The sequence below is a fragment of the Protopterus annectens genome, chromosome 5.part0, assembly GCF_019279795.1.
Source record: "Protopterus annectens isolate FY-2018-M chromosome 5.part0, PAN1.0, whole genome shotgun sequence".
Classification (NCBI taxonomy): domain Eukaryota; kingdom Metazoa; phylum Chordata; order Ceratodontiformes; family Protopteridae; genus Protopterus; species Protopterus annectens.
In genome coordinates this window covers 689,112,306-689,184,394 of record NC_056735.1, presented here as the reverse complement: position 1 = coordinate 689,184,394, position 72,089 = coordinate 689,112,306, and positions in this window count along the sequence as shown.

Below are 72,089 nucleotides of genomic sequence, written 5' to 3'. Positions count from 1 at the left end.
TAATGTTCTTATTATCAGAAATGAATATCCTATCACTACCTTGTGTAAGAGGGGTCATGTAGTCCAAGGCATAAAGCAAAAACATACATTTTGATATCAATACTAGATATGGTGTGCTTGTATAGAGCACTAACGTCACTCTTCATTCTGATGTCATATAAGTGGTATATGAACATATCAGACCAATGTATCTTATTTATCTTTTGTTAAATGTTTTCTTCCTTTAACTGAGTATTTGAGGAAAAATGAATTAAGCCTTTATACAGCATATGAATAAGATGTTGCTATAATAGTTTCACATCTTATTTTGAGTGTATGTGTGTGTGTTTGTGTGTGTGTGTGTGTGGGGGGGTGAATGTATATGAACAAATAAATCTTTGTATATGACTTCAGTGAAAAGCAATTACCTTCACATTTCTCCCTCCTTTGAACCATCACTAATAAGCACAATTTGAGTGGAAGCTGCATCTCTTTGTTACCCATCTGAGTCTTTTGTCTCTATAGGCCATTGACGTTCACATTGTGAGACCTGCTATGGTGCTGGATTATAGATTTATTGATAGGTGCATATTATCCATAGGTGTTTATTAGGCTAACAATGACAAGGGCTTTTTTAAGCCTAGCCATGCATCCCAAATCTCTGACAACTTCTGGTACCCTTTATAAGTGTAAGCAGGGGCTTGGGATATGAAGCATTTACAAGCAGGGGCCTGGGAGATGAAACATTTACAGGTTCCCTTTGTCCATTAGAAACATAGCTGCCAAGCTAGGGATGAATTTCCTGTTCCCCATCCAATTGTCCAAGTTACATTTGAATTGAGTTAGGGAGGAACTCTGCATATGGATAAGGAGCCTGTTCCAGAGATGGTATAGTCTCTGGGATACATACCTCTCTCCAGCAGGTCCTATTTATATCACAGGCAAGGTTTAAGTCTTTAGAATGGATAATTCCTGTGCTGTTGTTTTGTGGATATGCAGAAGGTCCATCAGAGGGGGGTCTGACAATGCCCTGTATGACAGACATAGATCTACCCTCACCAGCCTTTAGGAGACAGAATACAAGGATGGGGCCTGCATAGGAAATTTTACTTGTGCCCTGTATTCTTTCAGTGATGAACCTCTGCAAATGCTCCAGTTGTTGGATAGGCCTGGTTAGGTACATACCATAGGGTGCAATTGTACTCAATGATAGGTCTGATGAATGCCGAATACAGTAGAACAATGACTACCTTGGACCTAGATGCCATACCTTTGTTTATATGTTGTGCAACATAGAATGTTTTCCTCACTACTGTAGACATGTGATGGTGAAAGGCTAGATTACTGTCTGTGTGTGTGTCCCTAAGTTCTTGACTACTGGGTCAGCTCTAAGTAGTGTGTTGTCAAGATGATAGTTACCAGGGGTAGAGGACTTCCTGAAGAATACTATTATGAATTTCTTGACATTTAGTTTTAGTCCATGGCTCTGACACCAGTTGTCTGTCTGTGTCATCCCTTCTTGGAGAACATTTGTGTTGGTGTGGAATTCAATGACAGCTCCTAATTTGCAATCATCTACCAATTTAGTCAGTCAGAGACCAATGCCAAAAAGGTGATGTCTAAGGACTGAACCCTGAGGGATTCCACTTGTGAATGGCCTCTTTGTAGAAGTGGGCTCCCCAATTCTAAATTATGTATATTTTTTTAATTTTTCATGGCTCAAAAGATAAGTATATTTTATTTATTGAATAGTTAAATAGTAATACCAATTTATTTATTTTGGTCGATACTGGATCTGGTATTTATTTTTTTAGATGGTACTATAAACTGAGACCAAGTTAACAAATGTTTTGATAGTAAGATATATAGGAAGGATACTTTCTCTAATTTGTATTTACATTATAGAAGTAATCATTCTAATTTTATGAAGAGAAATATTCATAGTGGGCAATATATTAAAGCATCCAGGCTTATTACTAAGTATATTGATTTTATTTTTGAGGTTGAATTTACTAACAGTTTGTATGAACAGAGGGGTTATAATAGAAATATATTGACTGAGGTTACTAAAGAACTGGTTAGTAAGAGGGTTACACATTTTGTACCCTAATTATGCAAAAATGTATTAGTTAAAAGCAAAAGTCCTATTCAAACTGACACTTTGTCAATTTGTTTTTTTAGATTTGTTTATGGATAACTATAATATTCAGTAGATTATAAGTAATAATTGGAAAATCATCATGGGTAACAGTAATTTATTTAGATCAGATGAAGCCAAACATGTTTTACTTAAAAAAGAAGCATGAGTTTTAAAGAAATGTTACAGAATCATAATACTTATTCGAACCTACTATTACTAATAGAGTTAAAGGTACTTATAAATGTGGAAAGAGTGATGTATGTAGATTTATATTAGAAGGCTCATACATCAGTTTTGGACATATTGATCAAACTTTTGCCACAAAATAGTTTTAACTGGAATTCTCAAGGGGTAGTGCATGTTAGTAAATGTTCAGGTTACTCGGCTTTTTATTTGGGGATGATTACTAGCAATTTATAGAAGAGGATACAAGAACATTTGTATTCTATTAAATCGTGTGATTTGAATAATGCATATCAGAGAATGTAATTATTATAAAAAAGTTCTTATTTTATATTGCTAAACAGATTTGTATTGATTTCAGGGATGGGGAATTTTAAGAACAGGTTAGAAATAAAAGGAACTGAATAGCAATTAAAGCTTAGAACAAACTTCCCAGGGTTGAATGAAAATGTTTAAAAAAAAATAGAAAACTAAGGAAGAATGCATTTTAGCAACTTACATGGTATTTTACTGACTCACTTATTATTTTGAGATTTTATTGAGTTAATTAGTTAATTGCCATGCAACTTCTTGTCTGTTATAAATAAGATAGCATTTGAATTGCTTATTGTTGAATGTTTCTGATGAAATCTGCTTGCAGCAAAACAAAAGCGGTGATTAAAGTTCTTTACAGTAAAGCTTCTGATTTGAGATACAATTTTTTATCATCTAGCATTAATGCTATTTTGTGGTTCTGTTTGCATTTTGTGACTGCGTGCAAACCCCAGACTGTGGTTTGAAAAATCTGCATGCACTATAAACTCTTCACTACAATCCAGACTGGCCAGTGCTGTGAGCCTGTTCATGGTCTCCTTGTGGTTTTGGAACTTGCTCAGTCTAACATCAAAATAACCTTGTCTAGCATGTCCTTCTGATTAAGGTCTAGAATAGGGGGAGGCTATCATACTATTATAAGCAACAAACTTTCTCTAATACCTTTTGGTAACAGAGGTAGAGTGTGTCTAGATAACCTTTATCAAAACCATGTTTTGAATGCATCTTTTCATCTTCTACCTGATGACATGAAATTGATTGTTCTTAGTGGTCTAGAGAAAACAAATTAATGGTTAAATGTTTTGTTCTGTAACAGCAAATATGAGCATGATTAGAATGCTAATACATATGAATTCAAAATTTAAAAGAAAGTCTGACAGTGAAAACTACAGACAATAAAATCCATCCAACTTAAACAATATTTAAAAATACCTACAAAATAAAGATGTATAAAAATGTAATAAAACAGAGACTGACCTGAAGGTACTATAACTTTTGTTTTGTAGCACGCCTTATAGTAATATGCTCATTCAGGATAGGCAGGTTAACATAGTTTGAAAACATAATTCTTCATACTCTGAAATGTATTCCCCTTGGCCTGAGACATGAATATCCATCACAAAAAAAAAAGAAAATCTCTTTAAAAGGAGTCAAGCTCTTGTGTGCTTCTAAAGGGCATCAATGTCATTTTTTACTAAATTGTTCACATCTGTTCACAGGAGTGTTGAGACAGCTTCTGCTTTGTTTTACTCACTTAGGTGCAATCAATAACCTTTGTATCAACCTAGCAACATGACCCCTTCTGCATTACAATCAGAATTGTTCCTTGTATTAATAGAGTTGCCAAAGTGTGCCAAATCCAAATAAGGACAAATATTGATATATGTATAATAATTATACTAACCACAACTATACATTCCCCGTGAATTCCTAGATTCCTATGACAACATTTCTGGCATGTCATGCTCTAATATACATTTTAAATTATTGGCCCAATGGTAATCAAATATGTGAATATTACCGAAGATGTGAATATGTCTGAATGCTGTAATCAGCTCCTTGTTGTCCTTCTGTATACAGCAATCATTATTATTCATGTTTTAATGTGACAGTAATTTAACCTAAAAGGCAACTGCATAATACAACTGAAGTACTGGGATTACAGGAATGTATCTTAGCCATATCAATACCACTATACCAAACTGGTGAATAGCTATGTGACATAGGGCAATACTGCCAGCCTAGCTATATGTCATTTGCGAATATCAACATGATTCATATGCTTGTCTTCCAAATGTATTAGAACCATATGTTATTTGTATATTAAACTACAGATACAGAAATGTGTGTAGAACAGGGTTTGTGCAGTACTGAGCTTCAAGGATGTATCCACAGTGTACCCTACTGGAAAAGAACAGAAATGTATATAAACTATATATCTGTGCAAATGTATGTTTTAACAGTAGAAACTACAACATACAAAGTTAATTTGCAAAACTTCAAGAAAATAGTTGAAAGCAAATTGTTTTACGATTGTGCTATAAATGTTATCTCTTAGTTTCAATGCAGTAGCAGACACAACGTCTAGAGCTAGACGTTTTTTGTATTGTCTTGAAAGAGAAGCAATTACTAGGCTTGAGATGTAGAAGTGTTTTATTGTTTTATGACTTCTAGGATCTGCAACCATCTGAGAGATATGTATCTTTCACAAGGAGATGTCAAATGCTACACTGGAGAGTTAGCTTGAGAAGTAAAGTATGGTGAAAAAAAGTGATGTCATCCAAGCTGACCCAGCAGTAATATTTGATATTAATTTAAGAACTCTCTCAGAGAAAGACTGTGCATTTTGTATCTTGTCTTTGACCTAGAAACATTCACTCATCACCACCTTATGCAATTCTGCCTGATTGTTATTCTGTAAGTAAGTTTTTAGGGCATAGTAATTCTTTTAGATTCAAATGGGAATATTGTAAAGTATAGCTTGGATGTTTTCTTTATGTATATGAGACTGTTCTGCAATGTTGTTTTAAATATTTCTTGTGATTTGGAACTGTGAAGTCACTGTGAATACATATTTAGTATTGTCTTGTTCTTTTATTATTTATTATTAAATATATTTAAAACAATTAAAACCAGCAACCACTCTGACTCCAATAACTAATGCCCAACGTTTATTCACAAAATCACAGTAAAAAAATAATAATAAATAAAACTCAGGTCAAGCGCTTTCATATTATCACTTCTTCAGAACAAATTCATCACTCACAACTCTGCCTTATATAATAAATTAACAATCCCTTAATTAGGTACAACCAATCTTTTAAAGAGACATACAAAAATTATTATATCAAAACCTAAGAACAACAGTGTGCAATATATAATAGTATCAAAAGGTACAGAAAAAAAAGAATATCCATTAAAACAAATATGTATATGTAAAACAATTATTGTGGCTGATATTTGTGAGGCATATTTAAGCTGTAAGAGTACTTGCATATCTATATGGTGATACTGTACAGGCCACTCCTAAGTAGCCTTGCTCTTGGTCATACTACCATTTGGATAATAGTAGCATTACACAGTAGGATTGGACACCATTTGTTAAGCGCCTTAAGTAGCTGATAAAGAGTTGGCTGGTGGCAGATGGAACTACCTTATAGTCTGGGCAGAAGGTGGCATAGCTAATAAACCTATGCCAGTCTTTCCCAGGTGTGTGTGTGTGTGTGTGTGTGTGTGTGTGTGTGTGTGTGTGTGTGTGTGTGTGTGTGTGTGTTTGTATATCAATCAAATCTCAAAGTGTGTGTGTGTGTGTGTGTGTGTGTGTGTGTGTGTGTGTGTGTGTGTGTGTGTGTGTGTGTGTGTCAGCTACTTGGGCAGGGACAAGAAGCACTGGCTGGACAGAGAGGGTGCTGAAGGTTTTGGCTTGGCCACTCAGCTGAGATTTCAACCATATAGTGCTGCCAGTGGGGAGCCTTATTGGGGATCTGAGAAAGAGGGAGAAACCAGCCCCAGACTGACTGTGATCTCTATGCTCTTAAGAGAAATTGCACTTTACTGTGTGTGTACTTGTCATCCTCCCAGTGTGTATGTTCTCCACTGTTGCCAGTGGTGAGGATTGAGGCCCCTTGATTACTGGGCCAGTGCAGGGGCATCACATATTAATTGGTAGCCAGTGGTGGAATAGCCACAGCACATATTAATTGGCTTGTAGTGGTGTAGATATTGAATTCCTGTAGCCTGAAAACAGTGGTCACTGGAGGTGCTTGTATTCTCAATCAACCACACAGTGAACATTCAGACTTTCATATCACAATTGTTTTATTTTTTTGTTAGCTTAGTTAGTCAAGGAGAACAGGCAAGCATCTCAGCAGTGGAGTATGGCAAGCTGACAAGGAGCCAGTTGGCTGAGATGGGGCAGGCTAAAGGACTGGTGCGTGCCAACCTGACTAAGGCAGAAATGATTGTAACATTGGGCACAGCTGCATCGCAGACAAGCAATTAGGAGGACAACCGGGCTAGCCTTGGAGATGTGCAACTCTCAGAAAATGGAGAGTTCAGCCTTTCCAAAGAGGACTTAAATATCTGTCTGGAGTTAAAGAGGCTTGAACTGGAGGAAAAAATTTTGTAAATAGAAACAGCAGAGAGACAGATGTCTAGAAGCTGAGGAAAATGAGAAACTGCGACATCTGGACACTGAGGAAAATGAGAAACTGCAACATCTGAAGGCTAAGGAAAATGAGAAACTGCAATGCCTGGAAGCTGAGGAGAATGAGAGGCAGAGGCAACATGAAAAGGAGATGCTGACTCTTTGCCAGAGTCATGGAGGTAATGGGGAAGGGAGTAACCGAACCCCAGCAGCAACAAGAGTCGGTAAATTTCTTCCACAGTTTACAGAGGGGGATAATTTTGATAGTTATATTCATATGTTTGAAAGGGTATGTAAACAGTATAATGCTGACCAAGGGCTCAGGGTACAGTTCCTGACCCCCTTACTCCATGGTAAAGCTGTAACTGCTATTTCTAAATTGTCTGATACTGATTGTTTAAATTATAATACAGTCAAACATCATTTGTTAGAATGCTTTAAGTTAACACATGAAGCTTATAGGAAAAGATTTTGTGAGCATAGACACAAGGCAGATGAAAGTGTATGTGAATATATTGCTGAACTAAGCACTTATTTTCATAGGTGGAGGAGTGGATGTCAGGTCACCACTTTTGAAGGGCTGGTAGACCTTTTGTTAAGGGAACAAGCCTTTAGCACTTTGCCTGAGGACATGAGAATCTGGTTAGCTGATAGACAATGCAGATGAGTTGGAGAAGAAGGGAGATCTATACCTAGCAAGCAGGGTATCACTGCACAGGAAAGGAATACCCAGTGCTGGTCGTGGGTCTAAGGGAACCCATGGTGGGCAACCTAGACCGTCCCAACAGAGTCCACCAGTAGCAGGGGAAGCCACTACTCCATGTACATGGCCAGGACCAAGGGTTACATGTTTTAAATGCAAACAGTGGGGGCATGTAGCATATAGATGTCCATGGAGACAAGGTGAGGAACAAAAGGTATGAGAGCCAGTAAGTGAGAATGACAAAATGCCAGCAGTACGTTGTCTCAAGACAACAAGGATACCAAACTACCAGAAAAAAAGGTTATATCCTATCTTAGTGGATGTAAAACAGGCCACTGCTAAGAAAGACACAGCCTCTGACCTAACCATTGTGAAGCCTGCAATGGTTAAAGAGGAGCACTACTTGCTAGGCAGTTTATTCCAGTCAGAGCTTTAGGAGGGACCCATTCCAAATGCCTTTGGCTAGGGTTCACCTTGACTGGAAGGGTGGAAAAGAAAGCCAGAAGTAGGTGTGTTTGAGAATATCCCTGCAGATGTCCTGATAAGGAATGCTTTTGATAATGCAGTATCTTGTGTGCATGCAGTTGCATGCAGTCAGGCATGGAGACAAGCATGTGGGTCTGGTAAACTGGGGGAGACCCAGACAGACTGCACACTTGCAGCCAGGACTGGTGAGGTGGCTACTTTAGGGAGGGAACTACCTACTGAAGGTGAGCCACAGCTGCTTGTGGATACTGATGTTCCCTTGGACAGAGTGTCTGCAAGGGCAGAGGTGGGCAGTAGTATCTAAGCTGACAGTGAGGCACCACTGTCAGAGAATACCAGACTTTCTATAAAAGGAGAGCTAGGAAAGATTACCAAGAAAGAGTTGAGTCAGGCTCAGCTTTCAGACCCTACATTACAAGGCCTGAGAGAGGTAACTAGTGAGACACCTGATTTACAAGAGAAGAGGGAATCTGTATACTGGGACAAAGGATTACTATATACAGAGTGGACCCCTGAGGGAGGGCTAGAGAGTGGGAGGCTACAGCAGTTGGTAGTGCCCAGAGCCTACCATCTGGCACTTCTAGCCGTAGCCAAAGATATTCCCTTTGCAGGCCATATGGGCATAAAACATTCAAAGAGATGTATCATGCAGAACTTTTGTTGGCCTGGGCCTTAAGTAGTTGATAAAGAGTTGGCTGGTGGCAGTCAGAACTAAATTATAGTCTGGGCAGAAGAGGTCAGAAGGGGGTAAAGCTAATAAACCTGTACTAGCCTGTCCCAGGTGTGCGCGTGTGTGTGTTTGTATATCAATCAAATCTCAAAGTGTGTGTGTGTGTCAGCTACTTGGGCAGGGGCATGAAGTACTGGTTGGACAGAGAGGGTGCTGGAGGTTTTGGCTTGGCCACTCAGCTGAGATCTCAACCGTATAGTTGTGCCAGTGGGCAGTCTTATTGGGTATCTAGAGAAAGAGGGAAAAAACAGCTCCAGACTGACTGACTGATCTCTGTGTGCTCTTAAAGGAAATTGCACTTTACTGTGTGTGTACTTGTCATCCTACCAGTGTCTACATTCCCCACTGTTGCTAGTGATGAGGATTTAGGCTCCTTGATTAATGGGCCAGTGCAGTGGTGTCAGAAGCTAATATTTATATACTCCATCACCTGCTGAACTTCTGCTTCTGTTTATTCAAACCTATAACTCCCCTATCCTTAAATATTAGACTCAATACTTTAAGCTCTTCTAAACACTTCATCAATAGAAGTTAAATGGGACAATATCACAAAATGCCCTTTTAAAATTTATCCACAATGTATTTAAGATGGCTACTACTGTGGAATTGTCATTAAATTTTTTTGATAGAAACCAAACTTATCTCATCAACAAGAAAAGATACTGTAAACTCAAAAATAGTAGCTGCAAAATGTGAGAATTCTGTATTAATAATCTAACCTAAATGTTATGTTTTATCCTTTGTTGACCAGATTTAAGCCATTAAGCTAAGGACACCTTTCCAGGGAAGATCCAAGGTGATATTTCAGGTGCTAGGGGAAAGTGGACCATGGCATCAGGGAAACTTCCCTTACTCAGTTTTCGTGCGAGTAGGTGCCATTTCATGATGGTACTTCCTGCTTCCATTCTACATTAATTCTTTATTAATAATCAAACCTATAATTTTATTTTTCCTATCCTTTGTTGACCAAATTTGACCCATTAATCTAGGGACACCTTTCCAGTGAAGATCCTAGGTGATATTTCTACTACTAGAAGAAATTGGGCCATGGCATCAGGGAACTTCCCTTACTCTGTTTTCATGTGAGTAGGTTCCATTTCATGGTGGTACTTCCTGCTTCCATTCTGGGTGCAATAGCAGTTTGTAGAAGCAGGGAGAATGATGACTGATCATTCTGTACTTTTGGTATGTAGTTCAAGTTTATTTATGAAAAGTGACTGAGGAAGAGCGGAGGATGGATAGGAGGGAATACTAGGTGAGAGGAATTCAGGAGATGTATGTAGGAAGAAGGCAGTCTTGCATTTAGATGGTGGTGTATCAGTAAGTGTGGTCACTGAGAAGGTGGTTGAAACTTCAGAGGACACCGAGTATTCATTCCAGCTAAGTTTTCTTGGTGAGGAGAATGTATAAGGATGTATTATTATAACCCTCCAATCAGGAGGGTTGCAGCTGATATATTATAAGACTTGATGTTGCAAAGCAACCTGGGGAGTGAGATAGCTGCATAGGGGCAGAAATAAAGAATAAAATATAAGAAGAAGAAGCAGAATATTTATTGAAGGAGTAAAAAAGAACATATGCAGATACGATGAAAAAGGAGAAGAAAGGAGAGAAGAAAAGTAGACCAAAGTTAGAAAAAGGACATTTTAGTAAGGATAAGCAGCAAAGAAAATAAAGGAATGAACAGGTATGATAACTGGGACAATATAGTAACCCCCTTAGGTGCTACTCCAAAAGAGGTAAAAGCTTTTATTCATATTAATAAAGATGCATTTTGAGACATTATTTTTGAAACTTGACAGTGCATGGATAAGTTTTTGGAGGAATGTGAAAAAAAAAAAACAAAATCTGTAACCCATGGAACTTACATGTATTTCAAGTATTTAACAGGGAAACAAAAAAGAAAATCTGTATACAATTTTGAACTGAAGATGAAGAAGAGACAATCAAAGACTATCCAAGGACAATATGCAAAGGAGTTATGGACTTTTCTAAGAAACATGAGAGTATGGATTTATGGACTGGGGATTGGGAATTTAATGTTGTATTAAAAATGGAAAATGAAAAAAAAATGTCAATATTTCAAGTGTGATAAATGTAGAAGGCAACAGTACAGTGAAATATTGGGGACAACAGAAAACAAGTTTTTTTTGTGGTACAGATGACCATCTAACTACTAATTGTGATAAAAGAAAATGTTATATTTGTCATAAGGTGGATCACAATGTAAAAAGAAGTGAATCAAAGTGCTTTAAATGTGAAAAATGGGACATTTATGGATGGATTATAAAGAGACTTTAGATGAGGATGAGAGGGAAATAAATACAGAACAAGAGGTGGAGCAACAGGAAGAACAAAAGCAAATGAAGGAACAAAAAAATCAGTTAATAATAGAGAAAGAGGTGGTAGATAAGATAGATAAAGCAAAAGGAAGGGTAAAAGGGAATGAAAAAAATGAGGAGGTATGAGAAATAAGTGAAGGAAAAGAGGAAAGTTGGAGAGTGGTGAAATGAAGAAAAAATGCAATAGGAAAAAGGGTAAAGGATAGAAAAAATATATAGGTTTAAGTAGACAGGGATATAAGAAAGGGAGAAGATAAAAAAGAGGGAGAACTATAGCAAGGGAAGAATCCAAACAGTTATGGTAGGAGGGTATTTGCTCTAGACAGAAAAACAAATATCACCTTTCCCTCCTTTTTAGTATACATTTCCATGACAAATAAGGAAATACCATAGACTAAGGCTAACTAAGCTTGCTGATGATTGCAAAATGGGGTTGTTTATCAAATGCCATTCTTTTACTCAAATTATCCAGCAAGGGCAACAGACAAATACTTAGTGTATTAATTAATCATGGACTTACTCTGAATGCCAAGAAATGGAAAACAGTTTCCATTGGTAAATACAGCATCATTATATTTTTTCATATAGATAGCATTCCACTTAAATTTGACACAGATGTGAAGGACTTTGGTACATACATTGATAACAGACTCATATTTGACCACCACATCTCTGTATGGTGATTATAAAATCCTTCTACCTTGTAGAACTTATCCTTTGTAGTATCTCTCAATGTCCAAAAAAGTTATAGTTGCACTTTATTAATCCTTTATTACACACATCAATTAATATAATGCACCCTTTGGCATGTACTCTGCCAAGCACCTAACACAGCTTGACAGACCTCAATGTTTCCTCACTAAAAAAATCCCAGGACTCAGTACCCTTAGAACTTGATAGACTAAAAGCCTTTGCCCTTTACTCAGTGTCTTACAGACTCCTAAAGGGTGATCTCTGCTTAGTATTCAGCATTCTGAATGACCAAACTTCTTTACCTAAAAGAATGAGTGATAAAGAAAGCATCTATTTTAGATACTTAAGCTTATGCTACCATATAAACGGGTTCCTATCACATCATCAAAAAAGCATAACTTTGAACGGCCAAAACATTGAATGTGCCATACATCAAAACTGTACTTGTGGGATTGTGGTACAGTGAGGATCAGTAAATTTGCCCTTTCCTCACTGTTGTGCAATCACGGAATTGGTATATATAATTAGTGGGGGGTGTGAGGAGTGCAGCTCCCCACATGAACAGTTTCGATGAATGGCACATTCAATGTTTTGGCCATTCAAAGTTATATGTTTTTGATGATATGATATAGACCCATATAAACAACACCAAATGGCATGGCAGATACCTAACTCAACATATACCCTCTTTCCGGAATAGGATACCCTTACTTGTCAAGCAGAATATTTCCCCTGGCAACCTTTAAAGCCTGGATGAAGTGATGAGTGACTGTAAATTTCATTAGGGATACATATGTTGTTGTTCTTCTTTCGGCTTTTCCAGGTTAGGGGTCACCACAGCGGAACTCTGGTCTGCTAATGATTGGCAGTAGATTTTTACGGTGCGAAGGTGCCAGCCTGATACCCAACCTTCAACGAAAGCACACCCATTCACGCATGTCTTTCGAACACCACTCGACCGCGGGGAGGACATGCAGACTCCACATAGAAGGCGCTCCAGCCGAGAATTGAATGGGAGAACCTCTTGCTGTGAGGTGACAATGCTACTGCTGCACCACCATGGCTTGGAAGCCTAATTAATGGGCGACATTGTTAGTCTCCCACAGTATTGGGTAATGTGGCTAAGCATCTTAATGGTCTCCTTTGGCTGTAAATTTAGTAAAAATCTCTTAACCTACAATCGTAGCAGTCCTCTGCCTATTAAAGATTTAAACATTTGTCTTGAAAAAAATGGTTATGGAGAATCAAGTCATGTAAAGTGCATATAGGGTCATAGGTTCATACGTTGGTACTAGGCTATCAGCCCTACGGCCTATACAAGCCTAGCCATAACAATTCCCTGGCTATTTCTTCCCACACTATTTACTTCCCTGGACCCCTGTCTAGCAGGGCAACTGACGTGTTCCCTGGGGTGAATTTCCTTTCTCCCATCCAATCGTCAAGGTTCCTTTTGAAGAGGGCCAAAGATGCACTCTGCTTGACATGTATGGGGAATCTATTCAAATGAATATCTTTGTTGTTTGACTTTTTCTGTTAGGAAGTTCCTACAAAATATACACAAATATCTAGTTTTACACAAACACACAACACTACTACATCAACAGTAACAAAAACTATTTCTTTACTTTGACTGCTCCTAATTCAATGAGGAAATGTGGCAAATCAAGTAAAATAAAATTGTATTTAAACTAGGTGACTTAACTTGGAATTAAACAACAAAATTAATGGCTGTATCTCTGGTGCTATATGCCCAAAAGTAGGGCAACTTGGATTTTGAAGGCATTAGATATTACATTACCAACAAAAATGCCCATATTTGGTTTGAACATCATTAAGATCTGATAAGTGTTGCCATCTGAATGATCACCCCTTAAAATTTCAAGTGAAATTGTATCAATCTGTTGAAATTCTTTCTAAAACTTCTATATTGCAACTTATTGTCAAAAATGCAAATTGCTTAACAAAGAATTAGTTGTTTTGTATTATTCCTTGGTGGATATTACTACCATTCGAGAACACTTACATGCCTGGATAAATCTGTCATATTTCATTTTCTTGAGCTGTTTCAAAGTTTTTCGGTCATCAGCATTACTAAAAAAATCTAGCAGAAGATTTATTACATACTGTTCTAACAGCACGTTCGCACAGATTTATAAAGGCATATGTTTGTAATGGTGAATTGAATATACTGTTGTATGCAAACATGAAACAATGAAGTCGTGTGCTCAGAATCGTGTTTTAGCCATTGTAAGTTATTGGGCGCTGGGCTGGCAATTCAACACCGTAAAAACCCCACTGCCAATCATGAGCAGACAGGTGATCCGCTGTGGTGCCCCCTAACTGGGAAAAGCCAAAAGAAGAAGAAGTTAATAATCCTCCTAGTAACATTCACCTTAACAGATGGAATGAGAATAAATTTTTTTATGAACTGATCTGGTCATGTGAAAGCTCTGTTTTATATTCTATCTGCCATTTTCCTGTCAAATGAATTGTCCCAAGTTCTGCTGCAATGATCTCATTACTCAGACAATTTTTGTTTGGTTATATATGCAGAGTGTAGGGGTAACTGAGGTAGGGACACCAGGTCAGCAGTCACCCTTACAAACAATCTCCAGAGACTGTAAGAATGTTATGGTGGTAGCTATCAAACGATATAAAAAACAAAGACAAGGTCCAGTGGTTTCCACTATTGCTGATATGTGAGCCTCAATGACATGCCTATGTTTATCACAAACAAAGTTTTCTTTATAATAAGAAAGCAAAGCCAGTTGCTCATGGAAAAGAGACAAACTTTGGAACACTGACCCAAAAATATTATTAGAGCAATGATTGCTAAATGATGCACTGTAACTTATTGTTATTAATGCCATAACTCTAAACGCTACAGTAGGTATAGATGAGCTAACAGCTTAGTTTGGAATTATTACTAATTATTTAATAAAACACATTTAACTGGTCAACTAAATGTAAATAGTTTGCATTAGAAAAAAGTGCACTCCATAAAACTTTCAAATAATGCCTTTCCTGATGCATTTGTTAGCCGTTGTGCCTTTTAAGGAAAATAGTGTTTATCTGTGTTAGAAGCACCATCAAACTGCATCAGGCTCTTTATGTACATTGTTTAGTTACAGGAGATACATAAAACATACTTCAACATTCACAACTATAATCTTATCTTACAAAGGAAAAAAAAAGAAGTTAACACACTGTATACTGCAAAACCCAAGATCTTTAAATAACTGTTCATACTGCCTGATAGCAATCTGATTTGAAAGCAAGGCTTCATAACTTAACTCCTTCAAATAAGTTTAGGTTGTGTGACATTTATGTATTAAGTCTATATAATCACATCAAAAGATACAATAATATCACCAAAATTAACATTAAATGTATATACACTTGTCAAAATTATATAGTACATAGCAATATACAGATGGATGGATGAACTAATTCATTTTTGAAATGCTGGCATAAGAAATGCAGATCTGTACCAATTAACATAATTTATGAGGTTGCAATGAAATAAACTGGAGACCATACTACAATTATACTAATCCACAGAGAGAATATACCGTTGCAGTACAGCAAAAATTATTCACAACATTCAATTTGCACTTAAATGAAAGAATATGTATATTTGTTTGTCCCCTATCAAAAAGTGACAACCCTCATGCAAATTAATGATATTATTGTAAAATACAAATTACTATCATTAATTTGCATGAGGGTTGTCACTTTCTGATAGGGGACACACAAATATAATTATTGTAAAATACAAATTACTAAAGGCTGCAGTGGTGCAGCAGTTAGCATTGTCACCTCACAGCAAGAAGTTCTCCTGTTCAATTCTCAGCTGGAGCGCCTTCTGTGTGGAGTCTGTATGTCCTCCCCGTGGTTGAGTGACATATCCAGGGGCGGCTCGTGGCATAGGGCTGCCGGACTGCAGCCCCCTCAAAAATAAAAAAAGAAAGAAAAAGAAGAAAGAAAAATAAAAAAAATTAGTTTTTCAAAATTCGCGGACTTCGCGCATGCGCATAGACCGAGTCCCGACTACTGTCGGTCTATGCGCATGCTCAAGGCAGTCCGGCCATCCCCATAGGGGGACACAAGGAGACGTCTGTGCATTTTTACAGTGCACAGACTCGCCAGGATTATGGGTCGCGTCCGGACTGCAAGAGGAGCAGCAGGGACTCGGGACAGAGCATTAGGGATCTCGTCAGGTCGGGAAGGAGCATTGGGATCTCGCGGGTCTTCAGTATTGCGCGGGAAGGATGTACGTTAGCTGGATGTATTCAGGTAAGGTGCCTTGGGATCTCGCGGGTCTTCAGTATTGCGCGGGAAGGATGTACGTTAGCTGGATGTATTCAGGTAAGGTGCCTTTTAATTTACAATGTTTTTTATTTGTATGGAGTTTGTGCTTTTTAATTTACAATGTTTATTTGTGTATTGTGCTTTACTGGAGTTTGAGTATGGTGCTTGTGCTTTACTGGAGTTGGAGTTTGTGCTTTACTGGAGTTTGTGTATGGTGCTTGTGCTTTACTGGAGAGAGTGTGTGTGTGTGTGAGTGTGAAAATGCCCCAGGTGCTTATGGTGGTGTGGTAGGGAATGCCTCAGGCTTGAACCCTGTACCCTGTATGCAGGTGTTAAAGACTTGAGTTCCCTACCCACCACCATTTGTAAAAAAATTTCAGATTTTTGCCTCATATTCGATCTGATCTGTTCCTCATAATATCTGTGGTTTGTAAATGTTGCAATGCTTGATATTTGATGGTGTAGTAGTAGCATTGTTGCCTCACAACTGCAGGTTCTTGGGTTTGATTCTTGGCTGGGGTTTCTTCTTTGTGGTGTCTGTATATTCTCCCTGTGTTTGTGTGGGTTTGCTTTTGTGTCCTCCCATGTTACAAAGACATGTCTGCATTATTTCTTCCTGGGCCTCTGCTGAAAATTGTTTATTTGTTCCAAGTCAGACTGTCCTGATTAAAAAATGTTAAATAAAATTGACAGGCATTTGAATTTCAGACTTAAGGGTTTCTGAATGTTTAATTCCTTGCGTGTTTGATGGTGCAGTGGTAGTATTGTTGCCTCACAGCTATAGGTTTTCTGGTTTGATTCTTGGTTGGGGTGGCTTCTGTGTGGAGTCTGCATCTCCTCCATGTGTTTGTGTGGATTTGCTCTGGTGCCCTGCCATTTTACAAAGACGTGTCTGCAGTTTTAATCCTTGCTGAAAATTGGTTTTGTTCTGTCCGCAGTAAAATTGACAGGCATTTGAATTTCAGACTTCAGGTTTCTGAATGTTTAATTCCTTGCATAATTGATGGTGCGGTGGTAGTATTGTTGCCTCACAGCTATAGGTTTTCTGGTTTGATTCTTGGTTGGGGTGGCTTCTGTTTGGAGTCTGCATCTCCTGCCTGTGTTTGTGTGGATTTGCTCTGGTGCCCTGCCATTTTACAAAGATGTGTCTGCAGTTTTAATCCCTCGTCTCTGCTGAAAATTGTTTTTGTTCTGTCCGCAGTAAAATTGACAGGCATTTGAATTTCAGACTTCAGGTTTCTGAATGTTTAATTCCTTGTATAATTGATGGTGCAGTGATAGTATTGTTACCTCACACCTACAGGTTTTCTGGTTTGATTCTTGGTTGGGGTGGCTTCTGTCTGCATCTCCTCCCTGTATTTGTGTGGATTTGCTCTGGTGCCCTGCCATTTTACAAAGACGTGTCTGCAGTATTAATCCCTGCGTCTCTGCTGAAAATTGTTTTTGTTCTGTCCGCAGTAAAATTGACAGGCATTTGAATTTCAGACTTCAGGTTTCTGAATGTTTAATTCCTTGCATAATTGATGGTGCAGTGATAGTATTGTTGCCTCACAGCTATAGGTTTTCTGGTTTGATTCTTGGTTGGGGTGGCTTCTGTCTGCATCTCCTCCCTGTATTTGTGTGGATTTGCTCTGGTGCCCTGCCATTTTACAAAGACGTGTCTGCAGTATTAATCCCTGCGTCTCTGCTGAAAATTGTTTTTGTTCTGTCTGCAGTAAAATTGACCAGCATTTGAATTTCAGACTTCAGGTTTCTGAATGTTTAATTCCTTGCATAATTGATGGTGCGGTGATAGTATTGTTGCCTCACAGCTATAGGTTTTCTGGTTTAATTCTTGGTTGGGGTGGCTTCTGTGTGGAGTGTGCATCTCCTGCCTGTGTTTGTGTGGATTTGCTCTGGTGCCCTGCCATTTTACAAAGATGTGTCTGCAGTTTTAATCCCTGCGTCTCTGCTGAAAATTGTTTTTGTTCTGTCCGCAATAAAATTGACCGGCATTTGAATTTCCAACTTCATGTTCTTCAGAATACATAGTAGCACAACCTTTTTTTTTTTAGCAATTTTCAAGTTTATAAGATGAATATTTTAAATTTGTCCCTATTTTTGGGACTGTATTCCCCATTATTGGCTTCGTCCAGGTTTTTGTGCTAAGGTTGACAGCTATGGCAAGAACTGAATTCACTGAATATGTTTGAGGGCTGTATTCCCTCATTACTGGGTTTGTCCAGGTGTTTTGTACTAAGAGGTTGACAGCTATGGTGAGAACTGAATTCACTAAATGATAGCCATTTAAGTTTCAGTCTTCCTCTTTTTACAAAGCAGCTGATGTGGCGTAGTGGTATGTTACTCTGACTGTTTTTTGCTCAGGGACCTTGGCAGTAAAATATATGGTGGCAACACAACATTTTATTCTAGTAACTTTCCAAGATTATACAAGCAATGTTTAATGTGTCCCTGTTTTTGGGCTTTTGACCCCCCCCCAATACATTTTGGCTTTTTCCAGTTTTCTTGAGCTGCGAAGTTGAGATGCAGTTGAGTATTGAGTAGATTTTACAAGGAACTGAGAGCTGCAGGGGAATAGAAGTTTAGTGCTTTACCAAGTTAATACTATAGCACAACAGGCTGTGTACTTGCTTTTGATGCAGAAGGTTGTGGGTTCTACTCCCACAAGGGGTAGATGCTGCCGTACTGAGAATGTTCTCCTTGGTGAAGATACTAACTATGAGTTCGTTATCAGTTTGCCATCCATTTCCTCTTGCAATATTATTACTAGCTTATCATTTTTAATGTAATATAGACAATTTATTCCTCGGGCAACAGACACTTTATTTTTCGATGAAACCATGAAATATAAAGGTGATTGCTAGCAGCAACCACTTCATTAGTTACAGATTTCTTTAATGTGGAATTATTTAGATGACTGACTTTAGAGATTGTGCATATTTACTGATAATGGACTGTAGAATTGTGCATATTTACTGATAAAGGTGGACTGTAGAATTGTGCATATTTACTGATAATGGTGGACTGTGGAATTGTGCATATTTGCTGATAATGGTGGACTGTGGAATTGTGCATATTTACTAATAATGGTGGACTGTGGAATTGTGTATATTTACTAATAATGGTGGACTGTGGAAGTCTGAGTAGACTTTTTATGATAAATGTTCTCAACTGGGCAGTTTTGCCATTATGGGTGCATATGGTTTGTTTCATTGCTTACTGGAAAAAATGTTCAAAACAAATTTAAAACATCCTGTAACAAGTGTACTGTATTGTACAAGGAATATAATTTTAGTACAATGAGGAAGGTGTATCAAAGAGCACATGTATGTTTCATATGCAAGGAGCCTATGATTCAAAACAGCCCAAAATTAATCTTTATCTGCCACTGGCAAAATGTATTTTCTTTGAATGTGGGTTTCAATGCTGTTTCAATGAATGTGAGTTTCAAGGGCAGAGAAGTTTTAATGCTAAGTTTTCATTGTGAGACTGCATTGCTTTGTTTAACAGATGACTTAGTGTTTGTGCTGTAAAATACAAAATAAAACTTTCAAATGAAGTCCAACTCATCATAGAAGTAAAGCAGTATGCACATTAGTGTTTATGGTAAATGGAGTGAAATAGCCAAGTATAATGGTTCATTGGAATGGCTGCAGAGGCTCCATTCAACCATTATTTTGTCAGGGGGGAAGGGCAGCAAACTCAGACAGGCCCAGCTGAACTATACCTCCCAACTGTCCAGATTTTCAAAGAATGAATAGATTTTTGCTTCTTATTTTTGGTTTGTTCATAAAATTTGTAGTTTTAATTCCTAAATGATTTGCCAGAAGTCACTCTAAGTTTCAGACTTCATAACCCTCAGAAAAATGCATGTTAAAGTAAGAGCTGTTCTATCAACTGTCTCAATTTATACAAGAGCAATTTTTAGTACTGTTTATATGTGCCCCCAATATAGTTGGCCTTGTTCAGATTTACTGCATTAACAGGTTGAGAGGTACATGCAAATAAATTGCTTTATAGAATTAGGCATAGCCAACCTCTCAACTGTCCCCAATTTTTGGCTCAAAATGTTGCTCTTCCCCCTTATAATCCCTCCACAAAATAGCAATTTTGGAAGAAAACATGGAGGGTTTACAATTAAGAAATAACTGTAATAATCAAAGTTATAGATTACTTGAAATGCATGTAGATTCTTTTATATTTTGTCAGCTGCTCAAGGTAGCAGTACTAATATTAAAGTGTCCCTTCTTTGACAGGTAGCAGCTGTATTGTGTGTCTATTTTATATTTTTGCATCACGCTTTTGTCCATTTTTCATAAAATTGTGTTTTTGGCAAATTAGTGACATCACTAAAGACTGAAGTTAGAAAATGACAGACATTTGAGTTTCAGATTTTATACCCTTCAGAAAATTCATACTAATGCAAGACCTATTCTATTATCTTTCTAAGTTTATTAGAGCAATATTTAAAAATTGTCCTTATTGTTGGGCCTTTGTCCCACTTCTGTGTATGGCTTTGTCCAGATTTCTTGCTCTTGAGGTTGAGAGGTATGACAAATGTGTCAGGGCCATCACAGTCAGCCAGGGAGATTTCAAATTGTGACATGCTTGTTGCACCCCACTCCCCATGTAGTGACTCTGGATGTGTCCAAGCAAGGCAAGGAGTAGTTGTATCTACCTTGGATGGGGAGGACACACTGCATAAGTACTACAGTGGCTTTTCATCTGTCCTTGATTTTGCAGAATGGTCTGGTTTCTGTCATATTTTTGTACTGTTGATTTATGCTTATTACTCAAAGTGCCTGTTGCTCTGTGCTTTTAAGTAGCAATGCTTTAATGACCATAAGGTAAGCTTGTCTGAGATCGTAAGACGCAAGTAAGCTTTAATAAGCATACTGTTAAAGAATTGCCAACATTGAAAGCCTTTCTGTTGTTGCCATGCAGAGAATACTTGACTAGATAATGTATAAGCCTTGGGTATTAAAGGACAGGATTCCATTATTTTAAAAAGCTCATTACACTTGTTGGAGACTTCCAGTCATCTCTACAGACTTTACCCGTAAACTAAACAGAATGCCAATCATGTGTGGTCCATAACCTGTACAGTAATCCTTTAAGCAATGTATCTTGAGCTTGTTTCTTGTTTGCTTTTCATTTTTTACTTTTATCATGTTTTCCCATGAAACAAGTTGTCAGGCAGCAGGTCTTTTTGGATAAGAAACATTTTTACAAGTGGGGGCATCACATAGATTTCTACTTTCAGCATGTTACTTGGTACTTTAATAAAGCTGAATATATTATAATTAAGACTGCAGTGCAAGGAGAAGTGGTTTGAGTTGAGTGCTTCTGGTTTTTCTTGTACTTGATTTTGACTGGCATTCCAGTAATGTATTTAAAAAGTAATTTATTTTTTCATGCCTCACAACCTTTTGTTTCCATCTAGATATTAAGTAAGCTGTCATGCAGCCAATGCATTGAAATATTTTTATTCTTCTACACTTATTTTTGTCTTGATTGGACTTTCATAATGATGGTTTGCCACCCAGGGCAGCGTATTTAATTAAAGTTAGTTTTTTGTGGTTTTGTGCATAGCTCCTCCCCTTTCTGGTTGACCACACCCCCCTTGACCCCACCCATTCAGCTGTCTCCTGCAGCCCCCCTGTGATTTGAAGTCACCAGCCACCACTGGACGTATCACGACAGGCAGTTTGGTGCATGCATGAATGGGTGTGCCTTCTTTGAAGGTTGGGCATTGGGCTGGCAACTCGGCATTGTAAAAATCCACTGCCACTCATTAGCAGACCGGAGTTCTGCTGTGGCAACCCCTAACCGGGAAAAGCCGAAAGACATTACTATTGTAAAATACAAATTACTGCTTATTCAAACTTTTGAGACTTGCCCACATTTATTGTGCTATTTATTGTATTTGGCTGTTTGAAGCCTTAGTACAGTTTATGTATTATGTAAAAATTATCTAATGATATACTTAATGAATTCAGAGTGTAAAAAGATTATGCAGATTTATAAACAGTTCCTGCAACCAAAGCCAAGTAATCGGTATACATAGTGGATATGTTGCAGATGGTGAGTTTGAATAGAAAGCTGTAAACACCAAAAAAAATGGCACTATTTTTGTTAAAATGGCCTAACTCTCAGAGAACTCATGGGAACATGAAATATGGAAGCCACCAAGTTTGTGTGATCTTGGTGAGTTCATTGCTATGGGCTCAGTTATGAGCATGCACTTTAATAACTAGGTCATTTGAAAGTGAAAACGATATGTAAAAATGCTGCCTATTCACAATGGCATTATAGAGTTAGACAATGATTTGGAAGTCATTTCTTGATGCCACAGTACAGAAAATGGCATTAACTGCTGAGAAGTGCATATGATGAACCCGTTGTCAGGCTATGTATAATTAGGAAGATGGAGTGCTCTGACCTCAAAGTTGTAGCAAGATGAAGCTCTGGCTACAGTGCAGATGACCTGTGTTTTATTAGCAGCATAGGCATCTTTAGGACAGGGCATGAAAGATAAGATTGAGAGGAAAATGCCAGCTCTGTCATCTTTGAGGGAAGAGAGGCTGTTTTGCCTATGGCATTGGTGAGACCTAGTGGTGATTGAATATATCACCCACCTGTAGTGGCCATGTTGGCTTGCAATGTATTAAGCAGGGAATCTCCTGCAGAAACAGGAAATGCTTATGAGGGTATACACACCTCTACCTCTGACCAGACAGTTGCATTAAGTTGACAGCAGCCTATAGGTATGCTACTCTGAGGGATATTCAGATATTACTATGCTGCGAGACCAGTAAGTTGATCCACTCCCTACTATCTGACGTCTGGGAAATGGATGGACAATAAACCTTCCCTTCACTGTTGAAGTCCTCGGTGAAGGGACAAATGGTTAGATTAGCGAGGACGGTCTCAGAGGAGGCTACTTTGGTCAATTAAATTACGTCATTAAAAAGTGCTTTGCTTGGAAGAGATTACCCTGAAAATCTGGTTGATAGGACCTCTGATGAGGTATTGAAAATGAGACAAAATGGGATATATATCTTTTTATTAGGAAAAAAGGGAACAGAGTGTTTCCAAAAAAATTTACAAAGCAACCAAAGGATCAATATTAGTACAATATGTACTACGTTTTAGAATACATAGTAATATTATAAGGGATATTATTAATACAAATTGTGATATATTCTTATACACTAATGGTCTAAAGGACACTGTGAGTGATGCCCCTGCATTGTTTTTTAGGAGAGTTTTAAATGTTAAAAAAATGTTAGAGAGTTACAAGAACGATAGTTTTACAACTAATAATAAACCTATAGGTGTAAGATGTATGTCCTTATATTTTTGAAGGTAGTGAGATCTACATATCTAATTTTCCAAAAGTGAGAAGTAGGCTATATTACAGCTGTGGCACTAAAGGAGTTGATTGTGTTATTTTATGCACAAAGAGTAAAACAAAATGGAGCTTCCGAGAAAGAATTAATGAACACATTTTTGATGTGTTAAGAGGCGAGTTACCAAAGCCTTCTCTAAACACATTACTGGCTATTCTAGACATTCATTTTTATTTACGATCTTAGAATGAACATTTATCAATCCTAGAAGTGGACCATGGCAGGAGCAATTAGAAGCGATAGAGTTATATTGGCAATTAAAGTATAGTGCAGATGTTCTACCTGGCCTAAATGAGATGTTATTATATACAAATATTTAAAAAATATTCACATAAGATATTAACTAGTGTTTTATTATTTTAGTGTGTGAATTATTTTACATTAGTTTATGTGCATTAACTTTATATGTCTTTGTTTTTAAAGTTGTTTTTAAAATGTAGCTTTAAATTTTGGTTTGTTACTTGAACTAATCAGAAGTAAATTTCTAAAGTCATGTGATTATGGTATATATTTTTAACACAATTTGAATCATGGCATGTTTGTTCTGTTGAAGTTCCTTACTGAAAAGGGATGAAAGTGCTAAAGTGATAAACTTTGATTTTGTTACTTTTTGTATTTGGGGTCTCTTTTTTGGAATAAAATTGTGCTGTTAGTATTTGAGTCCATGACCAACCTTTTTATTTATCATATTTCACTTCCTTCAGAATTGTACACCCCACAACCAGTCTTTACCAATACCTGAGTAGTTTTACTAGCATATCCCAGCTATATACACAGGGTTGTGATACTGCTCACTCTCCACCTCTATACTTTTAATATAAACTGTATGATACCATATATAATTATATAATATAATTGTCTCTGAACCTGCTCAATGCCCCGCCTCTTAACTACAATATTCATATTTTCTGCCAACCAAGTTTTTTCCATCACTTGTTTGCATTTGTAGACATGAACCACATGATCTATTCTCTATTTGATAAACCTATTAAAACGTCACTTTAAGTGCTTAATGTTCAGCATTTGCTAGTGCAGATACTTGCTTTTATTTCATATGGATGTATTCTAATTAGCAAAGGTATGTGTAATTGTTAGTGTATATTGCTTAATGTCTGTTTAACCATGTTTGTAGTATGTTGGAGCTTTTTCCCATGGACCTCCTCTGAAAACAGTTTTTGACTAAACCCAATCAGACAAACCTAGTAAACAAAAGCAAAATAAATAAATATAAATAAAATACTTTCTATAGGAATACAGAACTGAATGTAATAATATTGTTAAATCCTGATTCTACAGTTGGTCACTTTGAAACATTCTCATGCAGAATGGTGCCAACAAATTATATTAGTCTAACAAGGATTTTATAATGTGAAGGTTATTATAATGGATACCTTTAGCATGACTATTTCTTAATCACTGCCATAATGTAATGTGCCATTCACTATAACTGACACTAATATGCCCATACCAGGGCTAAAAATGCATGCAAACTATGCTCATACATGGACCTTGCATTGTGTACAGTGCCATGGCTCTACATTTAAGACATTTGGTAATTCTCAAAGAGAGATGGTGATAATCACCCTTCAAACACAGGCCCAAGAGGCACATTTCAAAAATGGGCCCCAGTGGCTTTAGTTCATATGCCTTTACTGCACCAGTCTGGCATATTGTTTTATGGGCCGGTAGCCTAGTACCAACCTATGTACCTATGAACCTATGGTCACTCTTTATTGTGGGTCTTCTTCAGAACAATCTAAATAGATTTTTAAATACATCTCATTTTATTTATATTTATATTTGTATTGTATTTTAAAGTTCTGGTTTCAGTACATAGGTTCATAGGTGTATACTAGGCTAATGGCCCTGAAGCCTTTACAAGCCTAGCCCAAAAAATTGCCCAGGCATCGTGCCACCCAATGTTAGTTCACAGTGCCCCTATCGAGTAGGGCAACTGGAGTGATCCCTGGGGTGAACTTTCTGGTACCCATCCACTCATCAAGATTTCTCTTGATGAGGGCCAGCGAGGTGCTCTGCTTGACCTAAATGGGAAGCTTATTCCAGAGTATGGGCAGTCTTTGGGAGATGAACCTGTCCCTCCAGTATCTGTTTAATTGGATATGTGATTTAGAGGTAGCAATTAGTTTAACTCATTTAGATCTGAACAAGACTTTTCAGGCCAAAAGAGCTTAGCTATCAAAGATTTATTGGTATTTTCACTTTGTCCTCCCATTTTTTGTTATTTTTAGTTATAATTATTTTGTTTTTTTACAACATTGTGAGTTCCTTTTGTTTATATATGTTTTGCTTTGCATATGTCCTCAATGTGCAGAACACATTAATAGGCTAGAATAGTTCTTTATTGACCTGTCTTTAGATCAGAAGTAAAAACATTATATATTTCACCATTTTTTCATTAATACATGCCATGGCTACAATGACATGCTTTCAAATGGCTAAAGCTGTGTAGCCAAATTTAGATGTGTGCTGCACATGAAGTTCTAAGACTAAAATTATAGCCGTAAATATGTCTTATAGCAGAACAAAATTGTTGTTATTATTACCTAAAAATGTTACAATGAAATCTCAAAAAGGGGACAGAGTTACAGTCTTTTGAAGACATTGTAGCTTTAGTTCTTGCGCTTTTACTACAACAGTCTAGCATTTTGTTCTATACTCAGCATTCTTTGAATGTGAGTTGTGCTGAGTTTCTTCTCAGTACACGGAGTACAAAAATGTCAAAAAATACTTGTTTAATGAGCTGTCATTGCATTAGAAGTAAATATTGTTGCCATTTTTTTATTTGCAAAATGCTATATAAACATACTAAATATTTCAGAAGCAAGGTTGTATGGTGAAATCCAATATAGGGCTGCGAGTATAATTATAATTGTATGTGATTCTTAGAGCAGCTGATCCTGTTGTCATTCCATGAAAGGTTAATAATGAGTTTAAAAAGGGGAGCGGGATGTAGCAATTTGTATATAGATATGGCTAGAGGTGTTTATTGCTGTAGTCTGTTTTGCCTTAAAATAACACTATACGTGGAAGCTCAGTACAAATTTCATCTCAGTATACAGAATGAGTAATAGCTTAGAAAGCTTCTCTCCTGATCTATCATTAGATCAGAACAATTATGTTGATTTGACTTATGAAGAAAAAGTAATAAAACTTCATTTTTTACCAGGCTATTTTTTAGTTTTAACATGCCAGAGTTGCCATGCCATGCTTTTCAGATGCAAAACTGCTGGTGGTGTTCAGTTGAGAAGTATGCTACACCGATCTCCTTGAGAGTAGAAAAAACAGTCTTTGTCTGTTTTCACGATAGGCATCTTGATGATATCGCCTGTGAGTTTTCTAATGACGTCAGAGAAGAGGGACTGAGAAATGACGCTTCACAAATTTTAGTTTTTAGTTCATATGCTTTTACTGCAGGTCTGACATTTTTCTTTGTGCATGATGTGTCAGCAAAATGAGTATAACATGATCAAGAACACTTTTACTGAGTGTGTTGAAATAAAAGGATCTTATTTTTTTTGTATAATTGTAAAAGTTTTTTTTGTCACTTGACACATAATACCAGTTTCCAAATGTAGTAAACTATAAAATCTGAAGAGAAGCTGTGGATGTGACTATAGCTTTGGGTCATAATATGTTACTCTATGAAATATGCTATTAATACTTATAAGACAGTGCTAGTAAAAAAAGAATTTGCACTTTATCCATCTGCTTTTACTGTATGTGTGTTTCCTCCTACTTTATTTTGCTTTTGCCTCTTCTTAAAAGTACTCAGTTTTATTTATTCTCCTGCATTTATTACTGATTGGTAGTAGCCTGATTAAATTGTAACTGTTATTCTAAGTCTTTTGGTTTAAGCACTTGGGCTTCATACCGGTTGTTTTACATTATGAAGGTTTGTGGTCTGCACTGTTGTGGCAGCACAGGTAGTTTACATCCTTTTAAGCTGGGAATTGCTGATTGAAGACTCAGTGTCTGCTATTCTAAAAGTGTATTAGTTCTGGTTTAAGCACTTGAGCTTCAGGCCAGTTATTCTACATTAAGAAGGTTTGTGGTCTGCACTCTTGTGGTAAGAGAAGCTGCCCTTCTGAGCTGGGAATTTCTGGTCACAGGCTTATTTTGCCTGCTTATTTGAAATGTTTCTTTCTGAAATTGTTGTGGTAGCATAGACCAGATTCAGGCCTGCTGAATCTAGCTTTGTTTGTATAACTTGAGCACTGATCCAGGCCATCTTTTTTAGAGAAGATTCCCTTGCACCCTAGTAGCAGGAGTGTGCAGTTAGAACTTGTCTGACTGAAGACTGCTGCAACAGTTTTGAGCTTTTTTTCTGGTTAATTGGGCATCTTGTTTAAATCAGTTTGTTTTCTTTTGTTTTATATATATATATATATATATATATATATATATATATATATATATATATATCATTGCACTTTATTTATCTGCTTTTACTGTATTCGTGTTTCTTACTACTTTATTACTGGGGCATTGGCTACAACTCTGATCTGAGATATATAACAATAAGTATTCTTTTCTGCGCATTTAAAGTGTTTTTTTAATTTTATCTGCTTTATTTTCTGAAAAAAAAAATACTTGTTTCCCACGTTTCTAAGTTAGTATAGTCCAGCTTTCAGGTTAGTGCTGAATTCAGGGCTGTGTTACAGATCTCTGTGTTTGCCCATACCTTACTTGGAAAGAAAGAAGTTTATCTGTTCATCTGTGAGAGAGGTGAGCTTTGAGCAGCCTATCTGTCCCTGGAGGAGTGATTTCAGCCCAGAAATTAATAGGTTATTGGTCATTTCATTTCCCTGATATAAAAACTGCATTGGCCCTGTTTTGCACACTAGGCAGCACCAGTTAGCTAGGGTATAACTATTCCCAGCTCCAGAAAGTCTCCTGTTCAATTTTTCCCTTGGAACTAGACAAACTTTCAACTTAAGCACTCAAGTCAGTCATTTCCCAGCCCAGCTCTTGCTCAAAACTCATAGCAACCACTTATAAACCCTAGCACTAGACCACCCTATACTGTACAGAAGGACAAAGCTCTCTATTCGACCTTACCAGCCATTCAGTAAAACAGTTCACTGTACCTATCCAGGCATGTCCAAAGGGCAGTTTCAGGTGTACTCTCCAGTTCAACTGGTGAATCTGGGTATATTGAGGCAATGTTATAACTGCCTCATGTACACAGACAACCCTCTCCTCCTACCACCAAACACTAATACATGCAAGAGATGCAATTATACAGCCAAACTGGAGGCTAAGCTCTCTCAACCCAAGACTGGATCAGACAGTCAAGAGGAGAAGGGAAATACTTGCATCATACCACCAGTCTCACATAGACCCAATAAACCAGCACCAGCAAAAAACACACATAAATACATGAACACATACTCAGAGGCTCTAAATAAAATCTGCAAAAGTAACAGAGACCTCCAAAGCAGACATCCAAGCAACCTCCACCCCCCAACGCAAACCATGAAACACACACTTCACAAAACCAGTGTGCCATGCAATCACAGCCCTTAAGGCAAAATAACATACCCAACAAACTAGTAATAGGTGACTCTATAGTCAGGCACACTGATGTCCCACTCACTAGGCTGAATAAGGAGAAGGTTACTGTTAGCTGCCTGTCGGGTGCCAGGATCCGCCACATCATACAAGCACTCAGGTCACTCCAGAACAAGTACAAATATGACTCTATCATTGTCCATGTTGGTGTGAATGACCTGAGCTGTACCTCCCTGGACTACATGAAAAGAGACATGGAAGAGCTCTCTGATCATGTAGGCCATCCCGGTATGACCCTGACCCTGAGTAGCATCCTGCCCTCACCAAGAATGATACCACAGTATAAAGAAAAAATTATCAGTTTCAACAACTGGCTAAGGTTCTGGTGTCATTTAAAGGGAATCCAGTATCTGTCTGCCTGGGATGACATGCTCGACAAGCCACGCTGCTTTGCTAGGAAGGCTTGCATCTGTCACCCTTAGGCTTTCAAATACTGGCCAAGGCTCTTGCCACCCCCCTAGTGCTTTTTTTTTAGGCAAGGCTCAAAAGACAAACCCACCGCCGTAAATAGCACAAGTAACAAAAAACTGAGGGTAATGCTACTCAATGCCAGAAATCTAAACCTCAAAATGCACGCACTCCAGGCACTCCTCAGTATGGAGAAAACTGATATATGTGCAGTAACAGAAACCTGGTTTAAGGCTCCAGAAAGCACCCCAGCAATACCAGGCTACAACTCATACCATACATTTTGGCCAGAGAACCTGGACCGAAATGCAAAAGCCGGGGGCGTATCCACATTCATCAAGTCTACGCACACCTCCAGGTTAGTGGCACAGCACAATGCTTCAGAGATCATCCACGTGCAACTAACAACTGGCAAAACTGCAATTCAAATTGTAGCTTGCTACAGATCACCCACCATATTCCAGGACCCGCATTCCACATTTCTGGAAACACTGGGAAACATAAAGGTCCTACCAAACACCCTAATATTGGGTCATTTCAATTACCCATACATTAACTGGGAGAACTACTCAAGTACTGACTCACTTGACCAACATTTCCTAAAATTTATAAACTCAAATGCCCTGGTCAACACTCCCACCAGAGGTGACAGCATATTGGACATGGTCATCACCAATATGAGCGAAAGGTATTCCACATAAAAGGTCAACCCCTTGCTGGTTAGATCTGACCATAAACAAATCACTTTGGATATCCACATTCTGCCCCACCCCCGGAGAAGGAAACCACAGAGAAAAACTTTTCAAAAGAAAACTTCACATTACTTAAGACCGAGGTGGAAAGTTTCAAAGCCCCCATGCTAAAGGATAACGCTGTCCAAGCTGCAAAATCCTTTACTAATGCATTCTATTGGCACCTACAAGAATGCGTGGATTGTGCTATCCCAAGCAAAACCTAGACTCACTCCTCCAAGAAAAGGAAACCATTCTGGTGGACCCCTGCCATAAACAAGTTATACAATCGAAGGAGGAAACTAGCTCAGAAAATAGTAAAATCCTAAGAAGGGAAGACATCCCTGATCAGTATGAGCAAAAATCTACGATCCCTCATAAAATCATCCAAGGCGAGCTTCAAAAGAAAAATTGCCAAGGACTCCAAAGATAACCACAAGGCATTCTTCAGCTATGTCAAGAATCTAAGTGGCAATGCTCAGATCTGCTCAGAATTAGTGCAGAATGGCACAAAATACATTGAACTGACCGATGTCGCCAACATCCTGGCAGACAGGTTCAGTGTAAACTTCACCCCCCTCTCGCCCCCAAAAGGGCCCATAACCATACCAGAATGTAGAGCCCCTAAAATCACAGACACTCAGGTTAAAACAGCCCTCTCAAAGCCAAAAACACAGCATCAATGGAACCAGACGGTGTCCCAGGCTGCATCCTACATGAGCTCAAAGACGAACTAACCCCTCACCTAAACACACTGTTCAAACTCAGCCTCTCCACAGGCTACGTACCCATAGAGTGGCACACAGCAATGGTTATTCTGCTCCACAAAGGTGGAGCCAAAACAGACCCTGGGAATTATCGCCCTATAAGCCTGACTAGCTTGGTCTGCAAGGCTATGGAGCACATCATCATGCAACTCATTAACAGAGACATTGGGAACCTCCAAACACTGGACCCTACCTAGTTTGGCTTTCTTAAGGGCAGATCATGCCTCTTAAACTTGGTGGACTTCTTTGAGACAGTTACCAAGGCTTTAGACGATGGAAAGGTGATACACACAGCCTACCTAGACCTCGCAAAGGCCTTTGACATTATTCCACATTCTGGTATTATAGACAAGCTTACCAGCCTGAACATAAACCCCTATGTCACAAGATGAGTTGCCAACTGGCTTACTGACAGAACCCACATGGTAAGAGTTGCGGGAGCTAGGTCCGACTCTAAACCGGTTACAAGTGGTGTTCTCCAGGGCTCAGTCCTTCCCCATTCTGGTATTATAGACAAGCTTACTGGCCTGAACATAAACCCCTACGTCACAAGATGAGTTGCCAACTGGCTTTCTGACAAAACCCACATGGTAAGAGTTGCGGGAGCTAGGTCCGAATCTAAACCAGTTGCAAGTGGTGTTCTCCAGGGCTCAGTCCTAGGACCCCTCCTGTTCACCATATACTTCTCAGAGGCACAGCCAAGCACAGGAGGACTATGGCTGACCAAGTTCGCAGACAACTGCAAACTAGGGGCTATAACTGACTCTCCAGCTGACTCAGACATCCTCCGAAAGGGTCTCACTGAGATGGATACCTGGTGTCAAAATCATGGCCTCAAGCTAAATGCCAAAAAGTGCATAGTCATCCCCTTTGGAAAAAAACAAAGCACCCACAAACTACCACACAGGTGGTAGTCCCCTAAATTCTGAAAACGTAATAAGGGATCTGGGGACCTAACTAGATAGTAATCTCTCCTTTGATAATCACATTGCCAAAGTGGTTAGAAAGGCCTTCTATGTGGCCCACCTAATCACAAAAGTGTTCGCATCCAGATCAAAAGAGGTCATTGTGCCCATGTACTCATCACTCATCAGGCCCTTCATATAGTGCAATGCCCTATTTGGGATGTACCTTACAAGACACCTGCAACAGCTGGAAAAACCGCAGAAGTACCTCACCAAGAGGATCACTGGCCTCAAACAGATGCCCTATGCAGCTTGACTAAAGAAACTCCAGCTGTACTTGGTTGCATACCGCCTACTCAGAGGTGATCTCTGCCTGACATACAAGGCCATGTCCAAACCAGAATTGATGGACATGCTCCACCTAAAGAAAACCTTATCCCCTCAAGCCACATGCTCTAGGGATCTAAACCTCACCACAACAGTAAATAGGACATGCTGGAGGGATAGATTCCTGTCCCAGAGACTTCCCATGCTTTGGAACAAGATTCCACTCTACATTAGGAAGAGCTCCTCGCTAACACTCTTCAAGAGAAACCTTGACGAGCGGATGGGAAACAGAAAGTTTACCCCGGGGATCACTTCAGTGGCTCTGCTGGACAGAGGCACAGGGAACTAATCTAAGGGGGGCGGCGAAAGCCAACACATTCTGACTAGTTTTATAAATGCCTTCAGGCAGATAGCCTAGTACTTACTTATGAACCTATGAACCTATGAACCAACAGTAGTCTTAAACAGCCACTTTGTTTTTTTTTTTTTGTTTGTTTGTTTTTGCCATGTATATTTCACTTTTCTTTCAAATTGATAAAATCAGTATACAAAAAATAAACAGTTCTGCTAATGGTGAGTTCCACAGAGTTGTTGTGTCTTTCGGCTTTTCCCAGTTAGGGGTCGCCACAGCGAAACTCCGCTCTGCTAATGATTGGTAGTTGTTACCAGCCCTGACACACAACCTTCAACGAAGGTACGCCCATTCACGCATGTCTCCACACAGAAGACACTCTAACTGAGAATCAAACTGGACAGCGTCTTACTGTGAGGCGACAATGCTACAGAGTGACCGAGCTAATTCTGAATGTGAGCATTTTTTCATAAACACACTAATCCACTGAATGATTAGACTGGCAAACTTTAATACCACAATATCAAAAAATTAAGAACTTAAATACCACAGCATAGTTAAGCACTTTTGTCCTGTTAATACCTATGACTTCATCAGAACTAAATGTGTTTGTTACAATGGATAGCATTTATAATATCACTAATTGAATAATGCCAATAATTTTTTTCCGGTCAATAATTAGTCTTAAAGATATATATATATATATATATATATATATGTACTTTTAAAAAGTGAACATTTACTAAACCAATAATTTATAAAAATAATACATACAAATTTCATAATGCTATAAAATGTTGAATAAAAATGTTTAGAAATAAGATGTTAAAACTCATATTATAATAATAATGTCATCATACTATTATAATTTAGCTGATCTTAATTTTAGAACAGGTACTATGGAAAGTGTTTTATTTAATCCTGGTTCTTTGTTAGCTTCCAAGGGCAATTGCCAAGATAGATTGCTATATTCTAATTTGTTTTCCCATTGCCCTGCTCTGGGGTCCTTTTGTACTTGCTCAAGTACAGAGAACTTAACTATAACCCTTTTTGGAAATCCTCATATGTCTTGCTAAAGTATTTGTGTCTTTATTTTTATTAATGTCGTATATATATATATATATATATATATATATATATATATATATATATATATATATATATATGGCTCCCATCCTAATCACCGAAATTACAGTTCTCCAAAACTCAGTTAGCGAAGACCAGTTCTCCAAAACTACACTACTCCGAAACCGCACTTTGCCGATCTTCATGTTCGCGAAACATCTGCTTTCATCCAGGTAGGTGTATAGCTTGTTGGCACTGTAGTGCGATCTCGGAGTTGGTATATATAATTTGCAGGGGGTGTGTGGGGTGCAGCCCCCCATGTGGGGGGGGGGGGGTGCAGAGGGGCTTGCCTCCCTGCAAAAATTAGAGAAAAATAGAGGATATGGTGTAGTTGCCATTTCTGAGTAGTGTAATTTCAGAGAACTGGTCTTGGCTAACTGAGTTTCGGAGAACTGTAATTTTCAGCTATTAGGAAGGGATATATATGTATACATATATATATATATATATATATATATATATATATATATATATATATATATATATGGATCCCATCCTAATAGCCAAAATTACAGTTCTATATATGTATTTTCTCAGGGCTCTTTCGGTTTTACCTTCATAAAAACATTCACATTTTTCATAGATTGCGATATATATCACCCACAGTATGCATACAAAGCATATCAGATATGTGTTCTTAAGAAATGAGAATGAAAAATAATACTCCTTTGTAAAAAAGCAAGATATTTACTGTCATTCTAGATGGTTTAGCAAAATACACATATTTTATATGCTCTGAGAGGAATGCACACATAAAAGATTATGTAGTCTACATTTGTCAAAAGCTATTAAGCTGTGATAAACAAAACAAAATGCAAGTTAAATTAATGAGTGGCTGTGTCTTGAAAATTTCGTATAATTAGCTCAATAGGTAGAGTGATACTGTCATTTAAAATGTGAGTGAAATTCAAACCAGAATGGTATTTTTCAGTCAACATGCTGCAACATTTGCAAACAGTCAACTAAAGTAAATGCATAGCTTTCATTTCTCTTCAGAGTAAGGTTTTTTTTTTTCTTTTTGGTGAGATATAGGTACTAGAGCTGTTAACTTTATTTGTGAATTGCAGGAAGAGCTGGAGAATATTTTTTTACTTAAGGGAAAAAAATATTTCAATGTTTTCTTGAGAAAGCTGAGTTGAGCAGCACGTGCCATAGAACAGACAGTTCTCTGAGAAAAAAAGACACATTTCTTGGGATATAAATATATATATATATATATATATATATATATATATAGAGAGAGAGAGAGCTTATATTGTTTTTTTATAGGTTTCTATGAGGTTAATAGGCTAGTGGCCCTAGGGCCTTTACAAGCCTAGCCATGTAAAAAGCCTGAGCCCCCTAGTTGACCACAGTTAGATGGTTGTTGTTTGCAGAGTGACACTATGATCTGCACCAAGTGCCCCTGTCTATAGGTGCCACCTTCAGGGTGAATATGTTATTTCTTATTTGATTGCAATTTGCCATTGTATTTAAAGTTCTTTCATCTTAAATAAAGTTTTTGGTTAGGGAATAACACAGCTTATGCCTGTTTGGTGAGTTTTATGAATTAGCAGATGTTAACTATGTCTGAATTTTGGGAGAATTGGGTAAAACAATCATTTCAAGTTTTTGTCTTTTTTTTTTCTCTGAGAAAGCTGAGTTGAACTGCCTGTGCCATCTAATAGAATAAACAAATTTGTGTTTAGGAAGAAAAAAAAGTTTTTAATCACTTTTGGTAAGTCAGAAACTCTAGAGAAGGTCAAGTGTTTTTATTTAAGAAAAAAACTCATTTTAATGTTTTAAAGCATTTTTCGCAGTCAAACCAGTGTAGCAGCTTCTTCCACATTTTTCCATCCACCCACCATGTTCCTGCTGTGCTCCTAAATCCAGTGGTTCTGGAATTGTTTACCCATTATATAAATTTGAATTGAACATTTCGGTCTACTCTTGTTTTACCAGTGATCACAAACATATCATTTTGAGAAGGCATTTCCCTTTAACTAAATCAGTTCATTTATTTTTCTCATCATGTTCTATTTCCTGGAATACAGACTGCACAGAAATAAGTACAGGGGTAGCCAATATTATCAACATCAAAGTTAAATAGGGCATTATCGTTATTGTTATTATTATTGTTATTGTGGTTCTCCTGTTATTTTGGCACTCCATTTTATTAGGTTATTCTTGTAATTCCCTAATCTAGACTGTTGTTTATTTAAAACCACTTGCACCATACTGATAATTAATGGTCTGCACCTACCTATCTGCATTTCATCATTTGACTGAGTTGCCACCTGTCTGTGTGTGATCATGGATAGGTGACTTGTATAATCTTTCTCTAGCTGTTTAACTCTGTAACACTGATTATTATCTCAGGGCTTGTCTGTCCTTACCAGCAAGTACTTCTTGAGATGGTACAACTTTAGAATGTTTAAGTTCTGTGTGCAAATGCTGGACAGTTTTTCAAAGATTAAGGTTACTAGGACAACAACATGGTATAAAATGTAAGTCCATTGTGTAGATTACTTTATATTATCTGTTTCCAGTGTGCACTTATAAATGCACCACTATAAAAAGTTGAGAAAGTCAACTTACGATGCACCTTGTCCTTAAAGAGGTTCTGCACAGCAAGCAAATTCCATGAGTGTTATGAATCTTACTTGTATTGTTAAACCACTCATCCAATCATCTCAATAAGAAATTATAGTTATAGCTTTGGCAGAGTGACTTTAATTGTCTTCTTTAGAAGCAATATGCAGAGTAGATAAGTTTGTCAAGCCCACAGTAAGGGACACACATGTGGCAACCTAGCAGATTTCTGCAGTCCAGTTCACCAATTACAGCTCACATCATGCTCTCACCTCATCAATCATTTGTTCCTGGGTATCATGTAAGAATGCTGCTGTGATAGTACTATCCAATTGTCCTTGGAGGAATTCGTGTTACAGAATATTACTTTGTAGCAGCAGACAGAGGAAGTCATTGCTGGACATCTGTAACCATTAGTGGAAAATGATCATCAGACAGCAGCAGCAGTAGGACAGAAATAATTACCTGAGGACAGCAGAGTATCCAGTAGCAGACCAGGCAACACACATCACCCAAGAGCAGCACACCATCAGATGATTCCCCACACCACTGGACCATCACAGGAACCCAGGAGGAATGGACCAAAAAACTGAGTCTGTAAGTAGCAATGCTCCCATACATGTATGATCAGTACATTGCCATCATTCATTCAGTATTTGCATTATTTCATGTGTGACCAATGTCCATAATGAAAGCATACATCAGCTCTCAACTGTCCCTGAGTTCACAGAATATCTCTGATTTTGTCTCATATTTGTGGTCTGTTCCTCATAATCCTGATGGTTAGCTGGCAAATAATTGAGAACTGCACTCCTTAAATAATTACATTAGTTTCAGATTTCATATCTTTGAAAATGCATGCTAATGTGAATGTTTTTACTGTAACAACTTATTAGGCATCTCAATACAATAATCAGTCCTTATTATAGTTCTTCACACCCCCTCCATTATCTTTCAACCTTGCCTCTGACCTAAGAATCACATGCCTTATCTCACAAATGGATTCCCTCAAATTATCTATCTTATGATTCCGGTTATTCTCACTAAAGGTAATATATAATTATTGCCCATGGGATGGGTAAGGTCAATTTAATACCAAATGGGATAGTGTAATTTAAGTACCAAATGAGAAGTTGGCTAGTCTTAAAATGGCCCACAAGGGCAGCTAGACTAGTATTTACCTATGAACATATGAAGAAGTTCAGTGGTATGGTGAGTGAGTGAGTGAGTGAGTGAGTGAGTGAGTGAGTGAGTGAGTGAGTGAGTGAGTGAGTGAGTGAGTGAGTGAGTGAGTGAGTGAGTGAGTGTGTGTGTGTGTGTGTGTGTGTGTGTGTGTGTGTGTGTGTGTGTGTGTGTTTATCCCCATGTGAGTCTGTGTGGGTGATAACTGTAACACTGTTTGCATGCATTCAATACTAGCATCCTTTCATTTGACACAGCAGTGCCTATACTGCATGAATGAAGGCAAAATGAGAGTATACATTAGCTCTCAACTGTCCCAAACTTCATAGAATGTCCCTGAATTTTCAGTGTTCTCTTGATCTGTTTCTCATAACCCAGATATTTATCTGGCAAACCGTTGAGAAATGTTGTGTGTGTGAAGGGTGGCGATTTTTACATTCCAATAAGCACTGTTGCTAAACTGCATTCATTGTAAGAGATCTAAATCAACATCTCACTCAAAATGTTGTCTTTGTTATATTTCACATTTCTTAAAATGTTTCTTGTTAGTATATAATTATATACGTGTATCTGCCATGTGAACCATGTTGTGGGAGAATTCCTTACATCATAACACAAGCTAGTTTACAAATTAACGCTGCCTTCTAATTCATTTTCTAACTGCATCTGCCTAGCACTTTGTTAGATTTTTAACTTAAATATGTTGCATTATCAGACAAAGAGTACATGGATAAATGATGAAATCTGGCACTGATATATGTTTATTTAGTATGAGACAGGTGTGTGTGTGTGTGTGTGTGTGTGTGTGTGTGTGTGTGTGTGTGTGTGTGTGTGTGGGCGAGTATGTGTATATGCTTGCATGTATGAGTTTCAGACAACAGATTTTATTATCTTTTAGAAACTACAGTCTGTTTTGAAAATTATAGTATTTATTGCATCATAGTTCAATTAGTGTTGTTTGGGAAGGAGATTTGTTGATAACCTAGTTTGATTTTAGCCTTAGGATAAGTATAATATAGTCTAGATCTACCAGAATTATACTGAGTACTAGTACAGGTGGGAAACACATTCTCAGCTGGTTGCCTTCTGTGCAGCTTCCATCCCCTCCTTGTGCTTAGGTGGGTTTCCTCTGGGTGCTCCAATATCTTCCTACATCGAAAAGATATGCAGTAGGTAGATTGGAGACTCTACTTTGTCCAGAGGTCTGTGTGTGTGTGTGTGTGTGTGTGTGTGTGTGTGTGTGTGTGTGTGTGTGTGTGTGTGTGTGTGTGTGTGTGTGTGTGTGTGTGTGTGTGTGTGTGTGTGTGTGTGTGTGTGTGTGTGTGTGTGTGTGTGTGTGTGTGTGTGTGTGTGTGTGTGTGTGTGTGTGTGTGTGTGTGTGTGTGTGATATGGAAGAAAGGGAAGACAATCTTCCTATATGATCTGCTTGCCTGTTAAATGAGGTGGATGGTAATGGCTGTTCATAGGGTCACTATAGGAATCAGATACAAGTCAACATCAGTGGAAGGAAGGATAAATTTGTGGGTAGATGGAATAAGGCAGATAGTAGGTTTGCAAGCATGATGCCCTAAAAACTGCTGCGACTGATCAGATGGCATACTGTTTGTATTGTTTTGATATTTTCAAGTGATATTTGGATGTATTTATTCAACACTGAGCAGTTTACTATGCAAGTATTAAAGTAGCTGAAATTCTACCCAAGGATTATATTTTGAATGAGTTTTACACCCTAAAATTCAGCCAGCAAATCAACTTGTTCTGATTTGGCCTCATATTTTTGTAATATTCTTTGTACAACTTGTTTTCTGGGAATTTGCTGGGAAGTGCAGTGACTAAATAATTTCAGTGAGTTTCATACTTCACAGCCCTTAGAAAATGAACACTAATGCAAAACAAATGCTTTGACAATGTTCTAAATAAATACCATCAATATTTACATATCCTGCAGGAAATGCATGGTTATACATGTCATGTTATTCTACCAAATTTCTCTGTAGATAAGATCAATCAGCACCTGGATTTTTGCCTTTGTCTCAGACTCTTGAGCTAAGATGAATTTTCTACTGACTTTGTACCAGAGCTGTATCTGGGGTTGTGGTTCTTTGTCCCCTGAGTGGTATTTCAGATTCATGTAAATATTTTCTTGGAACTCATTGAAGACTGCAGTCAGCAATTAATGACAGAGACCTGCATTTGATCCTTTCTGTCTTTCATAAAAGGCATGCTATTGCATCACGTGTTTTGCCAACTTTCAATGCCTATAAGAATAATTATTACACACTGGAGTTGAGCTTTCTCCATCATTTTCTGGCTTTGTACAGGAGTTTTACTTATTTCATGCCATACATTAATTTAGTTGCAGCTTAGCATACATTGTGATATACTGGGCATGACATTTTGGATGAACCAAATAGTGCCAACTGTAGGACTGTGGCTTGACTAGTAATGAGTTATTGTAAGCTGTTACACATGTAATATAACACCTAGAACATAATGGACGTGTGAGGATATCTTGTTGAATAGGTTATATGCTAAAATTATCACTGAATGTTAAAATTATTGACTGACGCACTGTGGCCACTATCACATTAGCACAGTTTTAAAAAAATCCATTCTGTTATTGTGTAACAATGAGCCATTTCCCATGTCAGTAAAGGATTGCCCAATTACCACTGTTGTGAAATCTTCACATTACTAAGTAATACAATGTGAGCTAGTAACATAGTACTAATGAAAGAGACACACCTACCTTGCTAGGTCCAAGTGTCTTTCATAATGTGAGTGGGTATCCAGCACATGTTAGAAACATACTGAATACATTAACATAGTGTATTAATATATCACAAAGCTGCTGAGTTATAACAGTTTCTGTACTAATTAGGTTATGACAGTAATGATATTTTGCATATGTTAGAAGCATGCATTACAGAATGCTGTGGTATGGGTCTCAGTAATACCACCATCAACCATTACATTGCAGCACTAATGGCAGGTGCACAGTATGCAAAAATGTGGACAAGTGGAAGACAGGGTAGTGACATATGTGTAAAGCACAGAACAACAGTAAGCATGGCAGATGTACACAACTGTGGGTCATGCAGGACTAGATGAGGCACACCAGTATAATTTGCTCAAACTGACAGTTGCCAGACATTTGCAGGGCAGTATACATGTCAGAAAGTATGTAGTGGACAGGCAGCACAGGTATTCCCCAACACAAGAAGAATTACAGAAATGTGAAGGGGGGATGTGTTTGATAAACAAGAGGACCATTCTTCACAGAAACTCACAGTTATGTAGGCCACAGACAGGAAAGCTGACAAATGCTTGAACGTTAAGAGCACTGACAGAGAGGAGACAGGACATACATGCAAGGCACAGTGAAAGAGCAGAAGCAGCTTACATCAATGTCCATATTGACATGATGATCATAGCTCACTGTAGGGACTGAAGCACACAATGCAGTGCCAGTTACCATGTCTTGAGAAGCACATACATAGCTCCAATTAACAATCCAACAAAGAAGTATTGGGATCATGTACCTGGTAGGCACAAACACTGCTGGACTGTATAGCACAATACATGTATGACAACTGCTACATAGTTGCCCTGGGAGATAATGGATGGAGGTGGCATATATAGATGTAGTATACACGCATGAGTGACCTGCATCAGCCAGCCAGAGGTCAGACTGTTTGTACCCAGGGATTTTAAAGGACAACAGCAGTGCAAAGGGTTATGAAGCATCACAACAGACATACATGGTCTACAATAAGCCATCAATAGCCACCACTAAGCCAAACACATATGTACCTATAGATATACATCAGTCTGTAGAATCAGATGTAGGTGGACATATATATATATATGGACAAATATGCATATGTATACACACACATACAAATTTACTATGAATGCACAAATGCCAATGAAGATATAGCTAGATATAAATAAATAAATCTGTAGATAGAGTCCTACACATGTAGATACATGTATGTGCATTTTGTATTCCTCAGTACCTTACAGATATGTTGAAAAAACTCACCTGCAGAGTTCTGGATCACACACATTGCTGGCTGTGTGGTTCCTCAAGGTGGGATGAGAGAATAACCTGTGCAAAACCTTAAGTGGGTGTGTTTTATGGGGCAGTTCACATGCATTGACTCCTGAGTAATTGCGGAGTACTATAAAAGACCAGGGAGTGAAGTGTAGGAGTACTGTAGTATTGTGGACCAGGATAGCTATGTTGCAGGTCATATAGGTGTTACCTACTCTACAGTACGGTCTCAAAAGATAAAAACAAACTTACTAATAGAAGGTTATGTATATCACCTAGAGAAAAGCACAGGTAAATGGCATTATTTGGTATGTACATTAAATAACAAAAAGAATGTTCAGGAAGGAGAATAAGAACAGGCACAGACAAAGGAGAGGTCTTACCAAAAAAACCTAGAAGCCATCAGCACTCCCCAGATGCAGAATGCACTCCTTTAGCACAGATAATGGTTGATCTTAAAAATGGAACATCAAGTCAGGATGCACCTGCACAGATCATTCAGAAGTACAACATCAAGCACACCTGAAGTAGTGTGGCAATGCCCTGGCCCCCTTCTAGCTAGGGCAAACAAAACAAAAACTCTCCAAAGATGATTACAACCTACTGAGAGATGATATAAACAGCTTCACAGCCCCCTCCCCCACTGTAGGAACTGGCACCAATGTCCAAATCTACACTGAAGTACTATACGAAAATTTATATAGATGCATGGAATCAGGAATGCTGGATAGGACAAAATCATCCTCCGCAAGGAAGAGTAAACCTGTCTGGTGGACATCTGTAATAATTCTATAACAAAAGGAAAAAATTGCTTTCCAGGACCAAGAAGGAGCATGTGCCCAATTGGAAGCAATCTCTCCTTAGCCTGAACAAGCAAATAAGAGCACTAGTGAATCCTCTAAAGCCAACTTCAAGTCCAAATTGGCCACATCTACTAGAGACAATCATAAGGTCTTCTTCTCATATGTCTGCAATCTCAAAGGAAGCATGCAGATCTGTTCAGAACTGGTGGTCAAGGACACCACATACACAAATGCTGTAGATATAGCCAATTTACTGGCTGACAGATTCAGCAAAAATGTCTCCCCTCTGTCCCCCCCCATCAGTAAAGGAGGACATCCCCAGTACCTGTCTGCCATCCCTTATCTCTAGGGAACAGATCATCACTGCCCTCTCAAAGGCAAAAAATACAGCCTCCATGGGACCCGATAACATCCCGGGCTGCATCCTACATGAACTCAGGCATGAACTTGCAGCACCATTAGGCACCCTAGTCAACCAACGCCTGAGTACCAGCTTTGTCCCAGCTGAGTGGAGGACAGTCATGGTCATCCCTTTACACAAAGGTGGAGCATCCACCGATCCAGAAAATTATAGACCCATCAGCCTAACTAGCCTGATCTGCAAGGCCATGGAATGGATTATCATGGACCTCATTAACAGGGACATTGGCAACCTCCAAACACTCGACCCCACACAATTTGGCTTTGTCAAGGGAGGTCATGTCTGTTAAATCTGGTCGTTTCTTTGAGACAGTCAACAAAGCCATGGATGAGGGGAAGACAGTGCACAGCACCTACCTTGACCTGGTCAAAGCCTTCCACACTATTCCCCATTCGGGCATAGTAGATAAACTCTCTCAACTAGGCATCGATCCATATGTTACCAGATGTGTACAAACTGGCTCACTGATAGAACCCACCTAATCAAAAAGCCACCTCAAGCAGTAGATCCGTAATGAGCGGCGTACCCCAGGGATCGGTCTTGGAGCCTCTGTTATTTGGCATATACAGTGGGCCACGGCTGACCAAGTTTGCAGATGACTGCAAGCTGGGCACAGTCATCAATCCCCCAAGTGATGAGGACGTCCTCCAAGAGGGTCTCACTCAAACAAATCACTGGTGCCAGAAACATGGCCTCAAGCTGAATGCCAAAAAAATGCACCATCAACCCCTTTGGAGAGAGTGACATCCCCATATATTATCACATTAATAACAATGTCCTAAGTACACAATCAGTAGTGAGAGATTTGGGCACCCAGGATGATAGCAACCTGACTTTTGACCACCATGTTGCTTCCATTGTACAGAAAGCTTTCTACATGGTCCACCTCATAAGTAAGGGTATCTCATCCAGGGACAAAGAGATCATAAGATGCCTGTATTCTTTCCTTATAAGGCCAATTTTTGAGTACAACGCCCCTTCAACATGTACCTCGCAAAGCAAATGCAGCAGCTGGAGAGACCACAGAAGTTCCTCACCAGGAGAATCCAGGGCCTCAAACACCTACTCTACACAGATAGGCTAAAAGCCCTGTCCCTCTACCCAGTTTCCTGCTCCACTTGAGCAACCCATACGCATGACCTCAACTTGGTCAGTGATATCAATAGGACTTGTTGGCAGGACAGATTTGTATCCCAGAGACTCCTCCATCTGTGGAATAGACTCCCTTTCCATGTCAAGCAGAGTACCTCATTAGCACCTCATTAGCACTTTTAAGCACAGCCTGGATAACTGGATGGGAAACAGAAAATACACTCCTGGAATTCAACCTGTGTCCATGCTGGACAGGGGCTCTGGGTGCTGACTTGTCTAAACATGAGCTAAACTCTTGGCTAGGCTTATAAGGGCATCAGGGCCAATAGCCTAGTAACCTCCTATGATCCTATGAATGCCAGCAACATGGTGCCTGAAGTGAACTCTCAGCCAGTACCATTAAATCTTACAGGTTGAGAGCAATGACGCAGTATTACATCAGTGCAGAGATGTACCCTCTCAAGAGTGGTCAATTCATCATGCATTGTTATCATGTCAGGAGTCTGACTTGACTATAATAATGCTTACCACTGAGGTAAACATCGCAGATTTGCCATGCTTTCAAATTTTACTTGTGAATGGCACATTCCATATGAAAGTTGTTATATGTCAGTAGTTGTACACTGTACTTAGCTACGTGGAAACACCATCTAATCACCTCATGGCTCCACTAGTATATGCATCAATGACATATCAACCATGGCATATGAAGCTCTGGAGCAAAATTTTTGGTGTATACTTAAATGTGGACTACCTCCTAATTTTGACCAGACTGCTATCAAGGCCATATGCAGGCATATTCATACAGCAATACCTAACAGATGCTCATTTCACTTTGCTCAAATAACATGGAGGCTGCTGTAATAGAACTGCTGTTCATCTCTGTACAGCATGGATGTGGCATTTGCAACACAGATGTGCAGGGTGGTGGCACTAGCATTTCTGAAGGAGGATGAGGTAATCCCAGCATTCGTTGAGCTACAGGACACATCGTCACTGGTATGTCAAGATGTGGTACAATTTACTGATCTCCACTAAATCAGAGACTAAGCCATGATGCATTCTACAATGTAGCATGTTGTGAAATGACTACCACCAATATAACCAGTTAACTTCTGGAATGTATCAGATCTTAAGTACGATGATCTGCCATGTATGCAAAATGTAATGAAGGTCTGGTGTCCGCAGCTGAACGTACTGTTAGGATGGGCATCATATAATGCACAAGACCTTCTTATTCTCAGCCTGAGTTAGCTAAACACTATAGGGGACTGAAGGGAGGAGTGTGTGAGAGGACATCCCCGAATCCCTAGCCAGAAGGTCATCCTGAAGCGAGATTTTTGTCTGTGTTGTAGAGTTACCAAGAATATAGTAGTGCGATGAACTTTCATTTGCTGTAGCACATAACTATTACATGAAGGCATCCAGTGCTGCTACATATGAATACAAATCTGAAATGCACCCCAACACATATATCACCTGTGCACAAAAGCACTATTTATTTATTTATTTGGTTGCTGTTTGTTAACCAGGAAAGTCCACTGGACCATACAGAGCCCGTTTTCCATGGAGGTCTGGGGACAAAAGCTCCTCAGTACAATAAAAAGTACATTCAACATAAAATTATATACATAGGTAGTATAGGATTGTCTGCCAATGTAGTAATAACAGAGTTGTGAACACATTCAGTACAAATAAAATCATATACAATAATATACAATGATAGTAAAGCATTTTTTTAACAATAATTGGACTACTGAGATTGTAAGCACAATTATCGCTAGAGTGGAATTGCACAGAGAATTTATAGGTAAAACACAGTATAGAAATTAGAGGACAGTGTGTCATTTGCAGGAACAGTTCCAGGTGAAAGATAGGTAAGCGTGGAGAGAAGTTTTGGTGTGGGCAGGATTTTGGATTGTCATTCCAGTTGTTGGCTAAAGAGTAGGAGAAAAGAAGTTGGCCTGGTGGCAGGTTAGGTTTGTGAACCTGAAGAAATTTCTGATTCTCCTATCTAAGGGACCTATTTTGGAGGTCAAAAGTGAAGACAGAACTAAGGGTAGAACAGTTAGAAGGTTTAACGATAAGTTTGTGATCAGTAGTAAGTTGCAGATAATCGAGGTAGTTTGGAAGTTCTAGCCATTTTAGGAGAAGTGCAGTACAGTGATGGGAGGAGTTTTTAGATGGAGAGGTGGAGATATGCTCTAGAGAGGAGAGGAATGAAGGTCAGCAGGACTAAGACAGAATATATCTGTGTGAATGAGAGGGAGGATAGGGGAATAGTGAGGATACAAGGAGTAGAGTTGGCAAACGTGGATTAGTTTAAATACTTGGGATCAATAGTTAAGAGTAATGGTGAGTGTGGAAGAGAGGTGAAAAAGAGAGTACAGGTAGGGTAGAGTGGGTGGAGAAGAGTGTCAGGAGTGATTTGTGACAGACGAATATAAGTAAGAGTGAAAGGGAAGGTTTACAAGAGGGTAGTGAGACAAGCTATGTTATATGAGTTGGAGACAGTGGCATTGACAAAAATAAAGGAGTCAGAGCTGGAGCTGGCAGAGTTAAAAATGTTAAGATTTGCATTGGGTGTGATGAGGATGAACAGGATTAGGAATCAGTATGATAGAGGGTCAGCTGAGGTTGGACAATTTGGAGACAAAGCCAGAGAGGCAAGATTGCACTGGTTTGGACATGTGCTGAGGAGGGTAGCTGGGTATGCTGGGAAAAGGATGATAAACATGGAGCTGTCAGGAAAGAGGAAATGATAAGGTTTACGGATGTGGTGAGAGAGGACATGCAGGTGGTTGGTGTGACAGAGAAAGATGCGAAGGACAGGAAGAAATGGAAACTGATGATCTGCTGTGGAGACTCCTAACTGGAGCAGCCAAAAGAAGGAGTTGCGAATTTTGTAATTTTATTATAACCTGTCTCGAGTTTGGCTTTTAGAATGGTTTGGAGATTGGTGAATAGCAGGGTGCTATACATTAGGGAAGGAAGTAGGTTAAGTAGAGGTAAGTGTTTATTTGTAGGAGGGGCTAAAGAATTGGTTATGCCTATAGAGCATTCCAAGTTTTTGATGTTTTGTTGTAGGTGAATATCAGATTTTAGTTGTTCATCTATGGTTACTCCCAGACGTTTTATTTGGCTGACAATTTCTATTAGGGCTTTAGTTTGGGAGTAGATATTAAACATGGCTTTGTCCAACAGGGTAGACTTTTTGGGGGGTGAAAAGCATGATCTTGGATTTATTAGGGTTGAGGGCTAGGTGGTTATTAAGCATCCAGGACTCAGTGGAGGAGAAGGAAGCTTGAGTTTTAAGTTAGAGTTCAGAGATAGAATCGGCTATGCAGACACAATTGTAGAGTCATCTGCATATTGGATAAGTACCCCACTGGTCACAGATGTGTGGAAATTGTTAATGAAAATATTGAGTATGAGGTGACCAAGTATGGAGCCTTAGGGAACCCCAGTAGAGGTGTGAAGAATGGAAGGGATAGAGATCTTCCATTTGACAGCCTGTTGTCTGTCTTCTAGATAGCCTGAGAACCAGTTAAGAATTGTGTGTGATAGTCCCAAATAGGAGTGTTGTGATAGTAGCAATGGGTGGGAAACAGTGTCAAATGCTTTTAAAAAAATCTAAGAATATAGTAGATCTTATTTTGCCATTATCATGGGCTCTGTTAACAGTATCCAGGAAAGAAATGAGGGCAGTGGTAGTACTGTGGCCTGGTCTGAAACTATGTTGTGTGGAAGACAGGAGATGGTTTTGAAGTAGGTGGTGCATTAGTTGAAGGTGAATGCACTTTTCCACGATTGTAACAATAGGGGACAGGATACTGATAGGCTGAAAGTTGGAGATATCATTGTTTTTCCTCCTTTGTGAAGAGGGAGAATGAAGGCTTTCTTCCATAACTTGGGCACATAGAATTCTTGGATGGAGCTGTTGATTAAGATACTTATAAGGGAAGCATTGGCTTCAGCTGCAATCTTTAGAGATGCTGGGGGTAAATTGTTGAGGGCGTTAGAGCAGGGTTTGAGTTTAAGAGGTAGTCTTTTAATAGTTGAAATGGGATTGATGGTGAAATTAGGGATGGAGTGGGTGTAGTGTTCAGGGGAGGAGGAGGGGATGGTGGGGGGAAATTTTTGGTGAAGCAGTGTCATTTTGTTGTTATTACTATGAAAAGAAAGTAGTGATAATGTTGGCTATTGTGTTTATAAAGAAAGAGTTAAAGAGGGTGGCAGTTTCATGTGCAGATTTGTCAGGGTGAGGACAAGGATTGTTTTTTTCTGCCTGGGTTCAGGAGAAAGACGATGGAATTCCAGAATTTTTGGGGACATTGTTTATGGCTAGACTGCAATTTGGACCTCATCCTCCCAATCATGACTAATATAGTGTTGCTCAACATGATTACTTTGTTCCATGCTGTACATATGTCTTATCAGCCTCCCAACATCTCTGACATTTACAATATCTACACACATTATTAATGGCATGTAATTGTTATTGCATCATGCTGTACGATGAACACATGCATGAATGCTGATGTTAGTGTATAATGCTACCACTGTACTTTTTTCAACAAACATATTATGCTATCTACTATACTATAGTAGGCAGGGCACAGTCACCATCACCATCTACACAGGTGGAGTGAGATACAGGGACAGAGGACAGCCATGTTAATAAAGGGGGATACGGAGGTGGACATGTACCTGATAGGCAGATATGCACAGTTGTTTTACTAAATAGAACATGCACATTAGTGGGACATTGTACAATGGTACTGGAACAGGTAGCACACACCTGGGACACCCACCAGACATTCATGCAGTCATCGCTGGCCCAGGTCTCAAATCCAACCTACTACCAGGTGTGAGCCCTGTCTGACCTTCCCTAGACAGAGACATAGAGAACTCCATCTCTGTGTTGCTGGTTCATCACCATCACCTGTGTCGGACCAGTAACTAGCAGTTTCATGTTCCTTCATGTTCTAATGCAGTATCATATGAGAGACCATGTAACACATCTACACTATAGTTCTGTTATGGCCTCCTACAGCACAGCCATGCACAGCCATAATGAAGTGAGAGGTTGCTGCAGGTGCAAACTGTTAAGGGGCACAGTTGACCATTGCTCATGGGGTGTAAGTGGAGTACCTGTGTTCATTTAAGGGTGATATCCCCACTGCTCAAATTAATGTATTTAGTAGCTGTAGCAAAAGGCTTAAGCAAGCTCTTTGTTACAGTTATCAACTCAATAAGCTACAGTAGCTTAGTTTACTAGTAAGTGTGGCAAGAAACTTGCAGAAGCTCCCTATTGCAGTTGAGAGTTCCATGAGTTAATATGTTTTTTTTTTTTTTTGGTCCTTGACTTTACTTTGGAGAAGACCTTTTTTTTAAGTCCTCAAATTTGAGATGTGGAGGCACCAGGCTGTGGACTTCCCATTATGCCATATTAACTAGCTACCACTCTGTACTACAACACGGATGTCTTGCACAAGTCTCTGCCACTCCTGGTTGTACAATTTTTTGTCTGGTTTATACTTCGTAAAGGATATGCATATGAAGTGCATGTAGGCCCTGCTGTGGCACCTGTTTCCACTGTAGTGAAATTTCTCCTATGGTACCCTTCCTTCTGATGGGATGTGTAAACCTGTGAGCAGCACAAATAAGTTACTGCATATGTATGCATGGCTGTATTTGACAGACACCATTAGCATTGTCAGATTCCCCATTTGTCTGCCATGTGCAGCTATGCTGTCAAAATTCACATCCTCTGCCATATATACAGGCAGAAATGGGCAGAGTAACACTGATTAACACTGCCTAGAGTGTAGGTTTTGCAAGAGGCCTTGTATTCACTGTGGTATGTGTCAGTTTGTGAGCAGATGGTACAGTATGTAAGGGTGAGCTCCCACAAAAGGAGGACAGCAACCTGACCTGTCTTTTTGCTCTTATGCCTGACAAGGTGAGCCCCCCTCACCACCATCATTAGGGCAGAAACTTGACATGCTGTTGTGCTGTGCATGTCAAGGTAAGCCCTCTCTTCAACTACAATACTATCATTAGACTATTATAGTCTGCCATGCCGTGGAACTCCTTTATCCCAAACACTCCACTGTCAGTAAGTGAGCCTATTGCTTCCATGCATCTTTTATTTGCACCCTGCAGTCCTGTGGTCCATTACCAGTTGTCTATTTTCTGCTGTCAGTAAGCTTACATGACAATATAAACTATCTTTCCAGTTCTAAATTCCATTTCCAGCGTTACTCATTGTAGCAAGATTTCCCATAATGTGATGTTTGCAGTTATTATCATGCCAAATAGGGATCTTAATTCATTGGTTATGCATATGAAATCATTTTGTGCAATCATTTCTGAATCACTGTTATAACACAATGCATTATCAGTCATGGTCAGTGCAACCAGGTTGCCCATGTTCTTTCCCAAGCTAGAAGGACATATGTAGGGCATGCTAATGCACAGTTATTGTGTATCTTGTAGTTCTGTCTGTGTGAGGTACTGTGCTGTAAGTCACATGGTGTTCTAACAGTGCAGCTGTGCACTTTGAGCTAACATTTCTAACTTGTTCTAACGCATAGACTAGACACAGCCATTTCAGGTGCTGCTTCTAGCATGCCACATACCTGCTGCAGCAGGGAAATGACAGTATTTTTGTATCTGATGCATAAGGATGATAAGAAGTGCTTGCTAGAGGTCAGTGATGGCGACTTGTATAAGACTGATTTCTGACACCAGTTTGCCTGGGTGTTGAATAATGCTACTAGAATCACCTGGTCTGATGAGCATTGCAGGCACAGATAGTGACATTTGAAAATACCAGGATGACCTTTTCAGCCAGTAGGTACCAGGACTGAAAAAAGAGAGAACTTTTTTGTAAGTGGTTTGCCAATGATTTGCAGTTCATTGTTGTGAGTGCACTTTTCAAGTTTTGCCTTCTGTTATTAAGTATATATTGCACTCAATATTGTTGCTTTGTGTCTTACAACACCAAAAAAGGTAGCATTAAATCATGCAGCTTGCTTGTGGAAGTGGTACAGGCTCTTCAGGTGGTAGGGTAACTACTGTAGGTAGTTATATATAATAAGTAGGGATAACAGTATCATTTAAATGTGTACTAATGTGTTGCCTTTTTTTTCTTTGTTTTCCTCTACAGGGATCATCAGCTGATTTGCAGAAGTAGGTGAGGTAGCAACCATCCAGACCCACATCAATCCAGGTTCCTGTTGTTGGGTAACTAGAGGTTCCCAGGCTTGACTATCTGCAGGAGATGAATGTATGTCCCCCTTTGGAAGGTGACCCAGAGAGCTCATTGATGCCCTCTATGGGCACCCCAAGTGCTACATAATGGTCCTCCCGAGTTACCTGAGACCAAGTGCAGAGACTGGTGATGGTAGTGGTGGACCAGCAGATCAACACCTGCTTTGGCACATTGGAGTGTGCCCTTGTGAGACTAATATAGTTGCAAGGCAGATTGCCCTGTCTATTAGATCACTGGAAGCAGGGTCTGCAAAGCACATCAGTCATGTAGGTGACTGAATTCTGGATAGGATCCCATGGTCAGTCTGGCAAGTCTGCCATACCTTACCCTATCCTGCATCATAGTATTTATATTACTTTCCTTGTATCTCACTTCAGATACTCGGTTGTAGTCCAGTCTTACACATCACCAATTGACCATTTTCATCTCTCTATTGCCCCCCCCCCCTTGTGTCTATTCTTTCTGTGTCTGCCTTTCTGGTCTGTTTTTGTCCTATGTTTGTTTGTCTGCATCTGCTACCTTCACTATTGCCTCCTTCCTTCCCTCACACGTCCTTGCTAATCTTTCTTTCCCTCTCTCTCTGTCTCCCTCTACCCTTCTAATACAAAATACAAAATGGGCACAAGATCCTCAGTAAAAACATGCCCATCTGCCCCTCCCCCATTTTCCTTCCAGTTACCATTGTATTTTCCTGTACTTGCAGAGACCCCTCTTCTGGTTGTTGTGTCTTTCCCTTTCCTTCCCATTTCAATGGTGAAATGAGTTCCCACTTTGCTGTGCTGTCCCTATGTGTCCTGCTCACAGTGTTCATGGTGCAGCTATGAGGCATTTTGTGGTGTATGTGAACACACATAACTCTGAGTACACCAACTTACTATATTTCCTGCTTTGTCTATGTGATCAAACATTGTGTGGCCACTGCAATAGCTTATTGACTTCTATTAGTGCAGCTGCTGTCATTTTCTGTGCAGTATTTTCCACAGCATGCTGGCACTATGCTGGTCCTCATACATAAGGCAAAAACATCCAGCCGTGTCTCATCAATTAATTTGTAGTATTTAGCACAATGCAGCCATATTATGGCTTTTTATGCATACCACTCCTGTAATTTTCAAATAAGGCCTGCATCAAAAATAGTGCATGTAGAATTTACTTGGTCAGCATTTTGGGTTTTTTTGTAGTTTGCATCTTTCTTTTAGGATATGTAGTGTTTGCACAGTCAGTACATCAGTATCTATAGCCAGTATCTTTATTTGCTGTATTAAGATGTATAAATTACAAAGACGACAATTTAATATACAGTTTAAATACAATGGGAGATTTGTAAGAAAGTTATTTGTTTAGTGGTCTAACTCTGGTCAGTAAAGCGTTTATGTTTATTTTTATTGAATTCTTAAGTCCTCCCTCAGTTGGTTTTGAAGCCCTTCAAGGTTTCTTGGCTGCAGTTATCATAGAATAGTATATTGTCAAGTATATGCCTGAAAAAAAATCAAGCAAGCAATTTACTCTGTCCAAAAAGCTTCAGTTCATTAGTTTCTGCATGCTTAAACATTACTCATACATTTGCTGATGGGGGAATTTCCAGATCTATCATACTGAGCCAAGTTAATAACTTCTCATGTGAAATAATTTATAAAACAAAATCAGACAGCGGTTCCTTTGCATGGCAAATAACTGTCATGTAACGCAACAGCAATGCAGCCATTTGAAAAAATGGAGTAATCAGGAATACTTTAAGCAGCGTTAAGCAAACATTTTCTGTCTCCATGCGCTGAACACAAAACTTATCTATTTACCAGTTACTCTTATTAAGTTTTTCCTGGATGCGTTCATGTCACCATCCATATGCTGAACAAAAAACGTATCTATTTAACAGTTACTCTTATTAAGTTTTTCCTGGATGTGTTCATGTCACCAGGCATTGCAGCACAATGACCAGTTTGCCCAGTTAGTATTACTCCTACACAACACCATTTGGGATATATGACCATTACAGTCTCATAATGTTCATATAAGTTTTACAAATGCAACACATTTCCTTTACTGAACCCACATACTTGTTTTCTCACTTTTACTGAACTAATCCATTTTATGTTGAGTGTATAAACTGAAGTCTTACTATGGTCTGAGCCACCAGGCATTCCATTTATATTTCGCATTCCATTTTTTCATGCTCAACAGAATTGTCATGAATTCCACACCAACAGCTGGCTAACTGGCTAGAACCTGCTTTGTTATGATTGCTTGTTTTAGCTGATTGGAGAGTCCTCCCTCACCTGACATTGCTACCTTATCTCTACAGAGATGTTGTGCCTAGTAGTTTAAAACAATTAACTTGTAAAAATGCATAGACAACTCAGCAGGCCAGTCATGGATCATGGGACTCTGGGGCTTTTTTGACAGCCTACCTTATCATCATGTTCATTCTTGGATCAGGTAGGGACTCAGTGATGAGCCATGTGCTTGTCAGTGATCTTAAAAAGTAAAAAACATTGTATGTCTACCACAGGGGGCTGCCTACTGAAATGTTTGCACTGGAAATGGCAATTGCCATGGTAGAAGAACAAATCTAGAAAATCGCTTTTCTTCTTAAAACTTCCTTGTGTGTGTGGGGAACTTGCCATCCATGCATTTCCTCAACTTATATATATATATATATATATATATATATATATATATATATATATATATATATATATATATACCTTGGAAAAATGAGAATATTCTCAGAAATGGCATCTCAGATTTATTATATGTAAATCTGTATTTCCACCATCCAGTCTCTGTATTTTAGGACTCACTCCAGCAGATCCCAACATTTCAAATGGTTACTCTAAAGGGCACTAGAGTAGCACATCTAGGTTCTGAACATTGCCAACAGAACCATCCTATTGATTTATTAATAATTCAGACACTTGGCACACTCTCAAGGAATTCCAGCAGGAGCTCAGCAGTGTCCACCCTTCTATAAAACTATCCTTGCAGTACTCAGCTTCACACATTACCATTATGGATGCTATATATAACAAAACATCACAGACATATGCTTACAAGAAATCAGCAGACAAACAGATGTGTCTGCATGCTAACAGTAATCATCCAAGCTACACAAGGAAGTATGGCATTTGTAAGTCATGTCCTGTAGTGTCACATTTGTTCCAATGATGAAAAGAGAGAGAGAGAGGTGTGCATAAGTGGCACAGCTGAATGAATCCCACCTTACAGAGAGTCACTCTGCTGGGGAGAGTGCTAAAGCTGCAGAATGGGTAGTGCAGCTACCAACAGAATAGAAGCTTGGGGTATGATTACATTTGTGACAACATGTCATCCAGACCTTAAGAAAACATGTCAAAATCATAAGGAGATTTAACCATTAATCAGGGAGGATATCAGCCTGCAAAACATTTTTTAAGAGCTTCCACTGTTATGTTTGAAACACTCGGCTCATCTGCAGAGCATTACCGTATGCAGCAGACTAAGACAAGAACAGAACACAGTGCTAAATGGCACATAATCATGTCGATTATCCAAGACATAAATCGAACCAGATGATTTGCACTTCTGCCTGCATTATAGCTTTTTAAGGTACATTTTTTTAAATCCACTTGTGAGAATGTGTTTTATCTAATGAAATGTAGGCAATATCTAGAAATGTAATATATACCAGAGAGACAGACAAGACACCCACAGCTCGGATGACATTCACAGAAACATTTGCTTGCAGAATAACTGGCAACAAGCCAGTGAGAGCATTCTTTCTCAACCTGGTCATTTTGTGCCAGACATGTCAGTTATGATTCTTTAAGAACATTTCATTACTTCTGTGAAAGAAGGACGGACTAGATAAAGGTAATTTGATTCTTCTTAACTGTGGTCTGTCTGAACTTTGATATGGGTTTCATAAATGTTTCCTTCTAGAGCAAATAACCATGGTTGCATATTAAGTATACTGAATAACAAACATGCTATACCAAAACTGTAGAAAAGCAAGTTATGCAGTTTTATTTTATATTTTATTTTATGTTATTCTATTCATACATATAAAGTATTCAATAGAACGTTCCAGCTTTAATTTTAATACATATAACCATAAGCCTGACAGTCAGTAAGGATCTAAGATTTAACATTTTAAAATTATAACAAGGTTGTTTATTCAGTACTGTTTTTCTTCAAAAATGCCAGCTAGAACTTAATGCTGACGGGATGTGATACATTAATACCCTCTGGGCTACTCAAAAACATTGTGTGCAGTTGCATAAATACATTCTGGATGCTATGCATACTTTGCCAACTGTAATTACCATGATTCATAGATATGGACCATGGCAATGATTAGTGGTGTAAAGAATGGCAATTTCTATGAATGGTGCATAGGTGTGTAGAGTATATGCACCTGTGCACCATTCATAGGTGCATATGGTATACAGCGATGTACTATTGTGCACTACTACTAGAGACAGAATTGCTGTGTAGTATGATAGTGCTACAGCAGGAGCAACTATTTAGTAAGGTATCATGTGTCTGGTGTATCTTAATAAGTAGTTGGTCCCTGCTCTTCTGTGTTCCACTGTCATCACACTCGCGAGCTCACACACACACACACACACACACACTCACACACACACACACACACACACACACACACACACACACACACCCACACACGCACTCCCTTTCACGTATAGAGACATGCTTGCTTTTTTTCTCACTGATCTGAGTCATAAGCTTAAGCGCTTGAGCTGCGCAGTAAGTTTTCCTTCTCACACTTCTATTCTAAAATGTTCTTTTAGCCACTTGGATTGACATGATGTACCCCCTTCTCCCTATCTAGGCACAAGTGAGTATCAAAACACTGCATCTATTCTCAACATCTAATTATCATAGACCAAAGTGCTTTTGTCATTCCCAAAGCTCAAGTACCATAACACTTGGGTTGGTCCATTAAAAAGCATGACATTGTCTCTGTGTTGCAGTTTATGCTTTTCTCTATGAGATGTTTGGTCTGTAAACTTACCAAGTAACTATCTGCAGTCATCAAAATGGTTTGCTGTTCTCCATAGTATCACGTACTACAAATGGAGCTGAGTTACCTAGAATTTTCAAAAAGGAAATTACAACTAGCTTAAATGGCATCACAGACCAGAGTGTAAAGACTTAACCATACATGAGCTGTTTACTCACCTTTGTTTTTTTCGTCGGGTTCACATGTGCATGTTGATTTGTCATCAGATAGGCGGTGATGCCTTTTAAAAGAAATAAAACCATTTTGTGCAAGCATATCTACATCTGCCAAAGCTTTACATGACTTCTCTTTGTGCAGTTTCAAACCTTTTGCCATGGTCACACGGAACCACAGACAGGAATAGATTGCATCTACAGGTGACGTTGTTCTATGCCTATCTATAGCAGCTAACCTTAAATGTATACACAATGCATTTTTTCAGAGAGGGAACTACATGTAATAAAAATCTTACCTTTACTAGATTTGGCAATCTGTTAAACATAGGCACTACCCTCTCAGTGAACATTTTCCTCTTCGATGGCTTCTTTAAAAATTAATTAAGTTCAACCTTGTGCCCATAGATTTCAACTGTCCTGGCTTTTGCCTCATATGTTTGGTCTGTTCCTCATAAAAACAATGGTTTTCAGGCAAATCATCAAGGTTTGAAATCATTAAATGATGACAGATATTTGAGTTAGAGACTTCATACCCTGTGCTAACACAAAAATTCTATTCTATTTACTTTCTAAGTTTATAACAGCAATATGTAAAAATAATCCCTATTTTCTGGCCTCTGTCTCCCTCCCCTTTACTTTTGCCTTTGTCCATATTTCTTGCACTAACAGTTTTAAAGGTATGATTGAGACATGTAAGTCAAATTAAGTGATTCCCATTTTTTGTCCAATAATTTTCAACATGTTGATTTCTGGGAACCAGCAGGTCTCTCCTCAGTCTTCTATAGGCCAAAAAAAAAGATACAACTTAAGCAGCCTGGCATGACAGTCTAAATCCTTGAAGCCTATTACTTTCTTCACCGAGTGTTTTTTTTTTTTTTTTTTTTTTGCTTCATTTGATTTTACTAAGTACTTTTTTTGCTGATTATGCAAAACATTGTTTAATCAAGCCACCAAAACCTAGAGCAATCAGTGATGGAGTATATCCATGTAAAGGCCTTACTACTCATACTATTCAATATCAGTATCAAACGTAAGTCCATTACCCACAATCTCTCAAAGGTCAGGTAGGCATCACCTACATCAATCATCTTTCAGTCTAGTTGTTAATACACTCCATCCTACAGTTACCTACTTATTTTTATATCATTGAATTTCCTGGTACATAATGCAAGGTTCTTTTGACAGAATCAATGACCTCGGGTTTCCAAAATGAGTTGATAAATCTCTTTATTAACTTCACTAGTAACTTCTGTTAATTTCTGTTTTTCTGCATGTTTACTGATTAATATTTCTGGATCTAATAAATCTGAGAACCATAAATAGAACAGGAGTGGGGGAAGCCATGATCCTTAAGGTACTCTCTTAATAAAGTCTCTTGTTTTGCCTTCTATTCCCATTACAGAAGGTATGGATTTTTTAATTTTGCGTTTGATGAACTTTACACAATGAACTAATATGAATACTAACACAGCTTGTATTTGGTAGATTTTTTAATGAATAATAGCAGGGTAAATGACAGATACCCTAAAGCCATATTTAATTAATGTTCTTTTAAACTGAAAGATGTCCTGTCATGGAGAATAAAGTGTAATACGTCCTTCCTCCATTGGATACCCCCACGGCTCTTACTATACTCCATGAGACAGTCTCTCATCCTTCATGGCCACAAGGCCATTGGGACCTGACAGATTGTACTGTGATCCGTCCCAATTCTACCAACTCATAGTGTGATTAAGGTAGGGAGATAGGGGAATAACTCTTCAAAAAAGGTATCCCATAAAAGACCTACATTTATTGCCCTAAACTGATTCTGATATACCTATCATTCTCAAATTGATATTTCTAGTATGTTTTTCTAAGTCATCAGATTCCTTAGATTGTAATAGCAAATTACCTGAGACTTTAGTGCACATTTGATTATTGGGAGTAGACAGGCTTTGTAATGCGTGAACCTCGTCTTTCATCTCCCTTATCTCTAACTCCATCCATGCTAGTTGTGACTCGTGGTTCATGTATAGGGCAGCTACTTCAGACAGCACAAAGGAGAGAAGCAGTTTCCTTTTCCTAGAGGCTCTCTAAAAACTATCTGGAAGTTCAGTGCCTCCTGAAATGGATTGAACTGATAATTCCATACACATTCAGGGGATTAAATCTACCAAAAAAGTTAATTTAACTTAGAAGAAGCGCAAGAACACATATTAGGCATCCATACTGCTTTAGGCCAGCCATGCTGTCCCCACAAGAGTCCTTTATTAGCCAAAATCTCCCTTGATTTCATTGAAAATGGAACTTCCCAGTTGGACATTTTTTCACAGTTTGCTAGCCAAGGTAAACCTGGTAGGATTTTTAGTTAAGTTTCCTGTCCAGAGTCATGCAGTGGGCAAATGAAGGCTGACAGAACCTAACCCTTGACTAGATGAAGCAGCTTACTAATGCCTCATTTAATTAATCCTCTGCACTACCTGCTATACATATATTCTCAATTAACAAATGCAAGTAAATAAACAAATAAATAAATAAACCTCTTTATATAAAAATAGCAATATATCAAGCAAAGTATATGCAATGCAAAGGTAAGCTCCACAGTAAACCAAATAATTAGCTAAATATGAATAGACAAACATAAGTCTAGCAGCCATGGATACTAATATTAAAGAGAAGAGACTATAGTATCTAGATTAAAACTGAACAAAAAGGGCAATGCATCAGGTAGACTTTTAAATACATAATAGCTTACAAGTAGTAATTACAATAGAAGGCAAAATGAATGGTGTAGGCAAAGGTGATATATGTTAGTAAAGGTTGCTAAAAGTGAGAAATGAAGATAACTCAGGTGGTATCAAAAATCAAATCAAAGCAAATATCCTGACTTTGTACATGCGGGTAGTGGGTGAATTTAATAAAGAAGACCTGAAAGAAGTGCTCCCACACTACCATCAGTATGTGGATGTTCCTACAAGGGGTGATAATATCCTGGACAAGGTGTACATAAACATAAAGTAAGCTTACAAGGCAGTGCAACTTCCACAAATGGGAATCTCAGACCATTAGGCTATCTTTGTATTATCGGCCTACAAACCTGGAATGGTTAGAGAAAATCCCACAAACAAACAAATCAGGGTATGGCCTGAGGGGGCTATGGAGGTCCTTCAAGAATGCTTTAAAAGAACCAACTGGGATATATTCAAAGAGGCATCCACAATGAATCAGCATCCAAACATTGATGAATACACTGAGGTAATGATGACATACATTTCAAACTGCATTGATGGGGTAATGAAAACCAAGAGTATCACTATTAGAGCTAACCAGAAGCCATGGCTCACGCCTAAGGTATATGAGCTTCTGAAGGAGAGAAACGCAGCTTACAGGGCTAAGAACAAAACAGCCCTACGTGTATACAGAGGTAGTCTGAGGAGGGGTGTGACGATTGGGGAGAGATGGGCAAAGGCTGCCAGCCTAGTCAAATAGAATGTGATATATAATTCTGGCATCTGTAAATAAATGTATGTAATAAATGTAATGGCATGTTGTTTGATAATAAATGTAAAATACAGGCATTTTTCTTGAGTGCAAAGAAAACACTGTAAAATGTGAACTTCAAGATTGATATATCAGTGCAGCACCGCAGTGAGAATAGCAATGCCAATGCAGATGGGCTCTCAAGACAGGGAATGTGGAGAGGTACACCCAGATAGACCTGACACTCTCAAGCGATGTTTCTCAAGGGGCACTTGAAAAACTTGCTTGAGTTCCCCGGGGGGGGTGGGGGGGTGGGAGAGATGTGATGATTGGGGAGAGATGGGTGAAGGCTGCCAGCCTAGTCAAATAGAATTTGATATCTAATTCTGGCATTTGTAAATAAATGTATGTAATAAATGTCATGGCATGTTTTCTTGATAATAAATGAAAAATACAGGCATGTTTCTGGACTGTAAAGAAAAAGAAAACGTAAAATGTGAACTTCAAGATTGTTGCAACATTACCATCTACTGTAAGGAAAACCAGGCCAAGCATTTCAAATGTCTTTGAAAGTACAATTATCTAAAAAATTGTGTCAGAGAGGCTAGCTGAAGACATTCTTCCTATTGTCTTAACTTAAGGAATGATTGTTAGAGTGTACATGTGGAAGGTGCTTTATTACTTTGGTTTCTGATAGAGTGTATATGTGAAATGCCTTTTATTGTTGTATTCTCCTGTGCAGGTGTTAGCTTGCTAAATAATGTAAATGGAGTTTCTATTAGCCTGGGAATTCAGCACAGGTGTCAAGATGATGCAATATGAATACTGGGAAAACCTAAGTGTTAAAAATGATGTAATCTGGGGAGGACCCAGAAATATGTTTGTTAGTGATGTTTTATAATCTGTGTCTCAGAGAGAGATAAAAAACATTTTGATCTTGATATCCAACTTACCAGCACTCTGCTTATGCTCACATGTATGTTTCTAGCACTGTGATTTCTTGTAGGAATAGTTAAAGCTAGTAAAGATTAATTAGGTATTTTTCTTTGAAATCAGACCTGCCCTATTGCATTATTTTAAGTTTCTGTGTGATCTCTGAACTCTTAGATATATCTGTGGTGTAGTAGTGTTGTCTTGTGTTTTAATTATTTATTAGTAAATATTTTTCAAACCTTCTACCTGTGGCTGGTTTGTGTAGAGATAAGCTCTAGAGTACATTGCAGATTTATATAGTTTATTGTAATAGGCCACTCTGATAAGCCTTAGACTGTATAGTCACATCACCATTGGATAATAATATTGCACAGTAATAATTGGACACCCTTTGAAGGGCCTTTTAGTAGCTGATATTATTAACTGGGTGGTGGCAGTAATTACTACCATATAATCTGGGTAAAGGGTCACAGCTGGAGAATGTGTGTCAGCCTTTCCCAGGAGTGTCTGTGAAGTTGTATAAATACTTATCTCAAAGTGTGTGTGTGTGTGTGTGTGTGTGTGTGTGTGTCTGTGTGTGTGTGTGTGTGTGTGTTGTGTCATCTACTCGGCAGGGACACAAAGCACTGGTTGGACAGAGAGGGTACTGGAGGTTTTAGCTTGCCCAGTTAGGCTGAGACCTGGATCCTATAGCTATGCCAGTGGGGAGTCTTGCTGGGGACCTGGTGAGCAAGGGAGCAACCAGCCCCAGACTGACTGTGATCTCTGTGTGCACTTAAGGGAAATTGTATTTTACTGTGTGTATTAGTTATCCTTTCCTCTTCTATGAGACGACCTCCCTGGTGGTAGTGGTGAGGATTGAGGCTACTTGATTGCTGGGCCAGGGCACGGTCGTCACAAGGTATATAAAGTAGGCTAAGAGGGAATATGGCAGAAAGGTGCAGAGCCACTTTGACGACCTGAAGATTGCAAGCCGACTATGGCAAGGCATACAGGAGATCACAGACTACAAAATCAGGTCAGCACAGTGTAAAGACACCATTGAATTCTGGACAGTTTGAACATCTTCTTTGGTAGATGTGAGGAAAGAAACAACAGGTTGGCACTAAACTTATCCACTGATGAGAAGGATGCTGTACTCAGCCTCTGCACAGAGGAGGTAAGAAAATATCAAAGGAAGGTGAACCCCAGGAAGGCTGCTGGCCTAGACAAAATACTGGGAAAGGTGTTAAAAGGCTGTGCTGATTAACTGTGCACAGTGGTCATGGAAATATTTAACACCTGTCTTGTCATACCGAAAGTACCCTCATGCTACAAGGAAAGTAGCATCATCCCACTACCTAAGAAAATCACTCCCTCCAGCCCTAGTGACTACAGACCAGTTGCTCTGATATCCACATTATGAAATGTTTTGCATGGCTGATCAAAAAGCATCTATCATCAGCTGCAACTTCACAGTGTGGTTTGGAAGCTGAGCAGTTACAGAAAGGAAGGTGCTACAAAGATTGGTGAGAGTCGCAGAGAAGGTAACGGCTTCCAGTCTTTCATCAATACAAAAACTTTATTTTGCAAGAAGTATCCAAAGGGCCACCAAAATAATACAGGACACCATGCATCCTGCTTATGGGCTGTTTAAGCACCAGTATCGGGCAGAAGATATCAAAGCATCTGCTCCAGATCTACAAGATTCAAAAACAGTTTGTACCCTACAGCGATTAGACTTCTGAATTCGGACACTAGTCCCAGAGGTCTGGAAACATAATAACTTAGTTTTTATTTGTGCAATATATACTTATATATATTCCAAGCAAGTTTTATATTTATTTATTATATCCATAGTCAGTATGATTTAACACACTCAATGTAATATTAGACAAAAGCTTAGGCATTGATCAGTCTGTGGTGTGTTTTGTATTACTTTAAATGGGATAGCTAATTTAACTTAGGGGAGGATATTCCTTTTGTATTTGAGTGTTGGTAAACATCTCTGCTCTTTCTTACGTGTATTAGGGCTAGTAATGTATTTGTTAGTATGTTTATTCCTCTACTTGTATGTGTTGTTTTATATTTCCTTTGTAATCCCAAGAATTGAGCTGATGCATGAATTTTCATTTAGGCTACACATGTGTAATTCTAAATGACGATAAGGTTTATTTTGACTTTGACTTTAACAATCCAATAAATATAGAGAGGTTGAGTACACAGGAAGAACATTCTCTTATTGTTATAGATAGAAAGGTTAAAATAACAACAGAAAAGGAGACAGAATTAGTTTGTGTGCCTATGCAGTGTTCATTACAGCTGAGAAGGTTACCAAATACATCAGTAATAGTTAACTAAATGGGTCAGTAACTCGTTTTTCGAATGGCAAAAAAGTAGGGATACTGAGGAGTCAGTGGCTGATATTCTTTTAGGCAATGTATGCAATATAAAGAAATAATCTATCTATCTATGGATCACATCGAGTCAACAAAGTTAGTTTTGGCAAGTGCAAAAAAGAACAAATACTGTTTGCAGACACTACTTTCACAGACAGTGGTTTGCCTTTCTGTCCATTGCTGTGTAACCTTTGCATTGATATACATAAGTCTTGGGGGTCTGGTGGGTGTCTTTTCACATGAAGGGATGCAGGGGGCATGCCCTTTTGCAAAAAAAAACAACATATTCTTCTATTTCCTCTGTAGATAGTTTCAGGGAACAGTTTTTCATAAGTTTGTGTTCACCAAAATTACCTTTGATAACTCAGCATGAATCCATACTGGGTTAGGTGATTAAGGCTCTTAAGGGTATTAATCCTTAGTATGCTTAAGTGAAGATTCTTGATGGAAAATGTGCTTTCATCAAAATCTGACAAAAGTGCTCTTTTTCAGCAGTGTGAACCGTGAAATTGCAGACAGTATCTGATGTTATAAAAAAAAAATCTGTAAGTTGGCCTTCTTGTTATTAGACGGCACCTGGAGAGGGAGCCCATATGCCAGTACTGGTAAATGTGCACCTTTACCATGTTCAAAACAAGCTTTTTTGGTTCAGATTTTGTGGCAGGGCACCATCCTTTTAGCACACAAGATCATGGGATCATAGGAGGTTACTAGGATAATGGCCCTGGTGCTCTTACAAGCCTAGCCAAGAGTTTATCCCCAACAAAAGAAGCCTCAGTCAGCACCTGTCACCCCTGTCAATGTGGGCTACAGGTAGATGGGACAAATTTGTGGTTTCCCATCCACTCATCAAGGTTGTGCTTGAAGAGGATCAGCGAGGTACTATGTTTGACGTGTATGGGAAGTCTATTTCAGAGATGGGGCAGCCTCTGGGAGACAAACCTGTCTCTTCAGCAGATTTTGTTAATGTCACACATTAGATTTAGGACTTTCGAGTGGGTAATGCACAAGGAGTTAGATGTATGGATATGGGTCATCTCTTGTAGGGCAAGGTCCGCGATTGCCTTATAGGTGAGACACAGATCACCTCTGAGCAGTCTGTGTTATACCATGTAGAGTGATAGTGATTTGAACCTGTCTTCAAAGGACAGGTGTTGGAGGCCATGGATTCTTTTTGTGAGATATTTCTATGGCCTTTTCAGATGGTGCAAGTGTTTGGAGAGGTATATACCAAATGCATCATTGTACTCAATTATTGGCCTAATGAGGGAAGAATACAGAGAGGTAATATCCTCCTTTCTTCTTGATGCAATCCCTTTGCTTATGAGATGAACCAAGTAAAAGGCTTTTCTGACCACTGAAGCTACATGAAGGTCAAACATGAGATTCTTGTCAACCTGTGTACTCAGGTCTCTGACCACAAGTTATGAGCTTATGGGGTTGCCGTTGTTATGGTAATCAGTAGGAGCCATTTCTTTGCCGAATGGCATGATAATACATTTTTTTGCATTTAACTTAAGGCCATGACTTGGTACAAGTCATTTGTTGCTGTGTGACCCTCTTGTAGTATGTTAACATCATTTGGAGAGTCAATGACAGCATCCAGCTTACAGTCATCCACAAACTTGGTCAGCCACAGGCTTTTTGTCTTTGCCTGGATCTCCGAGAAGTAGATGCCAAACAGTAGGAGTCCCAGGACAGATCCCTGGGGAACACCACTAGTGACAGGTCTGCTGCTGGAGGTGGAGGTACCCATTTTGACCTTGTTGGTCCAATCAGTGAGCCAGTGGCTCACCCACCTGATGAGGTAGGAATCTACTCCACGTTGTGTTAGCTTTTCTATAATGCCCGAGTGGGGGATTGTGTCAAAGGCTTTGGCCAAGTCAAGGTAAGCTGTATGCACTGACTTTCCCTCATCCAGTGCCTTGGTGACAGTCTCAAAGAAGTCAACCAGGTTCAACAGGCAAGATCTGCCCTTGACGAATCTGAACTGGGTGGGGTTGAGTGCTTGGAGATTGCCTATGTCCTTGTTTATGAGATCCATAATAATATGCTCCATGGCTTTACAGATCAGACTTGTCAAGCTAATGAGGCGATAGTTTCCAGGGTCAGTAGTAGTGACACCACCTTTGTGCAAGGGGATGACAATAGCAGTTCTCCACTCTGCTGGAATGAAGCCTTTACTTAGGTTGCAGTTGAAAAGGGTGCTCAATGGCAAAGCTAGTTCTTGCTGGAGATGGTGCAGAATGCAGCCTAGGATACTATCAGGTCCCATAGAAGCTGCGTTCTTTGCCTTGGATAGGGCCTTTAACATTTGATCTATGGACATCTAAGGTGCGGGACAAGTACTGGGGATGTCAAATTTGCCTTTGGGGGGGCAGGGGGGTAAAGTTTACACTGAACCTATCCTCTAGAAGGTTGGCTACGTTAACAGGATCAGTGTATGTGGTACCGTTAAGTACAAATTTGAAACAAACCTGAGCTTTGCCATGGAGGTTCCTGACGTACCTAAAGAAGGCTTTGTTGTTTTCCTTTGTTTTGGAGGCTAGTTTTGATTCATAATTGGCTTTGGAGGTTTTCACTAGTGATCTAATTTGCTTGTTGAGGCTAAGGAGGAGGGTTTTCCATTGGAAATTTGTGCCTTTTTATCCTTGGACAACAGTTTGTTTTTCCTTTTGTTGTAAACCTGTCGATAGAGGATGTCCACCTGATAGGTTTGCGTTTCCTTGAGGAGCAGGTTTTAGTTCTGTAGGGTTTGGCTGAGTCCATGCAGTTGTACAAGTGCTTGTATACTGCATTGGCGTACTGTTCAGCATAGCTGTCTGCATCCTCTGAGGGGGATGGTGGTATGAAGCTACTGATACCCTCCCTTAGGAGGTTGTAGTCAGCTTTTGAGAAGTTTTTTAGCCTGATTATGGCTGGGAAGGGGTTGTGTGGTATAGAAACTTTGAATGAGACAGACTAATGGTCTGATCTCACCAGGGAAGAACTTACTATGGGAGTGGTACAGCAGTTGCCCATGTTGGTGAGTACCAGGTCCAGAATGTTATCTCCCCTTGTGGAGGGATGAGTCGAGCTGGTCTAGTGCATTAGAACTGATGAAGTCAAAGAATCGTTGGATGAGTGCATTAGTGCAGGAATAGTTCACCCAGCCAATGGTGGGGTAGTTGAAGTCACCAAGGATCAGGGTGTTAGGGGGCACCTTGATGGAGTCAGGTAGGTCCAGGTAAGAGAAGAGGGTATCCTGAGTCATGGAAGGGGGTCTATAGCTAGCTTAGCTGGCTATAACTTGGATGGCTGTCTTGCCAACTGTCACTTGCACTTGGAGTAGTTCTAGTGTGTCATGCTGCCATAAAGATAGAGACCCCACTACCCTTAGTCTTCCCAACCTCATTCTGGGGTCAGGATGTGTGGAATGTGGTATAGCCTGGTAAGGCAGGAGTGCTCTTCGTAGCCTTGAACCAAACTTCTGTGACTGCACAGATGTCAGCATCTTCCAGTGCAAGGAGAGCCTCCACTGAGTGCATTTTCAGGTTAAGGCTCCTAGCATTAAGCAGTATGACTTTCAATTTGCATTTTGACAGATATTTTATGTTGAAAGATTTGTCTTTGGGACATTGCCTAAAAAAAGGCACAATGGGAGTCAAGAGTCTTGGCCTGAATCCGGAATCCCAGGGAAAGAATTTGGTGGGCAGCAGCTTTGCTATTTCCTCCACTATGGTGCGATCTTGGAGTTGGTATATTTAAGTTGGGGGGTGTGAGGGCACAGCACCCCACATGGGGTGGGGGTGGGGGGCTAAGCCCCCTCATTAGAAACAGTATGTAGTGTCCGTGTGTTTCCATGTTTTGTGCCAGAACACCGATTTTTTTCCGTTGGAAAAAAATCGCCGTTCTGAGTGTTCGGAGTTTTCAGTTTTCAAACTTCTGGGTTCGATATTTACATCGTCGAAGTTTTGACACTTCGACTATGCGATATAGACCCAGTTTTAGACAATATTCAAAAATAAGGTAGAATGCCCTCATCCCCTACTTGTAGTCTTAACCTTCATGGTTTTCACCAACACATCTCCACCCCTACTAGAATAAATAAAAATTACACATCCGCAAGGGCGCCCGCAGGCAGGTGCAAGGAGGTGCACTTGCACCCCCCTGGAATCGGCTGACTAGTTAATCTTCTTTTAATTTAAAAAAAAAAAATTTTTTAGGGCATTCTTCTTTAAGAACACCCTTCATGTCCAGTCACATCTGCACTGTGGGCATGCTGACATCATCGCACAGTGCACATATTTTAAGGTTTGCGAGCAGGAACTGAAACAGGCAGTTTTGGGGTTGCAAGCAGGAACTGAAACAGACGGTTTTGGGTTTGCAAGCTTGAACTGAAACAGACAGCTTCTGATGGGTTTACTTTAGCTGAGAGGAGGACTTCACTGAAGATAACAGACGGGACAGTTCTCAGAGTGTGTGTGCGAAATGCCCCAGGTGCTACATGGTGGTGGGTAGAGAATAAGACTTGAACCCTGCACCTTGGGCCCAGGTGGCAAGAGCTTGAATTCCCTACCCACCACCATTTGCAAAAATGTTGCAGATTTTTCCCTCATACTTGTTCTGTTCCTCATAAAATCTGTGGTTTCTGTCTTTGTGTCCTTGCAAAGCCATTGGTGCAGTGGTAGCATTGTTGCCTAACAGGTACATGTTCTCTGGTTAGATTCTTGGCTGGGGTGCCTTACCTTCTGTGTGGAGTCTGCATGCCCTCCCTGTTTTTGTTTCCTCCCATCTTACAAAAACATGTGTCTGTCTGGAGTGTTTCTCCCTGGGTCTCTGCTAAAAATTAGCTTTTGTTCCAAGTCAGACTTTCCTGGTTAACAAATGTTAAAAATGACACTCATCTGAATATCAGACTTCATATTTTTCAAAAAGTGCATGGTAACACAAAAGCTTTTATTCTAGCAATTTTCTAAGTGTATAAGATGGATATTTGAAATTTGTCCCTATTTTTGGGACTGTATTCCCCCATTATTGGCTTCATCCAGGTTTTGTGCTAAGGTTGAGAGCTATGTTAAGAACTGAATTCACTGAATATATTTGGGGGCTATAGTCCCCCATTACTGGCTTTGTCCGGGTGTCTTTTGCTAAGAGGTTGAGAGCTATGGTGAGAACTGAATTCACTGAATGTTTGCCAGCTGTATTCACCCATTATTGGCTTTGTTCGGGTGTTTTGTGCTAAGAGGTTGACAGCTGTGCTATGGTGAGAACTGAATTCGCTAAATGGTAGCCATTTAAGTTTCCGTCTTCCTCTTTCACAAAACAGCTGATTTGGCGTAGTGGTATGTTGCTCTGACTGTTTTGCACAGGGTCCCCTGGGTTCAAGATGTGGCAGTGAAATGTATGGTGGTAACTCAGCATTTTATTCTAGCAACTTTCCAACACTATACAAGCAATGTTTAAAATGTGTCCCTGTTTTTTGCCCCCCCCCCAATAAATTTTGGCTTTTTCCAGATTTTTTGTGCTGCAAAGTTCAGAGATACAGCTGAGTGTTGAGTAGATTTTACAAGGAGCTGAGAGCTGCAGGGGAACAAAAGTTTAGTGCTGCTTATGCTTAGTTGGCTTGCGTTGTTAATAGCACAACAGGTAGTGTATTTACTTTTGATGCTGAAGGCTGTGGGTTCTACTCCCACAGTAGGTAGATGCATTGCTGATACTGTACTGTGTTGTAAAGGGGGTGGATGCTGCAGTCCTTTTTGGCAAAGATACCTAGTAACTATGAACCTGTTATCAGTTTGCTATCCATGACCTATTGCGGTATTACTAGCTTATCATTTTTTTAATGCATGCAACACAGGCAATTTACTTTTCAAGGGCAACAGGCACTTTATTTGTAGATGAAACAATGACATATAAACTTGTTTGCTAGCAGCAACCTCTTTATTAGTTACATATTTTTTTAATGTGGATTTTACTACTTCAGAGATTGTGCATATTTACTGATACTGGTGGACTATAGAAGGTTGAGTAGACTTTTTATGATGGAAATGTTCTGAATTGGGCAGTTTTGTCATTGACGTATGCATTTTGTTTCATTGTTTACTGGAAAAATGTTCAAAACAATAAATTTAAAATGCCCTCTAACAACTGTACTATATTGTACAAGGAATATAATGTAATACAGTCAGGAAGGTGTCTCAAAGAGCATGTGTATGTTTCATGTTCAATTGGCCTATGAGGAGGCTCCATTCGACCATGATTTTGTGAGGGGGGAGTAGCAAACTCAGACAGCCCCGGTTGAACTATACCTCTCAATTGTCCATTTTTTTGCAGAATGAATAGATATTTGCTTCATATGTTTTGGTTTGTTCCTCATATGATTTGTGGTTTTCTAGCAAATCATTTTGGAATGAAATCACTAAATGACAGACATTGAGTTTCAGACGTCATAACCTTCAGAAAAATGCATGCTAATGCAAGACCTGTTATTCTATCAACTGTCTTAAGTTTATACAAGAGCAATTTTTAGTAGTGTTTGTATGTTCCCCCAATATAGGCCTTGTCCAGATTTTCTGCATTAAGAGGTTGAGAGGTATGTGCAAATCGCTTTGTAGAATTAGGAATATCCAAATCTCTCCATTGTCCCCAATTGTGGCTCAAAATGTTGCTCTCCCCTAATAATCCCTCCTCAAAATGGCAATTTTGGAAGAAAACGTGATTGAAGTCTCCTAGAATAATGGTGTTGGCTTAATGCATAGGGACACCATATTAGTTAGGTAGGAGATATGGACTAATGGGGTACATTGAGGGGACCTATAGTTAGGTATGACACAGTAAGGAGTTTTGTTAATGCTAAGTTGGATGCAGAGGAATTCCACGTCATTATCTCACCTAGCAAGTCTGGAGATTAAATGTTCTTTAAGAATATGTAGACACCATCACTTTTTCATCTCGGGTGATAGGCCTGAACTTGTGGCAGGTATTGAAATCCTGCATTAAAGGAGTGCTGTCATCGGTCTTGAACTAGGTCTCTGTGATGATGCATATATAGATGTTTTCCAGGGGAAGCAGTGCTTCTAAGGTGTGGACTTTTTAGCTTAGGCTCTGAAAAGGAAATTGGTTATTTTCTAATTCATGTAGCTATAAAATCCAGTATAAAAATTGTAAAAGTTCATGAATGCAAACACACTATTTATTAAAGCAGCATCATGCTAGGGAGTACTTCAGTACAGAGAGATTCAACTTTATACATAGCCATGAGTTCCTTTATACCTTTCTGTCAAAAACAAACAAACATCATGGTCACACAGAGTTTGCAGTTGTTGTAACTTTGAAAACATCTATTTATGTATTTCTTGCACTAAGAAGTTGAGGTGTGTGTGTGTGTGTGTGTGTGTGTGTGTGTGTGTGTGTGTGTGTGTGTGTGTGTGTGTGTGTGTGTGTGTGTGTGTGTGTGTGTGACAGAGTCAGAGAGAGAGAGAAATGCCCTAGTTAGATCTAACAGGTGGAATTTATTTTCAAGTGCATTTTCAAGGAATTGTGAGCTTCAAGGGAAGCAAAGGTTACTGCTGCTCATGCTAAGTCTGCTTAAAATGTGCAACTATTTTGTTTAGCAAATGGTATCATTATTGTGGTACAGAATTTTAAAGCAGTGTCAGCACAGCAGGTAGCATACTTGCATCTTGATGCAAAGGGCTGTAGGTTCTATTCATACAGCATGTACATTTGTATTTTAAGGTGGGTATGGTACTGCAGTTCTTAGTATGTCCTCCTTTGGATGAGACAAATAATAATAACTATGAATCTGTTTTTCAGCCTGCCATCCATTCCCTATTGCAATATACCAACTTACCATTTATTTTAATTTAGCTCAGGCAATTTATTCTTCAAGGGCAACAGGCACTGAATTTGTAAATCAAACACTGAAATATAAAGTTTTTTAGCAACAACCTCTTCACTGGTTTCAGATGTCTTTAATGTGGAATTTATTCAGATGACGATTACTTATGCAGAGATCCTGCATATTGATTGATATTGGTGGATTGTATGACAAGTTTGAGTGGCCCTTTATGGATGAAATGTTTTGAATTGGGCAGGTTGTCATTATTGGTTCATATGATTTTTTCATTGCTTAAAGGAAAAATGTTCAGAACTATAAATTTAAAACACACTCTAACAAGTGGTGCTGTATTATACAAGGGATATAATTCAATTATTATATAGTATAACTAATAGTCAGGAAGGTGAATCAAAGAACTTTTGCATGGTTCTAAAAATGTGTGCAAGGAGCTTGATTTGAAAACAGCCCAAAGATAAACTTAACCTGCCACTGGCCAGATGTATTTTCTTTGAATGTGGGTTTCAATGCTGTTTCAGTGAATGTGGGTTTCAAAGGTAAAGTTTTAATGCTAAGTCTGTTTTCATTGTAAGACTATTGCTTTGTTTAGGTTTAGTAAATGTCTGTCAGTGTTTGTGCTATAAAATTTGAAATAAAAGTTGTAAATAAAATCCAAATATCTGGAATCATTGTAGAAGTAAAGCATAAAACGGTATGCACATTGAGAGATTTGAACAGTGTCTATGACAAATGGGGAGAAATAGCCAAGTAATGGGACACTGGAATGGCTGGGTGGGGGTGGGGTTATGTGGGCAGAGGGGGTGGGGCTATGTAGGTAGAGGGGGTGGGGCTGTGTGGGCAGGGCTTTGGGTTTGCACCCCCTGCAAAAAATCCTGCGGGCTCCCTTGCTCATCCGGATCCATCCTTGACTGGATCCTTACTTCATTTCCTCACCTCTATCATAACCCCGGTATACTTTCTAACTCATTGGGTGACCACTCTCCAGCCTACATACACAGATTCACCCAACACTTACCTAAAGACCCTACTTACAGGGTATGCCAAAACCTTACCCACTTTGACCCTGACACTTTTAACTCCAAACTATCCAACTTCACTTGGTCCTTCCTCTATCACCCCCCCCCCCAAAGAGGCAGTAAATTCCTTTAATAAGATTTTTCTTGACACACTTGATTCTGTTCCTCCTTCCAGGAAAATAAGAATCAAATCCAGCTATGCCCCCAGCTAACAAAACAAACTTGCACAAT